Genomic DNA, 72,089 nt, shown 5'->3' with positions numbered 1-72,089 from the left:
TGTAAACATGGTGCCAACAGTGACATGAATTGAGTGAGGTAGGGTGTTAGTTTCTTGGATTATGCTGTAGCATATCAAACACAGTAATGAATGGAGCAAATCATAACTTTCTCTGCAGCCATCAGTTAATCAATTGGTGAAAGTTCTGCATGAATCCCTTTGTATTTTTTATGCTATGATATTGTTTAATGGTTATATTTCAAGATCTCTTTTGTGATTTGTAAGCAATTTCTCAGCTATGGCATATAAAATGTGCTTGATAATAACTCTTACTTTTACAGATTTTAACAGAAGATTTATGAGAAAGCTGAGTTCATATAACTCCTTGTTATGCCATGTAATTCTCACTATCTTAAAAAATATACAACCAATAATGCACAAAAAAATCAAATTTTAATTGTCAAAGCAATGAGTTTAATTGAAGCAGCACTACAATACTGTTGCAGACATAATATGAACAAGCAGATAATCTGAGTTGAGCAACTGATTACAAGGAAGTGACTTGGATTTGAAATACTGTTTAGTTGCAATTAGTCACTTGCTGGAGAGCAGGAAGTGTAATGTAAACAACTGCAGCTGGTCTTCTGTGTCAGGAACACCCAGCAAACTGCAGAGAGTAGATAATTTCTTTCCAACAAGCACCACCTCATATTACCAAAATGTCAGCTGTCCATTTCCCTTCACGGATGCTGGCCGACCTGCGGAGTTCCTCCAGTATCTTGTTTGTTGCTTCAGATTCCTGCATCTGTACTTTATATTCTGCCTTCTTAGTCTGCAACCTGACTGTATGAACAGTAAATTCTCCATTTTCTGGTACACGGCTAACCCTCTGTTCCTTACTCTCGCCTCAAGTACAAGGTTCCTCCTGCACACACCCAAACACCAACATTCCTGCAAATTATCTCCCATTTTGTCCCCTTCTCCATTATTCCATTTGCTCATTACCCAGACAGTCCTCCGAGTGAGACCCCCCCCCCCCCCGCACTGTTCCCATATGCTCTGCTTATCTCAGCCTTTGTTTCCACGTTCCACCTTCCTTCCTAGCCTGTTCTATTGTCTGCAGCTTTTGTTCCATTCCTCCGGAATGCCTGCTCCTTGTGCTTTTATATCTGCGGCTCCAGTCTCTGCACAGCTCGTGGTTGCAACATGGTCACAGCATGGTCAAACTTAAACAGACTCCCAAATGCACCCTGCCTTTTGTTTTACCGAACATTGTTCCACTTCTTCGTATTTACCCGCAATTCACTGTGAAAACAGCAGCAGATGTATTGAAGGAAAAGGGACCCATTCAGTGGCATTATTTTGTATTTAGAATATGCCACATCCCTCCCCCCCCCCGACATGATCAGACTCTCAAGCAGATCTCTTGAATGATGTATCTTGAACTCTTGATCTCCCAATCAACCTCACCATGACCTTACACTTGTCTGCCTTCATTACACTTACTCTCTACATGCACCATTATATTCTGAATTCTACTTTCCTTTCATTACCTTGATGTAATTATAAATGGCAAGATCTATCTGAGAGGCATGCAAAATGAAAGTCTTTCACAGCTTCCTGGTGCACGTGACTATAATAAACTAATCCAATACCCCTTGCATCCCACATTCTCCACTCTTCGTGGACCCTCTGAATGGAGGGGGTTAGCATTCAGTTCAATTCAATTCAAGTTTAATTGTTATTCGACCACACATGAATACAGCTAAACAAGACCAAGACAATGTGCAAAACACAGTACCAACCATCACGCACAGCTCAAAGCACACTCAGCACGTACAAGTTAATAAGACAATGAAAGAGTCCAAACTTATTCAACACCATAGAAATCTGCAGACAACCACAATAGAGCTTGCCTTCTGTACAGCGAATACTGGGTGCCAGCACCGATTCCAGCCTGGAAGCTGCACCATACCGTCCCCTCAGTGAAGTGCACCAGCTCCGATGCCTCTCTCCTGGGGGCTGTAAACAGGCAACACTGAGGCTTGAGGCCTATTTCTAGCAAATGCAAGATAGCAGGCACAGAAGAGCTATCAGTAAAATCAGTGCCTATAGAAAGTACTTACTCCCCTTGGAAGTATTCATCTTTTATTGTTTACAATATTGAATCACAGTGGATTTAATTTGGATTTTTTGACACTGTTCGACAGAAAAAGGCACTTCCGTGTCAAAGTAAAAACAGATCACAACAAAACAAACTAAATTAATGACAAATATAAAATACAAAATAATTGATTTTGTAAGTATTCACCCCCTTCAAGTCCTCTGCCCCCTTTAGTAGAGGCACCTTTGGTAGTAATTACAACCTTGAGTCTGTGTGGATAGGTCTGTATCAGCTTTGCACATCTAGACCCTACAATTTTTTCCCCATACTTCTTTACAAAACTGCTCAAGCTCTGTCAGATTGTATGAGGATCATGAGTGAACAGCCCTTTTTAAGATCAGCCAAAAGTTCTCAATTGGTTTGAGGTCTGGACTCTGACTTGGCGACTCCAAGACATTCATGTTCTTGTTTTAAGCCATTCCTATGCAGCTTTGGCTTTATGCTTGGGGTCATTGTCTTGTGAAAAAACAAATCTTCTTCCAAGTTGCAGTTCTCTCGCAGGCTGTATCGGGTTTTCCTGCAGGATTCCCCTGTATTTTGCTGCATTCATTTTACTCTCTACCCTCACAAGCCTTCTGGGCCTGCTGCAGTGAAGCATCCCCACAGCATGATGCAGCCACCACCATGATTCTCGGTAGGGATGGTGTGCTTTTGATGCTATTTGGCTTACGCCAAGCACAGCATTTAGTCAGACGGCCAAAAAGCTCAAATATGGTTTCATCAGACTATAGAACCTCCTTCCAGCTGACTTCAGAGTCTTCCACACCTCTTCTGGCAAACTCTAGCCAAGATTTCATGAGAGTTTTTTCTCTTTGCCACTCTTCCATAAATCTGCAACTGGTGAAGCACCCAGGCAACAGTTTTTGTATGCACAGTCTCTCCCATCTCAGCCGCTGAAGCTTGTATCTCCACCAGAGTTGTCATAGGTCTCTTGGTGGCCTCCCTCACTAGTCCTCTTCTTGCACAGTCACTCAGTTTTTGAGGACGGTCTGCTCTAGGCAGATTTACATCTGTGCCATTCTTTCCATTTCTTGATGATTGACAACTGTACTCCAAGGGATATTCAGTGACGCAGAAATGTTCTTGTATCCATCTCCTGACCTGCAATTTTCAATAACATTTTTGTGGAGTTGCTTGGAGTGTTCTTAGGACTTGATGTTGTAGTTTTTGCCAGGATACGGACTCCCCAGCAGTTGGATCTTCCAGATATAGGTGTATTTTCACTACAATCAATTGAAACATTTTGACTGCACACGGTGATCTCCATTTAACTAATTATGTGACTTCGAAAACCAATTGGCTGCACCAGTGATGATTTGGTGTGTCATATTAAAGGGGGTGAATACTTATGCACTCGATTATTTTGTGCTTTATATTTGTAATTAACATAGATCACTTTGTAGAGATCTGTTTTCACTTTGACAAAAAAGTCTTTTTCTGTTGATCAGTGTCTCTACTCAAGATTTGTCTCAATAATTTGAGTAAAAAGAGCAAAATATTAAAAGGAATTAAATGTCACAAAAGGCATTTGGACAGGTACATAGATAGGAAATGTTTATAGGAATATTATTAGATCTATTTAGATAGGGATCTTGTTCAGCATGGTTGGGCCTCAAGGCCTTTTCCCAAGCTGTATGGTTCTATCACTATAACTCATGCCAACCCGACAAAAATAATATATTAGAAATGTCTGAACAGGTGAGGAAAAGATCATGAAAGTGTGACATTTAAAAGCTCTGTAACCTTTAACTAGCCTTTTACAAGATGAAAACACATCCCGAAAAACAGACTTTTTGAGAATTGATTGCAGCCACTTTCTGTAGGTCTACAGCTCTAAGCAAACAGTGGTTTAAATGCAGTCATGCTCCCTCAAGGGGTCCAGGAAATGGAGATGCTGCGCTGGATTTTGTTTTGACATTTTGTATGACGTATTCCAAGCTGGAAGAAGTTGTATTTTGAGCAAGCATCCACATCTGTTTTCTCTGCAGTGAAATAATGCAGCCACCGTCATTCAGTGTGATTCAAACTCTACCCTTCCTTCACGGCAGGATGAGAATGAGTTATCCACATCAGGCGGTCCAACGCTTGTTCCCTGATGAGTGATGGGCTAACATCTTTCCAGCAGGGAGTGCAAAGGGGACAATTCCACTCCCTAAACCAGCACAGGGAGAGAAATGAACAGCAGGATTTCCAATCCTTCTTTGCTTCCTAGTGTCTTCATATTGTTGGGATGTTTGGGATGAATGAATATACGATAATCCACAGTTGAATAGTTTGTCAACAATATCTAGGTGCCTACCTGGGCAAAGATTAAGGAGTGTGGTGATGATCTTCAAAGGCTGATTCTATCACTCAGCTAACAAAAGCTTTCTATTGCCCTTTTGCTTCCTCTACTTCCAAGTGCACCATTTGAGTATCAGTCTTCCCACAGTACACTTCAAAAGCTTTCAATTAGCAATAAAATGTCCTGAGGTCATAACACGAGAAAAGGTCCATATCTGCTTGGCAGGTTTTAAAATTTGTTGGCAAACTTGGATACACATGGACAAGAATCTGCAGATGCTGGAATCTGAAGCAAAAATCTAATTACAAGAGGAACCCTATGGGTCAGGCAGCATCTGTGAAAATGAACGATTGATGTTTCGGGTCAAGACCTTTCATAAGGTCTAAGTGTTGAGTGCACTGTGAACAGAACAAAAAAATATGTTTACAAAGTTAATAACTCCTCACTGCGTGGCTTGGTAATCTGGGGAGACAAAGTGGACAAACCAGTTAGAGTGGAGCAGACAATAGTGGAGGATGCCACTGTTAAAGTTTAGCTCCATGTGGCAAAATGTTATTTTCCTCTCCTTGGAGTTCTGTCCTTTTATGATTGGAACTTGTGCCAGTTCCACATGTAATGTGCAGAGAATGGTGCCTATGTAACCCGTGACCCTAACTTTGTGCAGTCTTGAAGATTTTGCTTCCCAGTGATGCAGGGGATAGTGTTGCTGCCACACTTTCCAATAACCCAGGATCAATCATAATCTCTGTTCCTGTTTGTATGTGCAGTCCGCATATCTTGTCTGTGACCACGTGGATTTCTCCTTGGTGCCCCTTATTCCAAAGATCGAAATTGTTCCTGTGTAAGCGGGTGGTGGGAGAATAACATCTGTCAAGTATGTTGGAGAGAACAGTTAACAAAGAAATAAACAGGAAATGGGTTGATAGAATTGTTCTGAGAGTTGGCATATATTCAAGTCAAGTTTATTATCTTTTAACTGTATACCATCAAATAAGACAACATTTCTCCAGACGAGGGTGTAAAGCACAGTAGTGCACATAACACACATATTACACACAATAACTTAGGAAAGTAAGAATTAAATCTACAAGAGAATTATGCATAGATAAACAAGTAAAGCGCATAAATTAAATATTGTCGAGTACAGTACAAATGAACTGGTGATATTGTGAATGCAATGCAGGGAGTTCAGAAGCCTAATGGACTGAGGGAAGAAGCTGTTTCCCATCCTGACCGTTCTTGTCTTTATGCATTGGAGTCTCCTGCCTGCTGGTAGAATGTCAAAGAGGATGCTGGATGGATGGGTGGGATCCCTGGTAATACTAAGGGCCCCGCGTACGCAGTTCTCCTGATAAGTGTCCCCAGTGGATGGTAGGGAGACCTCTATGATCCACTTGGCCATTATCTCCGTTCTTTGCAGGGATTTACAGTTCGATGCTCTGCTGCTCCCATACCAGATGGAGATGCCACTGGTCAAGATGCTCTCACTGGTGCTCCTGTAAAATTTGGGGGGGGGGGTGTGGTGTGGGGGAGCCTCGCTTGCCTCAATCTCCTCAGGAGGTGGGGGAACTGCCATCTTATTCAGGCAGGTGATACTGAGGGATCAGGTAAGGTAGTCTGTGATGAAAACTCCCAGGAACTTGGTGCACCTAACTCTCTCCACGGAGGAGCCATGTCTGCGCAGAGGGGGTAGTTGATTTGCACCTTCCTAAAGTCCACAATCATTTCCTTGGTCTTGTCTACGTTCAAACTTAGGTTGTTGTTCTCACACCAGTCCACCGGACACTCCACCCTCTCCGTACTCCGATTCAGCATCACTGTTGATGAGGCCAACCACTGTCGTGTCATCCGCAAACTTGATGACACAGTTTGAGCTGAATCCTGTAACACAATCATTGTCAGCAGTGTGAACAGCAGAAAAATTGGCACAGAAGAAGGGAGGAAAAAACAACAAATCATGCAAACAATAGAAGCAAGCAACAACAACAGCATTCCAAAACTTAGATCCACATCCCCGGAGCAGCCCAGAGTAGGCCCAAAGCCTCAGTATTCATTTCATCATATTATTGGGCCAAATTGCCACAAAGTTCATGGACACAAAGCGCCCCAATTGGAGGTAGTCCCACAGCCTCAGCGTTGTGGAGAGAGGAGCCCCCAGTCTATATGGGCTGGAGTTTAAACAGTCCGAACAGTGGATCGTGCCTTGCATTAGGACCTGGGCCCTGCCATGGTGATCCGGTCCATGCCTAGGTTTTGCTGCTGAAGAAGCCATCCTCAACCCCTCCAAATCGGCTCATTGCTCAGAGCAATCCAAACTCACCTAACACTCGACACGCTGCCTTTCCTGTCTATCTGGGCTGACATTTAAATTGTCTAAACAGTGGATTGTACTTTGCAGTAGGACTCGGGCCTCATTCTAGGCCTAGAACACGTTGCCCAGCAATTCACTTCGGACCTAGATTTCGCTGCTGAAGAAGCCATCCCTGATCTCTCCAAATCGGCTCAGCACTTAGAACAATCCACCCTTGCACTCGGGCCAGCTGGACACACATTGGAACTCCTCTGCCCTGTCTTCTCCCCTCTGAATTACAGTACTCAGTCCAACCAGTGCAGTTCCAACTCCAAGTGCATCGATTTTGCAGCACACCAGCAGAGCACATCACACAAATTCACTTTTTTCCTTCGCCAGCCTCTCCATTGTTTGCAGAGAAAGTTTAATTGCAATTAAAAAGAAAGTACAGCAGTGTCTCTACTTCCTTTGGAGCTTGGCATTCAGCATGGCATCCAAAACTTTGACAAACTTCTATAGAAGTGTGGTGGAGAGTATATTGCCTGACTGCATCATAGCCTGAACAAACACCCTTGAATGGAAATTCCTTCAAAAAGTAATGGATACGGCCCAGTCCATCACGGGTAAAGCTTTCCCCAAAATTGAATACATCTACGCAGAGCGTTGTCGCAGGAAAGCAGCATCTATCATCAGAGATCCACACCAGCCGGGCCATGGTCTCTTTTCACGGCTACAATTGGAAGAGGTACAGGAGCCTCAGGACTCACACTATCAGTTTCGGGAACAGTTCTTACCCCTCAACCATCAGGCTCTTGAACCAGAGGGGATAACTTCACTTAACTTTATGTTCATGCACTTTGGTAGAAGAAATAAAAGGGCAGACTATTTTCTAAATGGAGAGAAAATTCAAAAATCTGAGGTGCCAGGGGTCTTGAGATTCCTTGTGCAGGATACCTAAAGGTTAATTTGCAGTTTAAGTCAGTGGTGAGGAAGGCAAATGTGATGTAGGCATTCTTTTCAAGAGGACTATAATGTAAAAGCAAGGATGTAATGTTGAGGCTTTATAAAGCACAGGTGAGGCTGCACTTGAAGTTTTTTGAGCAGTTTTGGGCCCCTTATCTAAGATGGGATGTGCTGACATTGGACAGGGTTCAAAGGAGGTTCACGAAAATGATTCCATGAGTGAAAGACTTGTCATATGGAGAGAATTTGATGGCTCTGGGCCTGTACTCACTGAAATTCAGAAGAATGAGGGATGACCTCATTGAAACCTATTAATTGTTGAAAGGCCCTGAAAGACTGGATGTGGAGAGGATGTTTCCTATGGTGGGGGAGTCTAAGACCAGAGGACACGGCCTCAGAATAGAGGGGTATCCTTTTAGAACAGAGATGAGGAGAAATCTCTTTGGCCAGAGAACGGTGATTCGTTTCCACAGTGGCTGGAGGCCAAATTGTTGGATATATTTAAAGCAGAGGCTGATAGATTTTGATCAGTCCAGGCATGAAGGGATGCAGGAGAAAAGAAGAAATTGGAGCTAAGAGGGAAAATGGATTAGCCATGATGAAATGGTCCAAAAGGTCTAATACTGCTCCTACATCTTATGGTCCAACTTCACTAGTCCCATCACTAAACTGCTCCCACAACCTATGAACTCACTTTCAAGGACTCTTGATCTCATGTTCTTGATATTTATTGCTTTTTAAATTATTATTATTATTATCATTATTATTATTATTATTTTCTTTTTGTACTTTACAGTTTGTTGTCTTTTGCACACTTTTTGAATGCCCAGCTTGGTATGGGTTTTCATGATTTCTATTATGGTTATTATTCTATTATGGACTGATTGATTATGTCTGCATGAAAATGAATCCCAGGGTTGTAAATGGAGATATTAATGTACTTCGGCAATAAATTTACTTTAATCTTTGAACAAAGAGAATCTAACATGAAAAGGACAGGCTCACAGGAACATCTCTGATGCTTCATCAGATTTAACTTTTAATTCACTCAGCGAGCGCCTGTAGAGACAGAAATCGAGTTAAGGTCTCAGGTCACTTTAGCACTTCTGTTTCTCTTTCGACCGGTACTGATGACCTGCTGATGCTTTCTAACACTATCTGTTTTACTTTTACTTTACTCCAATTTTCAAAGGCAAATAAAAAGTATTTTGACATTAAGTTCCCACTAAACCTCAGAAGAATTCATTAAAGAGGTTTCTAAGCTGATTCAGATTGGTATTTCCTTTGTTTCCACTGCTGAAGACTTTCCAGATTATCGTTATTCCTGTTGACAACATGGGCTGAGAGAAGGCTTATATTTAATTACAGTAAAGCTTTAATAGTCTAATATCAGATTGTTCGGAAATGCTAACAGTTTGGCATCAGACGCATTGGGTATTGATTCCTGTGGTCTTTTCAACACAGAGAGGCTCTGTCCCCGAATTCCCTTCTGGTTCAACAAGGCCTTGGTTCTCATGAACCATTGAAACTCTCCTGGTTCTCATGGTTCCGTTAAACTTACTAGATTCACTGGAAAAATTATTCCACTACTGTGTAATTTCTTGAAACAAAATTTTAAATGTACTGGACTATTCTGAGAATAACATACCAAAGTCTGGAAGATCTGCCAGTTGAGCATCACCAAAGTCCCAGGTATCATGCGTTAAATATACTCTACTGCCTCCATTGCCCTTGCCCTTCATGACTTTATAAAACAGTATCAGGTCACCCCTCTGCCTCCATTGTTCCAGGGAAAGCAGTCTCTTTATAATTCAAGCCGTCCACTCCTTGCAACACCCTTGTGAATCAATTCTGCATCCTCTCTAGCATAATCACACGCTTTCTATAGTATAGCAATGAGAACGGCACACAATATTCTGAGTATGGTTTTCCCATATGTTCTGCATTTGTGTCCCTCCACTCTGTGTCCCTTTACGCTGAGGACTGGCGCTCCCCAGAGCTGTAATTGGGTTCTAATTGGGTTCTTTCAGGTCCCTTGCTCTGTGACTGCCTATAAGCAAACAAATCTCAAGGTTGTATAATTTATACATTATTTGATAATAAATGTACTTTGAATGCTTACATTCTGGTGCAAGACAGGTCTTCTGAAAAGATAAGACTGAGGAATTTGAAGTCGCTGACCTTCTCCGCCTCTGATCCCCAATGAGGGTTGGTTCATAGACCTCTGGTTTCCTTCTCCTGAAGTCAATAACCAGCTCCTTTGGACTTTCTGACATTGAATAAGAGGTTCATGTTGTGGCACCATTTAGCCAGATTTGCTGATTTGTCACCATCTTTGATCCGGCCTGTGACAGAAGTGTCAGCAGCAAACTTCAATATAGCGTTGGACCTGTGCTTAGCCACACAAATACAAATACAAATACTTTATTGTCACCAAACAATTGATACTAGAGCGTCCAATCATCACAGTGATATTTATTTCTGCGCTTCACGCTCCCTGAAGTACAAATCGAAGTAAATATAATAAAAATTTAAATTATAAATCATAATTAGAAAATAGAAAAGGGAAAGTACAGTAGTGCAAGTCAGGTCCAGATATAAATACTGGTCCAGATACAGTGGTCAATATAAAATGCATTGACCACAGAGCCTTGTGGTGCACCTGTGCTGATGGAGATCATGGAGGAGAAGTTGTTGCCAATCCAAACTGACTGGGGTCTGCAAGTAAGGAAATCAAAGATCCAATTACATGGGGAGGTATTGAGGCCAATGTCTTGAAGCTTCTTGATTAGTTTTGAGGGGATGACGGTATTGAATGCCAAACTATAGTCGATAAAGAGCATTCTGATAGTTGCATTTTGAGTGAAGAGCCAATGAGATAGCAAATGCTGTGGCTCTGTCGTGCCGGTAGGCAAATTGGAGCAGATCCAAGTCACCTCTCAGGTAAGAGTTGATAGGTTTCCTCACCAGCCTCTCAACACATTGCATCACTGTGGATCTAAGTGCTACTGGACAACAGTCTTTGAGGCAGGCTACCACGTTCTTCTTAGGCACTGTTATAAGTGAAGCCGACTTGAAGCAGATGGGTACCTCAGACTGCTGAGGTGAGTGTTTAAAGATCTCAGTTAGCACTCCAGCCAGTCAATCACCGCAGTTTTTTTTTAGCACTTGTCCAGGTACTCCAACTGGGCTAGATATTTTTCGTGGGTTCAACCTATTGAAAGTTGCTCACACGTTGACCTTGGAGACTGAAATCACAGGATCACTGAGGTTGATGGAGTTCATTATGTTTCCTCCATGTTTTAACGGTCAAGTGAGCTAAGAGGGTATTGAACTCATTTGGAATCAAAATTCTATTGCCATCTATGTCACCTGATTTAACTAGTTGGGCCAAAGGGCCTGATTCTGAGTAGTATAACTAAATTACCCAATGTCGCTCTGGACTAAATCACACTGTCATTAACCTTTTATTTTTTGGCCAGAGGTAACATAAAAGTTAAACAGGCTGTTGTATCTACTGAGTTCAATCATTGTTTTTCTTTTTAAATGGTAGATCTCTCTCTTGAGCTCAGACAATTCAAGTCATACCCAAGGAACTGAATGCACAATACAGGCTCAACCACCAACACCCTCTTTTCTGGGAAAGGTATGGGTTGTCCTGAACTTGAGGTGGACCATTATCTTTGTGGGCAGGTTTGCTAGAGCTTGTGGGGTTGAGATCACTAGGAAAAAGGCTGTCCTGGATTGGGTATTGTGTACTGAACCAGATTTGATTTCAGAGCTTAAGGTAAAGGAGATGGTGATCGTATAATGATAAGATTCAGCTTACAGTTTGAGAAGCTAAAATCAGATGTGCCAGTATTACAGAGGAGCTGGCCAAAGTTGATTGGAAGGGGACACTAGCAGGGATGACTGCAGAACAGCAATGGCTGGAGTGTCTGGGAGTAATTGAAGGGCACAAGATAGATACATCTCAAACATGAAGATTTTGTTCCAATTCAAGTTTATTGTCACTCAACCATAAACATGTATACCACCAAACGAAACAAAGTTTCTCCAAACCAAGTTGCACAACAGAGTACATAAAACTCACACACAGCCCATATGCTAATATTACCATAATTAAATTAACAAATATTAAGGTATATTTATGACACAAGTCAAAAAGTAAACAGTATATGCTTTTGCATTTCATATTTGACGAGACCTGGGTGGTGAAAGAGATTTCAGTAGTCTCATGGCCTGGGAGAAGAATCTGCTTTCCATCCTAACAGTTCTTGTCCTAATGTGGATGGGACAATGCTAAGGGTTCCGTGTATGCCGCACTCCTAATAAGTATCTCGGATGTGTGGAAGAGAGACCCCGATAATCCACTCAGCAGTCTTGGTAATCTCACATAGGATCTTGTGGCCAGATGCCTTGCACTTCCCACACCAGACAGTGATGCAGCTGGTCAGGGCAGTTTAATGGTGCTCCTTTAAAAATTGGTTAGAATGGAGTGAGAAGAGATATCCTCACTCTCCTTAATTTCCTCATGAAGTGGAGACACTGCTATGCTTTCTTGGCTAAGGCGGTTGCCTTAAAGCAGGGGTGTCAAACTCATTTTAGGTCACGGGCCGGATTGAGCAAAATGCAGCTTCATGCGGGCCGGATCAGTCGGACGCGTGCGAACGCAGCTTTCGTTGCCTCCGTTTTTTCAGCCTGCTCTCATGTGTCTCAGTCTCTGCTATAACTACAAAGTGTTTCACTTTACAAATTCCGTTTCTTATGAAGAAGACTGCCGAGCAAGACTGCCGAATAAACACTAAAAACCCTGAAAACCTGGTACCTGAATAAACTCAGCATTAGCCATATCATACGCCATAGGTGCTTCGATTACTGGGGCCAGCTTTAATAGTAATTAGATATTATCTCGCGGGCCAAAGATAATTCCACCGCGGGCCGGATTTGGCCCGCGGGCCTTGAGTTTGGCATATATGCCTTAAAGGACCAGGTGAGAACATCCATTTTGTAAACTCCCAGAAGCTTGGTGTTCCTAGCACTATCCATGGAGGAACCATTTATGTGCAGTGAGGAGTGGTCAGCCTGCACCCTCCTAAAGTCTATAATCATCTCTTTCGTCTTGTCCACATTGAGACTCAAATTGTACTCGCATCATTGTACCAGTCATTCTACCTCCTCTCTGCATGCTATCTCATCATCATTGTTGATGAAGCCAAGCACCGTTGTGTCATCAGCAAACCTGGTGATTTGGTTTGAACTTGATCTAGCAGCACAGTCATGCGTCAGCAGTGTGAACAGCTGCAGGCTAAGTACGTAGCCCTTGGGGTGGTGATGTTCAGCATGATGGAGCTGGAGATGTTGCTGCCAACACAGGCTGACTGTGGTCTTTCTGTGAAGAAGTTCAAGATCCAGTCAGAGAGAGAGGTATTGACACACATGAGGCCAGTTTACCCGAGCTTCTGAAGGATGATTATATTAACTGCTGTGGTAAAGTTGATAAACAGCATCCTGTCATATGAAGCACCATTTTCCAGGTACCTCATACCTGGAAAGAAGATGAGGTAAAAGTGGTTGATAAGGGATGTCAAAGAGAGCATAAAAGAAAAAGAGAGGGCATATAACATAGACAAAAAAAACTAGTGGGAAGTCAGAGGATTGATAATATTAAAAAAACAGAATGTAATTAATAAAGCAATGAGGAGAGTAAAGATGAAATATGAAACCAGTAATATAAAAGAGGATACCAATTTTTTTTTCCAGATATATAAAGAGTATAAGAGAGGTGAGAGTAGATATTGGACCACTGGAAAATGATGCTGGAGAGGGAATAATGGGGGATAAAGGAATTGCAGAAGAGCTCAATTAGTATTTCGTGTCAGTCCTCAATGTGAAAGACACCAGCAATATGCTAGAAATTCAAAGGTGTCAGGCAACATAAGTGTAGATGCTATTATTAAGAAGGTCCTTGGGATGCTGAAAGGTCTGAAGGTAGATCAGTCACCTGGACAATGTGGACTATACCTCTTCCGAAAGAGGTAACTGAAGAGATTCTGGAGGCATTTTTCAAGATCTTTCAAGAATCACTAGATTCTGGAATACCGGTAGTTCTGGAGGAATGGAAGGTTGCAAAATGTCACTCTACCCTTTAAGAAGTGAGGGAGGCAAAAGACGATAAATTATGGGCCAGTTAGCCTGATTTCATCCTTGGGAAGATGTTGGAGTCCATTATTAAGCATGTGGTTTTGGTGTACTTGGAGGCACATGACAAACTAGACCAAAGTCGTCATGGTTTTCTTATGGGAAAATCTTGCCTGACAAATCTGTCGGAATTCTTTGATGAAGTAACAAGCAGGATAGGTAAATGAGAGTTAGTGGGTGTTGTTCACTTGGATTTTCAGAAGGTCTTTGACAAAGTGCAACACATAGGGCTGCTGAACAAGATAAGAGCCCATGGTATTACAGCAAATATACTAGCATAGATAGAAGATTTGGTGGCTGGCAGGAGACAAAGAGTGGGAAAAAAGGGGAATTTTTCTGGTTGGCCGCTGTTGACCAGTGGTGGTCCTCAGAGATCAGTGTTTGGATGGCTTCTTTTCATGTTATATGTCTGATGCACCATCAATATCTCACTCTGAGACGTAAAGGCGAGATATCGGCTTTTATTGACTGGAAGAAGGAACAAGCAGTGAGTGACCACTATGCTACATCCTGGAGACAGAGAGGCCGGGCTCAGACCTCCATCACCTTTATACAGGGGTCTGTGGGAGGAGCCACAGGAGCAGTCATCAGGGGGTGTGTCCAGACAGGTATATGTAGTTCACCACATTCACCCCCCCTTTGTTTTAAAAAGAGTCCCCATGTGGCGAAGTTTCTTACAGGTATATTTACAGGTTAAGTCTATCAGGTGGTCGAATCTGTCGCTGCAATCTATGTAGCACCGGCTGTGATTGCACAGGTGCCGGTGGTGGTGATTGCACAGGTGCCGGTGGTGATGATTACACAGGTGCCGGTGGTGATGATTGCACAGGTGCCAGTGGTGATGATTGCACAGGTGCCGGTGGTGGTGATTGCACAGATGCCGGTGGTGGTGATTGCACAGGTGCCGGTGGTGGTGATTGCACAGGTGCCGGTGGTGGTGATTGCACAGATGCTGGAGGTGGTGATTGCACAGATGCCGGTGGTGGTGATTGCACAGGTGCCGGAGGTTGTACTGGTTCCGGCCTAACTGGAGGTGTCAGCCCACTAGGCGTCAGTGATCCCTCACGCTTGTGCGAGGTGCCTGGAATATACACGTACGAGACTCCCGGTATATGAGTGTCGTGAGGGGTCAGTGTAGGGCTTGGTGTGCGCGGTGTCACCTCGGGTACAGGGTTCTTAGTTACCGTGGAGTGTTCGGGGTAGTGGTCTGCTGCTCCTGCGGGCGCCAGGTCGCGGACGGAGACCGTGTCCTCCCGCCCATCAGGTAAGACCACGTAGGCATACTGGGGGATCGCATGTAGAAGGTGAACCCTCTCGACCAGCGGGGAATATTTATTGCTCCTCCCATGTTTCTGGAGCAGCACTGGCCCTGGGGACGTCAGCCAAACTGGTAGGGTGGTCCCAGTGACAGACTTCCTGGGAAAAGAGAATAGGCGTTCGTGAGGGGTGGCATTGGTGGACGTACATAACAGGGAGCGGATAGAGTGGAGTGCCTCAGGGAGGACCTCCTGCCATCGAGAGACCGGCAACCCTTTTGACTTAAGGGCTAAAAGTGTGGCCTTCCACACTGTGGCAATGTCAATGATTTGGAATTGATGGCTTTGTAGCCAAGTTTGTGGGTGATACAAAGATAGTTGTAGGTTTAGATAGTGTTGAGGAAGCAAGGAATCTGGAGAAGGACTTAGATAGATTAGGAGAATGGGCAAAGAGGTTGCAGATGGAATATAGTGTAGGGAAAGTGCATGGTCATACACTTTGGTAGAACGAATAAAAGCGTAGATTTTTTTTAAATGGGGAGAAAATGCAGAAGTCAAAGGTGCAAAGGACCTAGTGCAGGATTTCCGAAAGTTTAACTTGCAGGTTGAGTCGGTCTAAGAAAGACAAATGCAATTTTGGCACTCATTTTGAGGGGCCTAGAATTAAAACCAAACATGTAATTCTGTATCTTTATAAGTCATTGGTCAGACTGCACTTGGAGTATTGTGAGCAGTTTTGGACCCCTTATCCAAGAAAGGATGTGTTGTCATTGAAAAGAGTCCAAAAGAGGTTCATGAGAATGATCCTGTGAATGAAATGGTTAATGTCTGAGGAGTGTTTGATGGCTCTTGTCCTGTATTCACTGGAATTTAGAAGAATGTAGGGGGACCTCATTGAAACCTATCTCATGTTGAAAGGCCGAAATAGAGTAGCTGTGGAGCAGATGTTTCCTATAGTGGGGCTGTCGAAGACCAGTGTGCACAGCCTCAGAATGGAAAGATGTCACTTTAGAACAGAGATGAGGAGGGATCTCTTTAACCAGAGGGTGGTGAATCTGTGGAATTCATTGCCACAGATGTCTGTGGAGGCCAAGTCATAGGGTATAGTTAAAATAGAGGTTGATGGGTTCTTAGTTAGGGTGTTAAAGCTTATGAGGAGAGGGCAAGAGAATGAGCTTGAAAGGGGTAATAAATCAGCCATGATAGACTGGCAAAAGACTCAATGGGCCAGATGGCCTAATTCTTCTTCTATGTTCTATGGTCTTATGGTCTGATGAGAGGTTAGATTTAGTTTCTGCTTGGAGTTTAGGTCCCTTTAAAGTTCTTCTGGCATTGTGTAGAAGAAACACAATTCCTATCGCTGCCATGGCAAATGTCCTCCTCAGTAGTGGTATATCACATGAGATGTGATAAGTTAATGGCCAACATCCTGAGTAATGAGTTCAAATCCCATATTATTAACTGGAGAACTTACACGTGGGTGAATAATTATATCAGGGATTCAACTAACTACTAGTTATTTAAGAAATTAAGCATGACAATGAAATTGTATAAGAAACTGTATGGTTCATTAATGTCCTTCAAGGAAGAAGATCCTCCATTCTTGAATCTCAACCCACTGATGTTTTTGACCTTGTTTTCTTCCTCGGTTTAAGGACACTCAAGTCATAAATGCTTGTGCCAGCAGTAATGCTTGCATCCTGTAAATGAATTGGTTTTTAAACTACTTATTTCTTTGAGGTTTTGGAAATGGCTCTACATGAGGGAACTGCAGCTCGCAATACCTCAGTGTTTCTTCCCAGTGCTCCAGTTTCCTTCCTCTTCCCAAAGACATGTGGGTTGCAGGCTAAATTGTCACTTGAGCTGTAAGCGAACCTTGGGCAGGTTGAAGCGAATGTGGGAAGGATAATAAACAGGATTATTGTAGGATTAGTGTAAATGGGTTGTTGATGGTTGGCATGGACTCAACGAGCTGAAGGGACCCCCTGCTGTGCCGAGTCTTTCTCTGTGTCCCTGACAACTTCTATGTGAAATGTTTATAAGAGATATGTTAATTAAAAATGCATTCCCTGAAAGAAATTTTCATACCTTCACATGCGTTTTCAGGTTGATGGTTTGATTTGTTCTTTGTGTCTACATATCACTCATCTGACTTGGACAATCCACGTCAGGGCTGCGTAAAATGAGCTACCTTTAATCAGGAGGGCAATCGATATCTTAAAGGCAAAGTTTCATGGCAGTTTAAGGAGCGACCAATCAGTAAGAGAGATTCATTAGAAAGGACCAATAGAAATAATTAAAGTGCAAGCAAAGTGGCCATTCTTGGAGAAGCCATACTTTTGAGTGTGGCAGACTTTATAGTGGCTTTGTTTTATCAGGCTTGGGTGAGGTAAACTGTCTTGTAAGTTGCTCTCTCTCTGTTCTTATTTGTTGATTCCTCATCTGTTGGGGCATAGTAGTTTAGTGCAAATTGCTCCGGGGCAGTGCTTTGTACTGAATGTGGGATGTGGGAAGTCTGGGAGACTCCCAGTCTCCCAGATAAACACATCTGCACCAGGTGCACCGAGATGCAGCTCGATGACCTTTGACATACAGGAGAATGAGGAGGTGATAGACAGGAGCTACAGGGAGGTAGTCACCCCTAGGTTGCAGAAGACAGGAAGCTGGTTGACTGTCAGGAGATGGAGGGGAAATGCACAGCCGATACAGAGTACACCTGTGGCTGTTCCCCTCAATAAGTATACAACTTCAGATACTATTGAGGAGGATGACCTACCGAAGGGGGTGGGGGAGCCACAGCGTCTGTGTTTCTGGCACTGACTCTGGTGCTGTGGCTCAGAAGAGCAGAGAGGTGTAGAGGACTGCAGTGTTGATAGGAGATTCTGTAGTCAGAGGAACAGAGACGAGGTTCTGTGGGTGCGATAGAGACTCCTGGATGGTATGTTGCCTCCCTGATGCCAGGATCAGGGATGTCCTGGATCGGATCCATGGCAATCTCAAGGGCAAGGGTGAGCAGCCAGAATTCTTGGTAAATATTGGCACCAATGACATAGGAGGTCCCAAAGAGGGAGCAAGGGAACTGAGAAACAGAACCTCCAGGGTAGTACTCTCTGGATTGCTGCCTGTGCTGTGTGCCAGTGAGGGTAAGAATAGGATGCTTTGGCAGGTCTGAGGACCTGGTGCAGGGTGCAGGAGTTCAGATTTATTGATCATTCATCATTGAGATCTCTTCTCAGGGTACAATATCCTTGTGGGCTGGTTGACTAGAGTTGTTTGGTTGTGTTTTAACTAATTTGGCAGGTGGATGGGAACCAGCGTGATAGTGCTGAAGATGAGGTAAATGGTTTACAAACAGAGGCAATGTGCAGTGAGACTCCTAACAAGGAGAGGCTGATGATAGGGTACAATTGCAGTCAACAAGATGGGTTGCAATGTAAAAGGTAGACTGAATCGAAAATGGTGAATGCAGGATTGAAGGTGTTATATTTGAATGCAGAATAAGGTTGACGAACTTGTAGTACAGTTACAGATTGGCAAGTATGATATTGTCGACCTCAATGAATCATGACTGAAAGAAGGTTGTAATTGGGAGCTTAATGTCCAAGGACACGCATTGTATTGAAAGGACAGGCAGGAATTCAGAGGGTGTGGTATTGCTCTGTAGGTAAAAATTGAAATCAGATCATTAGAAAGAGGTGACATAGGGTAGGAAGGTGTTGAATCATAAGAGCTAAGGAACTAAGCTAAGGAAGGGTAAAAAGACCGGGTGGAACTTAGAGCCCCAAACATTAGTAAGGATGTAGTCTATAAATTACATTGGGAGAGAAAATGTTTGCCGAAAGGGCAATGTTACAATAGTCATGGGGGATTTCAATGTGCAGGTAGATTGGGAAAATCAGGTTGATGCTGGAATCCAAGATAGGGAATTTCTAGAATGTCTTTGAGATGGCTTTTTAGAACAGCTCGTGGTTGAGCCAATGAGATCAGCTATTCTGGATTGAGCATTGTGCAATGAATTGGAATTGATTAAAGAGCTTAAGGTAAAATAACCTGAGGACAAGGGATCATAATATGATTGAATTCACCATAAAATCTGAGGAGGAAAAACTAAAACCAGATGTATCTGTATTACCGTGGAGTAAAGGGAATTACAGGGTCATGAGAGAGAGGCTGGCTAGAATTGATTGGAAAAGATCACTGGGCGTGAGATAGCAGAGTGGCAATAGCTGCAATTTCTGGAAGCTATTTGGAAGGCAGAGGATATATACATCCCAAAGAGAAAGAAGTATTCTAAAAGGAAGTTGACACAACTATGGCTGACAAAAACCATAGAACACTACAGCACAGTACAGCCCTTCAGCCCTCCATGTTGTGCCGACCCATATAATCCTTAAAAAAAATAAGTACTAAACCCACACTACCCCATAAACCCTCCATTTTTCTTTCATCCATGTGCCTGTCCACGAGTCTCTTAAATACCCCTAATGTTTTAGCCTCCACCAACATCCCTGGCAAGTCATTCCAGGCACTCACAATCCTCTGTGTAAAAAACTTACCCTTGATGTCCCCCCTAAACTTCCCTCCCTTAATGTTGTACATATGCCCTCTGGTGTTTGCAAGAGAAGTCAAAGCCAAAGAGAGGGTATATCATAGAGCAAAGATTAGTGGGAAGCTTTTAAAAAGCACCAGAAGGCAACTAAAAAAGTCATTAAGAAGGTAAAGATGGATTACGAAAGTAAGCCAGCCAATAATATCAAAAAGGACACCAAATGTTTCTTCAGATACAAAGTGTAAAAGAGAGGTGAGAATGGATAGCGGAGCACTGGAAAAAGATGCTGCCGAGGTAGTAATGGGGCAAAAGAAAAGGCAGTTGATCTGAATAAGTACTTTGTATCAGTCTTCACTATGCAAGACACTAGCAGTATGGTGGAAGTTCCAGGTGTCAGGGGTCATGAGTGTGGGAAGTTACCATTACTAGGCAGAAAGTTCTTGGGAAACTGAAAAGTCTGAAAGTAGTTAAGTAACATGGACCAGTTGGTGTACACGCAAGCTCCTGAAAGAGGTGGCTGAAGAGATTGTGAAGGCATTAGTAATGATCTTCCAAGAATCACTGGATCTGGAATGGTTCTGGAAGACTGGAAGATTGCAAATGTCATTTAATTCTTCAAGAAGGAAGAGAGGAGGAGAAAGGAAATTTTAGGCCAGATAGTTTCACCACAGTGGTTGGGAAGATAGTTAAGAATGTGGTTTTGTGGCACTTGGAGTCACACGATAAAATAGGCTGTAGTTAGCATAGTTTCTTCAAGGGAATATCTTGTCTGACAGATCTGTTGGAATTATTTGAAGAAATAACAAGCAGGATAGACAAAGGAGAATTGGTTGATGTTGTGTACTTGGATTTTCAGAAGGCCTTTGACAAGGTGCCACACATGAGGCTGCTTAACAAGCTATGAGCCCATGGTATTATAGGAAAGATTCTTGCATGGATGAGGCAGTGGCTGATTGGCAGGAGAGTGGAAATAAAGGGAACCTTTTCTGGTTGGCTGCTGGTGACGAGTGGTGTTGATTGGAATACTGCACAGACACAACGGAAGTGTTGCCGTGCAGGTCCAGCAAAGAACTTTAAAACCCAGTCTTTATAACATCGAGGTACTGCCTAGTGGGGCGGTCATCATGGGAGCAGTTGTCGTCGGAGTAGTTTGAGGCAAAGTAGGAAGGCTTTGGCTCAACAGGGCTTTGGTGAGAACAGGTGGAGGTAAGGTAAATAGGTAAGTTCATTCCTTATCTCTTATTTAAATCTTGAACGAATAGTGGGTGTGACTACCGAGCTAATATTCTGCTCTGGGTGTCAGATGTGGGATTTCTGGGAGACTTCCAGCCTCCCCGACGGCCACATCTGCACCAGGTGCATTGAGACACATTTCCTTAGAGACAATGTTAGGGAACTGGAGCTGCAGCTCGATGGCCTTCATCTTGTTAGGGAAAGTAAAACAGTGATAGACAACAGCTACAGGGAGGTAGTCACTCCAAGGCTACAGGAGACAGATAAACGTGTGACTGTCAGGAGAGAGAAGGGAGACTGGCAGATAGTGGACATCACCCCTGTGCCCATCCCCCTCAATGATAAGTACTACATTTTGAGTACTGTTGGTGGGTTGACCTACCTGGGGGAAGCAACAGCAGCTGAGCCTCTGGCATTGAATCTGGCCCTGTAGTTCAGATGGGTAGGGAACTGAAGAGGATGGCAGCAGTAATAGGGCACTCTATAGTCAGCAAACAGATAGGTGATTCTGTGGATGCGAAAAAGAAACATGTTGTTTGCCTCCCAGTTGCCAGAGTCCGTGATGTTTCTGAATGCATCCACAGTATCCTGAAAAGGGAAGGTGAGCAGTCAGAAGTTGTGCTACTATTGATACCAATGGCAAAGGTAGTAAAAGGGAGGAAGTCCTGTAAAAAGAATACAGGGAGTTAGGAAGGAAGCTGAGAGCAGGACCTCAGGGGTAATAATCCCAGGATTGCTGCCTGTGCTACGCGACAGTGAGGATAGGAGTAGAATGAGGTGGCAGATAAATGGATGGCTGAAGAATTGAAGCAAGAGGTAGAGATTCAGATTTCTGGATAATTGGGACCTCTTCTAGGACAGATGGTACCTATACAAAAGGGGTGGATTACACTTAAGTATGAGAGGGACCAATATTCTTGCAGGCAGGATTACTAGAACTGTTGGGAGTGGTTTAAACTATTATGACAGGGGATGGAACCAGTATGCTAGAGCTGAGGATAAGCCAGCAAGTTTACAAATAGATGATGGAGTGGAAGTGGCGAGGCTGTTTCCTTTTGTGGGAGAGTCTAAGACCAGAGGACACAGCCTCCGAATAGAGGGATGTCCTTTGAGGTAGAGATGAGGAGGAATTTCTTCAACCAGAGGGTGGTGAATCTATGGAATTCGTTGCCACAGAAGCTGTGGATGCCAAGTCTGTATGTATATTTAAGGCAGGGGTTGATAGACTTTTGATTGGTCAGGGCAGGAACGGATATGGGGGGGAAGGCAGGAGAGTGGGGCTGAGAGAAAAATGGTTCAGCAGAAATCGTGGAGCAGACTCGATGGGCCAAATGCCCTGATACTGCTCCTATATCTTACTGTCTTATGGTCTTACTACATTTCCACAATTCGGCCACTTCTGACCTTTAATTTCTAAGATTTACTTTTTATTGATTAAATAAAATCTCGCTGGGGACTTTAATTTCCACAGCATGAGTCAAGTAGCAAATAATGGAACGAACAACCTTTAAAATCAAAGTCTTCATTTCCCGGTTATATGTTAAAGCATTTTTGGGCACTTCCCTTAGTAGTCAGTCCACTAAGGTATCACCCAATCCCCATTTATCAAACTGCAGGCTAAGCAGCATCCGCAGAGGCAAAAAGAGCAAGTCAACACTCTGAGTCAAGATCTGACCTTGCTATGGTATGTTGACTTACACTTTTGTCTCCACAGATGCAGCTTAACCAACTAGGTTCTTCCAGCAGTTTCTTTTTTGTTCCAGATTCAAGCAGCAGCAGTCTCTTCTGTTCCTTTGGAACTGGGTAAGTATTGGTGTATTATTGTCATATGTACTGAGATACTGTATTAACCTTGTCTTGCATATTGTTCATACAGATCAAGTCATTACACAGTACATTGATGTAGAATGAAGTAAAACTATAACAATGTAGAATGATGTGTGAAAGTTACAGAGGAAATGTAGTGAAGGGAAACATCAAACAAAAACCCCAACAGGTAATATGATCTTTATAAACAAGGTCCAGATCTTTCAATGGCACTATATTAATTAAACTAAGTTTAAGAGAGCTAAAATTGCCTATTTAATTCAGTGAACATTGAGACTGTTTTTTGCAGTTTCCTCACATACTAACGAGCAAAGAGCTGGTTCCAGTTTAAGCAGCTCCCTCTGCTGACAAACCACACTGTCTACAGGAGCAGCCAAGTTTGTTGACTTTGGTTGCCAATAGTAACTAAGTTTTAAAGTATTTCCTCCAAGCATCACACGTTGCCCTGAATAGGCGTCTTATGATTTTATGTGGAACTGAGAAATGCCTTTAAAGAAAAGAAAGATTGTGAAGAAAAAGAAGAAATCAGTTACTAGAAAAGAGCCTCAAAATGCTTCAGGAAGTTACAAATGTCCTCTTGACTCCATTAACCCAGCTGATGTGCCTTGTCCTGTTCCCCTGGGGGAGAAGGTAAGGTTGTTCATGATCCTCATTGTGTTAGAGTCAGAGAGGAATACAATATAGAAACAAGTCCTTTGGCCCAACTTCTTCATGCTGACCAAGATACCCAGCTATGCTTCTCCCATTTGCTCCATTTTTGGCCCAAATCTCTCTGGCAATTATGCTTTAAATGTTGTTATCGTACTCCTCTCAACCACTTCTTCTGGCAGCTCATTTCATCTCTCACCACCTTTTGCATGAAGGTGATGCCCTTAAGGACTCATTTAAATTCTCCTCTCTTGTCTTAAACCTATCCCTGCACTTGAGGTTTTTTTTACTCCCTTTCCCTCATAAAAAGACTGTGCATTAACCCTATCTCTGCCCCTCTGGTTCACAGAGCTGACTTAATCTCTGTCATTTCCCTAACCAGTCTATTGCTGTCCTGAAGAAGGTCTCAGCCTGAAACATCAACTTTTTTTTCCCATTCCTGTGGATGCTGCCTCACCTGCTGAGCTCCTCCAGCATTTTGTGTGTGCTGCTTTGAATTTCCAGAATGTTGTGTGCTTTCTGTTGCTTTCCATCTCATTTGTTGAAAGTGTTGCACCAATACTGAAATGTAATTATTAAGCAAAGAGGAAGGTCTTTCTGTTGTCCACCTCTTTTGTTTCCTCAGTGACTTCTGCTAGTTTGTTGGCTTTCTAATTTTCTTCAATGATCTCAATGTGTCTTTGGCTTCTTGTACCAAACATTGGTTGAATTGCCGAGGCATGTTTATGGATTCTGCACCTAAAACAGGAAAACGAAAGGGGGTGAAATGTAGGGCCTCAAAAATAAAAACAGAAAATGCCGTAAACACTCAGTAGGTCAGGCTGTATCTGTGGAGTGAAATAAACAGTCCTCTCGAGCCTAGACTGCCTGACCTGCTGAGTTCCTCCAGCATGTTGTGGGTGTTGCAGGAAACAAAAGGAACTTGATGAGCTGCAGGTTTCTTAGCATCACCTTCTCAGCACTGGCAAAGGGCCTCTGATTGAAACATTATCTCTGCTTCACTTCCCACAGCAGCCGTCTAACCTGTTTAGTATTTCCAGCATTTTCTGCTTTTATTTTAGAAATGCAACTTCTACTGTTCTTTTTTTAAATTTTCACACTGGATAGGAGTTGGATGGGATAGTGTCCAGAAGATACTGTGTAGTCTTCCTTCCACATCCCAAAGGCATGTGAATTAGTAGACTAATTGGTCACTATAAATTGCCTGTGTTGTGTAGGTTGGGGGGAGTTGATAGGAGTGCGTGAAGAACATGTCATAGGGAAAGTAAAGGGGGATTATAAAAGGATATGAAAATCTCCCCTTAACTGGATTACTAAGTTTCCAAAACAGGTTACTTGAGTTCGTTGAAGTTCTCTCTGAGATTCATTTGGATATTGCCTTGCATGGAGCATTTCAATGAGGAGAAATTGGATAGGGCTGATCAAGAGAAAATCTGCAGATTCTGGAAGTCTGAGAAACACACACAAAATGCTGGAGGATCTCAGCCAGCCAGGCAGCATCTACGGAAAAAAATCGACATTTTGGGATGCGACCCTTCAGCAGGGCTGGAGAGAAAACGCTGAGGAGTAGATTTGAAAGGTGGGGGGAAGGGGAAAGAGAAACACAAGGTGATAGGTAAAACCAGGAGGGTGAGAGATGAAGTAAAGAGCTGGGAAGTAAATTGGTGAAAGAGATAGAAGGCCAGGAAAGACAGAAAAGGAGGCAGGAGCACCAGAGTCCTGCACTTCTCCTACACTGGTGACTATCCCACACTTTTCCTGTGCAACATCAACAACTGCAAAGGTGCTGGTTCCTGCACCGATGTTGAACTCGTCAACTTCATCCACTTTGCTTCCAACTTCCACCCTGCCTTCAAATTTACCTGGTCCATTTCCGACACCTTCCTTCCCTTTCTCGATCTCACTGTCTATCTCTGGAGATAGCTTATCCACTGATGTCTATTATAAACCCATGGGCTCTCACAGCTACCTGGACTATATCTCTTCCCACCTTGTTACTTGTAAAAACGCCATCCCCTTCTCTCAAATCCTCTATCTCCACCACATCTGCTCTTAGGATGAGCCTTTTCATTCTAGAAAGAAGGAGATGTTCTCCCTTTTCAAAGAAAAAGTCCTTCCCTTTCTCCAACTTCAATGCTGCCCTCAACTATATCTCTTTCTTTTCATGCACATCTGTTCTTACCCATCCTACCAAGGATAGAGTGAGTCTGTTTTTCTTGGAGTGGAGGAGGATGAGGAGTGATCTAACTGAGGTATCCAAAATCATGCGGCACATACTGTAGATGGTGTCAATGGTGATTCACTTGTCCCCATAACAGAGAACTCTGAAAGCAGAGAATGTAGATTTAGGCTAAGAGGTGTGAGGAGGAACTTATTCACCCAGACAGCAGTCGACATCTGGAACTAAAGGTGTGATGTTGGAGAGAGGTATTCTTATAAAATTGAGATGTGCACTTGAAACCCCAAGGCACAGAAAGCTATGGATGCAGTGCAGGTAAATGGGTACCTAGTGGATGAAAAGAGCCATGTTACATAACTCTGACTTCATGACCATCTGATGTTCCACCTCTGCTGGTTGCGAGAAGGAGCAGTCTGAAGCCAGGCCTTTGGACTGAGACAACCTAGTCATTGTCCACCAGCAGTCTCTCCTGCTGTAGATAACAATCCAACCCGGAAGCCACCTTAACTATTTGCTGCTTAATAGTTTCTTTCCTCATGTCCTACTTGGGTTCCCATGAGAACTAGGCCTATTATGTCAAACTCTTCAGACATCGGCTCTGGCCATGGTCTGAAAATACTTACTGGGGTCGATGCAGGGATGTTGTATCCCATGGTTGTGACATAACCCAGAACAAAAACAAGTAACTGGTTTGTTATTGTTGCACGTACCAATATACAGTGAAAAATATTTGTCTGCCATCTAGATAGATCATTCCGTGGAAGGACATTGATATAGGCAAAAGGAAATTAGTAACAGAGTGCAGAATATAGTAATATAGTTACAAAGAAAATGTAGTGCAGACAGACAAATAAAGTCCATGATGAGATTGGTTAAGATATCAAGAGTTCATCTTTATCAAATAAGGGTCAAGGGTCTTTTAACAGTGGGAGAGCTGCTGTCCCTGAACCTGGTGGTATGTACTTTTAGGCATTTGTAACTTCTCAATGGGAGGGGAATAAGAGAGGATGACTGAGAAGGGAGGGGTCCCTGATTATATTGGCTGCTTTCCTGAGCCAGCAGAGAATGCAGACAGAATCAGTGGGGGATGTGGGGAGGAGACTGGTTTGTGCGATGGACTAGGATGTGCCCACACCTCTCTGCAATGTTATTGCTCCAGGGGCTATAAGGAATTTTTGGATTTCTCTGCCCAAGAGGGCTGTGGAAGCTCAGTCACTCAGTATTTTCAGTCAATAGGTTTTTGGATATTAAGGGAAACAAGGGAAATGAGATTACTGCTAGAAAGTGGCTGTGAGGTAACAGATCAGTCAGATACTAAAGACAGATCAGGTACAAAGGGGCTGAATAGACTATTCTATTCATTCTAGCCCAATAAATAAGTTAAAATGAATAGTGTGTATCAAAAGCATTGTGTGTTTGATTAGCTAAGACTTCACTGACTAGCAAAGTCAAGCTGCAGTTTTTATTGAGGGTGGGGATTATTCTTCCTCCTCACCCCTCCATCTCCAGACTCTCAACCCCAAATGAAATCCTATTATGTCACAGACAGCTCACATGCTGAGGGTCTCATTGCAAAGCTGAAAATTCAAAGTAAGTTGATTATCAAAGTACATACATATCACCACGTACAACCCTGAGATTCATTTTCCTTTGGGTAATCACAGTAAGTAGAAAGAAACACAAGAGAATCAATGACGAACTGCAAGCACAAAGACTGACAAACAACCAATGTGCAAATGACACCAAATTGTGCAAAAAAGGGAAAGAAAGACCAGATAATATTATAAAAAATGCATAATAAATATTGAGAACCTAAGTTGCAGAGTCCTTGAAAGTGACTTCATGGGTTGTGGAATAATACACTCCGGTTCAAGAGCTTAATGGTTGAGAGGTAATAACTGTTCCTAAGCCTGGTAGTGTGGAACCTGATGCTCCTGTATCTCCTTCCTGATTGCAGCAATGAGAAAAGAGCATGGCCTAGATTGTGGAGGTCCTTGACAATGGATGCTGCTTTCCTGTGACAGCTTACTTTGTAGATGTGCTCAAGAGGGGAAGGATTTTACCTGTGATGGTTAAGTGATCAATGCAGCTTTTCTTTGCTAAGGGATCCACATCAGGTGTCTTACAACTTTCAGGCATCTTGGTATAGTCTGCTAGAGTAGAGACATTGTCTAAATAGTCAGAGGCTTTGTCCCAGGGCCGAAAAGGCTAGCACGAGTGGGCACAGTTTTAAGGTGCTTGGAAGTAGGTACAGAGGAGATGTCAGGGGTAAGTTTTTTTTAATGCAGAGAGTGGTGAGTGCGTGGAATGGGCTGCCGGCAACGGTGGTGGAGGCGGATACGATAGGGTCTTTTAAGAGACTCCTGGATAGATACGTGGAGCATAAAAAAAAAGAGGGCTATGGGTAACCTTAGCTAATTTATAAGGAAAGGTCATGTTTGGTGTAGCTATGGGTTTTCTATGCTTCTATGTTTCTAAATACAACTTTCTGAACAGGTAGGTTATATCATGAAGCCCAAGGTATTAGGGATTCCTAACCTCTGAAATTCCTTCTGCAGCTGCTGGCTTTTCTTCAAGAGTGGAAAGAAGAGAGTCAAGAAATAGTTTGTGGAAGGTTACCTAGCAGAATCCAGCAGGAGTTAACACCCCAGGACATCAGAGATCTCAGGATAGTGTTCAACAAGTCTGACACAAATAAAGTCGGGTGAGTATGGTAACAGACTTTTAATATAGGAACAGGCTCTATGACCCATGATTTCTGTCCCAACTTGATGCCAAATTAATTGCTATCTAAGTGCGTCTTAGCCATTGTTACCATATCTTTGTCCATTTTTGTAACATTTTCACATCTCCAGGCACCTAAGACTCTTTGTGTAAACAATTAGCTCAGTTCAATGGGTGCCACAGTGGCATAGCAGTTGGGGTGACACTATTTGCAGCTCGAGGTGTTCCGGAGTTCAGAGTTCAATTCCCTGGGATTTTTCTGCATGCTCTGGTTTCCTCCCTCAGTCCAAAGATGCACTGGTTAGAAACATAGAAAACCTACAACACAGTGCAGGCCCTTCGGCCCACAATGCTGTGCCAAACAGGTACTTAGTTTAGAAATTACCTAGGGTTACCCACAGCCCTCTATTTTTCTAAGCTTCCTGTACCTATCCAGGAGTCTCTTAAAATACCCTATCGTATCATTCTCCACCACCGTCACTGGCAGCCCATTCCATGCACTCACCACTCTCTGCATAAAAAACTTACCCCTGACTGTGCCCTCTTGTGCTAGCCATTTCAGCCCTGGGAAAAAGCCTCTGACTATCCACACGATCAATGCCTCTCATCATCTTATACACCTCTATCAGGTCACCTCTCATCCTCTGCCACTCCAAGGAGAAAAGGCTGAGTTCACTTAACCTATTCTCATCAGGCATGCTTTCCAATCCAGGCAACATCCTTGTAAATCTCCACTACACCCTTACTATGGTTTCCACATCCTTCCTATAGTGAGGTGACCAGAACTGAGCACAGTACTCCAAGTGGGGTCTGACCAGGGTCCTATATAGCTGCAACATTACCTCTCGGCTCCTAAGCTCAATCCCACAATTGATGAAGGCCAATGCACTGTATGCCCTCTTAACCACAGAGTCAACCTGCACAGCAGCTTTGAGTGTCCTATGGACTCGGACCCCAAGATCCCTCTGATCCTCCACACTACCAACAGAATACTATAATACTATATTCTGCCATCATATTTGACCTGCCAAACTGAACCACCTCACACTTATCTGGGTTGAACTCCATCTGCCACTCAGCAGCCCAGTTTTGTACCCTATCAATGTCCTGCTGTAACCTCTGACAGCCCTCCACACTATCCACAACACCCCTAACCTTTGTCATCAGCAAATTTACTAATCCATCCCTCCATCTCTTCATCCAGGTCATTTATAAAAATTACGAAGAGTAGGGGTTCCAGAACAGATCCCTGAGGCACACCACTGGTGACTGACCTCCATGCAGAATATGACCCGTCTACAACCACTCTTTGCCTTCGGTGGGCAAGCCAGTTCTGGATCCACAAAGCAAAGTCCCCTTGGATCCCATGCCTCTTTACCTTCTCAATAAGCCTTGCATGGGATACCTTATCAAATGCTTTACTGAAAGCCATATACACTACATCTACTGCTCTATCTTCATTGATGTTTTTAGTCACATCCTCAAAAAGTTCAATCAGGCTTGTAAGGCACGACCTGCCTTTGACAAAGCCTTGATGACTATTCCTAATCATATTATGCCTTTCCAAATGTTCATAAATCCTGCCTCTCAAGATCTTTTCTATCAACTTACCAGCCAAGTAAGGCTCACTGGTCTATAATTTCCTGGACTATCTCTAATCCCTTTCTTGAATAAAGGAACAACATCTACACCGCTCCAATCATCTGGAACCTCTCCTGTCCCCATTGATGATGCAAAGATCATTGCCAGAGTCTCAGCAATCTCCTCCCTTGCCTCCCATATCTTGCCTGGGGTACATCTCATCCAGTCCCGGAGACTTATCCAACTTGATACTTTCCAAAAGCTCCAGCACATCCTCTTTCTTAATATCTACATGCTCAAGCTTTTCAGTCTGCTGCAAGTCATCCCTACAATCGCCAAGATCCTTTCCATAGTGAATACTGAAGCAAAGTATTCATTAGGTACCTCTGCTATCTCCTCTGGTTCCATACACACTTTTCCACTGTCACACTTAATTGGTCTTCTCTCACATCTTATCAGTTAGTTGGTTAATTGGTCACTGTAAATTGTCCTGTGATTAGGCTGGTATTAAATAGGTGGTTTGCCGGGCGGTGATGTTCGTTGGGCTGGAAGGGCTGTTCCATGCCACATCTCTAAATAAGTAAAATAGATGTAGATAAAAGATAATTTTATTTTCATGTACACAGGTATGGTGAGGTAGAGATACAACGAAAAAAATCACAACAGCATCACAGGCATAGATAGCACACAGAATATAAATTATACGTAAATCACTATTTAATTTTCACTGTGTCGCATTAAATCTATTATCTGGGGAAAGTGACCAAAAGACCATAAGAATTAGACTATTCGGCCCAGTGAGACTGCTCTGATATCCCATCATGACTGATTTATTATCCTTCTCAACACCAGTCTCCTGCCTTTCCCTATAACCTTTAATGCCTTTACTATCAACCTCTGCTTTAAATATATCCGATGACTTGACCTCCACAGCCATCAGTGGCAGTGCATTCCACAGAGTCACCACCGCTAGCTAAATTATTTCCTCCTCATCTCTGTTCTAAAGGATGTCCTAACCTGTGTCCTCTGGTCTGAAACTCCTCGACTATAGGAAACATCCTTTCGACATTCACTCTACCTAGGCCTTTAAATATTTGACAGGTTTCAATGAGATCTTCCTCATCCTTCTAAACTCCAGTGAGTACAGGCTCAGGGCCATCAATTACTCCTCACATGTTAACCCTTTCATTTCTGGAATGATTCTCTTGAACCTCCTCTGAACCCTCTACAATGCCAACATGTCCTTCTTTAAATAAGGGACCCAAAACAGCTCACAATATTCCAAGTGTGTTCTGACCAATGCCTTATAAAGCCTCAGCATTACATTCTTGCTTTTATATTCTAGTCCTCTTGAAATTAATGCTAACATTGCATTTACCTTCCTTACCATTGACTCAACCTGCAAGTTAACCTTTATGTTTTTTATATATATATATGTACCCTATATATCTATGAAACACATGAACATGTTGTATAAAAAGAAAGGTGCTTTCTGGCCTTTTTAGCTGGCTGCTATCAAAATGAACTATTAGGCACTCAGCAGCGGCCAATAAAAAGGAGTAAGCAGAGCAGTTATTGTTTGAGTGGTCAGGCTTTGGCTCAATAGGCTTGGGCAAACTAATTAAGTTTCTAGTAAGTTTTTTTTCTGTTGGTACATAACTAGTGTGCTGAGAATGGCTCCAGAGTTAATGGTATGCTCCTTGTGTGAGATATGGGAACTTTGGGAGATATCCAGTCTCCCCGGTAGCTACGTATATCTGCACAAAGTGCACCAAACTGCAGCTCCCTAAGGACCATGCTCAGTAGCTGCACCTGCAGCTCAGTGACCTTCGGCTCATACGGGAGACTGAGGAAGTGATAGCTAGGAGCTACAGGGAGGTAGTCACCCCTAGGTTGACAGGAAGCAGGTACCTTAGTGACTGTTAGGAGAGGGAAAGGGAAAAGGCAGTGAGTGCAGAGTACCTCTGTGGCAGTTCCCCTCAATAATAAGTATACCAATATGGATACTTCTGGGGGGGAGGGCACCCACCAGAAGTAGCCACTGTAACCTGACCTCTGGCACAGAGTCTGTTGCTGTGGCTCAGATAGGAAGGGGGGGGGGCAGGAGAAGAGGAGTTTAGTAGTGATAGATAATTAGAGGAGCAGACAGCAGATTCTGAGGATATGAAAGAGACATCCAGATGGTATGTTGCCTTTCAGGTGCCAGGGTCAGGGATGTCTCTGATCAGGTCCATGTCATTTAAGTAGAGGGTAAACAGTGGAAAGTCATGGGTCATGTTGGTACTAAGTACATAGCTACAAAAAGGGATGAGGTCCTGATGAGAGAAAATAAAGAGTTGGGTAGAAAGCTGAAAAGCAGGACCTTGAGGGTAGTAACCTCTGGATTGCTGCCTGTGCCATGCGCCAGTGAGGGTAAAAATAGGATGATTTGGCAAATCAATGTGAGGCTGAAGAACTGGTGCAGGGGGCAGGATTTCAGATTCCTGAATCATTGGAATCTCTTCTGGGGGAGGTATGGCCCGTACAAAAAGGATGGGTTACTCCTGAGCACAAAGGGGACTAAAATCCTTGCAGGCAGGTTTGCTAGAGCTGTTAGTGAGGGCTTCATCTAATTTGGCAGGGGGGAAGGGAACCGGAGTGATAGGGCTGAAAATGGGGCAGTTGGTATACAACTGTGTGTAGTGAGACTGTGAGGAAGGACAGACAGATGACAGGGCAAAATTGTAGTCAGTAGGATGAGTTAAAAGGTAACAGGGGGCTAATATCAAAAAGGGCGATGAACACAGGACTGAAGGTGTTATATTTACATGTACACAGTATGCAGAAAAAGGTAGGTGATTTTTCAGCACAGTTAGAAATTGGCAGGTATGACGCCCTGGGCATTGCTGAGTTTTGACTGAAAGGACAGATGGGAGCTTAACATCCAAGGATACAAGTTGTATCCAAAGAATAGACAGGTAGACAGAGGGTGTGTTTGGCTCTGTTGGTAAAAATTGAAATCAAATCCTTAGAACGAGGTGATCTAGTATCAGAAGAATCCTTGTGGGCAGAGTTAAGAAGCTGGAAGTGTAAAAAGACCCTGATAGGAGAAATATACAAGCCTCTGCACAGTAGCCAGGATGTGAGCTACAAATTAAAGTGGGAAATAGAAAAGATATATGAAAAGGGAGATTTACGATAGTCATGGGGAATTTCAACACACAGGTAGATTGGAAAAATCAGGGTGGTGCTGGACCCCAACAGAGGAGACTTGTAGAATGGCTAGGAGATGGCTTTTTAGAACAGTTTGTGGTTAAGCTCACAAGGGAAATGGAAATTCTGGATTTAGTGTTATGTAATGACACAGATTTGGTTAGGGAGCTTAAGGTAAAGGAACCCATCGAAGACAGTGATCATATTATGATAGAATTCACCCTGCAGTTTGAGAAGGAGAAGTTAAAAATGATATATCAGTATTACAATGGAGTAAAGGAAACTACAGAAGCATGAGAGAGGAGCTGGCTAAAGTTGATGGGAAGGGGATGCTATCAGAACAGCAATGCTGGGTTTCTGGGAGAAAGTTGGAAGCTGCAGGAAAATTACATCCTAAAGATGAAAAATTATTTTAAAGGGAGGATTAGGCAACAGTAGCTGACAAGGGAAGTCAAAGACCGCATAAAAGCAAAAGAGAGGGCATATAATGTAACAAAAATTAATGGGTAGGTAAAGGATTAAGAAGCTTTTAAAAATCAATGGAAGGCAACTAAAGACATAAAGAGAGAAAAAAATGAAATATGAAGGTATACTAGACAAAATATTAAAAAGGATACGAGAAATTTTTCAGATATTTATGGAGTAAAAGAGAGACGAAAGTAGATATTGGGTCACTGTAAAATGAAACATGTAATGACATATGTACTAATGGGGTCAAAGAAATGGTGGAAGACCTGAATAAGTATTTTGTTTCAGTCTTCACTGTGGAAGGCACGAGCAGAATGTCAGAAAAGGAAGGTGTCGGGGCAAAAATGAGTACAATTGCAATTAGTAAGAAGCAGCTTCTTGGGAAGTTGAAAATTCTGAAGGTCGATAGATCACCTTGACCAGATGGACTACACCCCAGGGTTCTGAAAGAGATTGTAAAGGTATTAGTAATGATCTCTCAAGAATCACTAGGCTCTGGAATGGTTCTGGAGGTTTTGAAAATTGCAAATTCCACTCCATTTTTTAGGAAGGTAGGAACCAGAAGAAAGGAAATTACAGGCCAGTTAGCCTGACTTCAGTGGTTGGAAAGATCTTGGAGTCTTTTATTAAGATGAGATTTTGAAGTTCTTGGAGGAACATGACAAAATAGGCTAATGTCAAAATGATTTCCTTATGGGGAAATCCTGCCTGACCAATCTGTTGGAATTCATTGAGGAAGTAACAGGTAAGGTAGACAAAGGAGTCTCAGTGGTTGTTGTTCATTTAGATTTTCAGAAGACCTTTGACAAGGTGCCATACATGAAGCTGCCTATCATGATAAGACCCCAGAGTATTACCAGAAAGATACTTGCATGGATACAAGATTGGCTGACTGGCAGGAGGCAAAGAGTGGGAATAAAGTGGTCCTTTTCTGGTTGGTTGCTGGTGAGTAGTGGTGTTCTGCAGGGGTCAGTGTTGGGATTGCTTCCTTTCAAGTTATATGTCAATGATTTAGATGAAGGTATTAATGGCTTTGTGAATGATGTGGAAGATTAATAGAAGGTTGGGTAGTTGTGAGGAAGCAATGTGTCTGCAAAAGAATGACAGAATGGAAGAATGGGCAAAGAAGTGGCAGATGGAATATAGTGTAGGGAAGTGCCTGTCATGCACTTTGTTAGAAGGAATAAAGGCCTGGACTATTTTCTAAATGGTGAGAAAATTCAAAAATCTGAGGTGCAAAGAGACTTGGGAGTCCTTATGCGGGGTTCACTAAAGGTTAACTTACAGTTTGAGAGAGTGATAAGGAAGGCAAATGCAATGTTAGCACTTAGTTTGAGAGCACTAGAATACAAAAGCAAGGATGTAATGCTGAAGCTTTATAGGGCATTGGTCAGACTGCACTTAGAGTATTGTGAGAAGTTTTGGGCCTGTTATCTAAAAGATATGCTGGCATTGGACCAGGTCCAGAGGATGTTAACAAGAATGATCCCAGGAATGAAAATGTTAACATATGAGGAGTGTGGGCCTGTATTTACTGGAATTTAGAAGGATGAATGGGGATCTCATTGAAAACTAGCGATATTGAAAGGCCTATATAGAGTGGATGTGGAGAATATGTTTCCTATACTGGAGGATTCTAGGACCAGATGGTACAGCCTCAAAATAGAGGAACATCTTTGATGAGATGGATCATAGATGAAGAAACATTTCTTTAGCCTGTGGGTGGTGAATCTGTGGAATTCATTGCCACAGATAGCTGTGTAGCTCTGTAGGGCAAGTCATTGGGAATACTTAGGGTGGAGGTTGATGGGTTCTTGATTAATCAGGGTGTCAAAGGTTACGAGAAGAAGGTAGGAGAACGGAGTTAAGAGGGATAACAAGTCAGCCGTGATGGAATGGCAGAGTAGTCTTGATGAGCTGAATGGCCTAATTCTACTCCTATGTCTTGTATCACAGGCCCTTTTTGCTGGAATTCACAGGATGTCTGGTGAAATCAAGAATGAATATACACATTAGAATAAATGATGACACTGCATTGTCTTATCAGTATGGCAGAATAGAGGGACCTATAAGTTTGGGTATATGGTTCCCTGAAAGTGTGGTGACAGGCAAACATGATGGTGAAGACATCTTTTGGCACACTAGCCTTCGTCAGTTAGGGCATTGATTATGAAAGCTGGCAGGTCATGTATAGGTTGTACAAGACACCGGCAAGGCTCCACTTGGAGTATCGTGCTCAGTTTTGGTCACTCTAGTATACAGTAGGAAAGAGTGCAGAACAAAAGTTACAAGGATGTTGATTTGACTTGAGGAGATGAGTTATAAGATGAGGTTGGACAGGATAGACGCTTTTGCTTGGGGCATAGCAGACTGAGTGGTGAAGAAGAAGAAAGCCCCTAACACCGAGTGGAGTCATCGGGATGCTGTCATGACATATTTTAGCAGGCTTTCTTATTTTTACGAGGCCAAATTGCTAGTTCGATGCTCAACCCAGCACGGATGGAAAGTGTGCAAGGGAGATGGCTGGATTCGAACCTGGGAGACTTCGCTCGGAAGTCCGGCGCTGATGCCACTACGCCACCAGTCAGACTTACAGAAGTGTATATAATAATCATGAGTGGCATAAATTGGATAGATGCACTCAGTTTCTCCCCATGGCTGGAGAGTCAAGCACCAGAAGGCATAGGTTTAAGACGAGAGGGGAGAGTTTCAAGAAGGACTTGAAGGACACCTTTTTCTGCAAATAGTGGTACGTACTGTAAATGGAGTAAGCTGCCATAGGAATTGGTTAAGGCAGGTACAGTGACAAATTTTAAAGGGCGTTTGGACAGGCACATGGACTGAAAAGGCTTAGAACACAGTGGCAGGTGGAATGAACTTGGAGAGGATTTCTGGTTGGTATGAATGGCCTATTTCTGTGCTGTGTAACTTTGTGCTTGTATGACCAGATGCAAACAATTAGTATACTGGATCAAGGTCATTTCAGTGGTTGGTTGCAGCTGAATTGATCATGGGAGTGCTGTCATGAAGCTTGGCAACCAGATGAATGTGATGGAGAGATAATAAGCTGCATGAACATGCAGGGCCAAGGGGAATTTCTTTCTGTGCTACATGACTTTATAAAAATAAAACCAGAAAGGATTGTCACAAAGTTGAACGACATCTTAGTCGAGCTAAGAATAAGAATCAATGATGAACAATCCCAGATCTGAAACACTGACTATTTCACTTTCTGTGGATGCTGAGTGTTCCCAGCATTCTCTGTTTTAATTTCTAATACTACGATGTCCATGTTACAGCCAGTGTTGGGTAGCCAGGCTGTGTACTAACATGGATAAACAGAGAGGTAACATTTGAGGAATAGCAGGTGAAGGAAAATGCACCAATCAGAAACATCAACAGCATCAGTCTGAAATGTTTTCCCTTGGTTATCATCCTCCTGGGTGCACAAAAGATGGCAGATGCCGGAATCAGACAGCAGGACACCTCTTCTTAACTTCCACTGGACCAAGTCTCTGTGACAATCATCAGGCCACTGTCTCCTATATCATGAATTCAGATGGCTCTCAAACTGAAACATTGACTGTCCATTTCTCTCCACATATGCTGCCTGACCTGTTGTGTTCTTCCAGCTCCATTGTGGGATACTCCTAGATCCCAGTTAATGAATTGGGTCAGTCAGCATGTGGTTAAAGCATTTAAGTGGATCAAAGAAACTTGGGTTTGAGTTTGGTCCAGCAACAATCAGTTATTTATTGTAATAGTAAAATTCCGACAATCTGGCATTCTCAGGAGTTTTGAGGTGTAAAATCGCAAATTTACGAACTATTGGATGTTATTCAAGATTAATGTACCAACAAATTTCAATTCCCTTTATGGAAAAATGTTACCAGCAAAGCATGTTTAAAGAAAAATTGGAAGCAGGGCCCCAGAGAATTGGAAAGGAGCTTGGCGAAGATTACCTAGTTAGCTGCTACCGAAGTCCTGAGGAAGAATATCAGAGTGCACTACACCTGGATAACTAGTTGGGGTTCCATTCCAATGTGAGATAAGCTATATCCCAAGCCCCAGAGAGCCCTTACTCATATAAACGATGTCTCTTGTAATTTAATGGATGCTTCACATTTGTTTCCAATGCACCGGAAAATACTTACTTTTCAGTTAAATTCTAAACAAGCAAAACATTGTTGGAAACTTATAGAAAAAGTAAACGATTGCAAATGCCGGAAATTGGCAATAAAAGCAGAAATCCTAGGAAATATTCAATGGTCAGTCAGCATCTACAAAAAAGAGAAGAATATAATTGATGACATTTAATCAGAATTACATATTTCCAACAATTTTGTTTTCAGATCAACGGCTATACATGAACTTGTGGGTGTTAATTTATTTAACAATAAAAAATTTATTTTAATCTGTCATTTTAACTTAGGTATCTTAATTCAGCTGAGGTTCATGCAGCTCTACAGATCCTTGGTTTTGTTGTCAACCAGGAGGAATTGAGGAAAATGATGAGCAATTTGGGGCATTTAAAAGAAAAGTAAGTGTAGCAATTATTGGCTATTTTTCCTGCAATCGTTAAGCATGTTTGCCTGCACTTTTTATTTTGTTGAATGCCTATACTGTATGTTATTTGATATATAATCCATCCATCAGATGGTATAGCTGGTAGAGCAGATATCTCACAGCTCCAGAAACCCTGCTGTAATATTGACCTTAAGTGAGGGAAGTGGGGAGGGTAGATCGAAATAGGGTAGTCACATGGAGAACAGGGAGTTTTCACGTTCTCCCTGTGACCTTACCAATCAGACCTAGCACCTCCCAGCCTCTGTTACTATTTCCACACTCTCTTCCTCATTATCTCTGCCAGTGCTGCTCAGCTGCATCCATATATCGTCAGCCAGCACTTACTTCACCACTTCCTTTCACCTTTTCATATTAGCTCTCCCTTTTATTTTTAGTTCAGATAAAGTGCCTTAACCTGAAACATCAGCGTCAATTGTCCATTACCCCGGTGATGCAGTCTAATTCCCAGAATTCCTCAGCTTCTCTTGTGTTGCCCCTGTAACCATGTGGGTTTCCTCCGGGCGTTCTGATTTCCTCCCACATCCAAAGGCACGTGGATTGGTAGGTTAACCGGCCACTATAAATTGCCCCTCATGTGTGGATGAGTGGTAAAATCTGAGGAGAGTTGATGCAAATGGTGGAGAACATAAAAAAATGAGAATAATGTAGATTTACAGTAAACAGATGGTTGGTGGTTGGTGTTTTTCATTGGTCTGAAGAGCCTGACTCTGTGCTATATCTCAGTGACTCCATACTTTTTCTGAATATGCTGATGTCTGCTGGAGGTGGAATCAGTGCACAGGTGACCTCACTGTGACATTATCATGGGAGGTTCCAGAAACTGATGTTAGTCAGGGACTTGTGTAAAGGATTTGATTGGGTCCTTAAAAGGGCTGACGTAAAAACCAGGAAGCCTAACAACAAGGAAGAACCCGTTACTACCACCTGTCTTCTTTATATCTCCACGGTTTCTGGAAGGAACGCCAGGATCCTGAAGAAATATTGTATCCACAAACACAAACACAAAATCACAAATCACAGCTTATGTGCTTCAAAGATGACCCGGGACTCAGGTCAGCTGGTGTGAACAGGATTCCCTGTGAATGCTGTGTAGCGTATATTGGCCAGAAGGGACACACAGTGGTAACCAGAATTAAGGAGAATAGGAGGTGTATCAGCTTGTGTTACCCAGAGAAATTGGTGGCAGCAGAACATTGCATTTACAGTGGCCGTAGGATTGACTTAGATGGCACAAAACTACTGTGCCACACCAATGGCTTTTGGGACTGCCTGCTAAAGGAAGCCATTGAAATAAAACTAGAGGAAAAGAATTTTAACAAAGGCAAAAGTCTCGCTCTACGTAAGAACTGGAATTCGATTATAAACAAGGTGGGAGAGCAGAAACCTGATTGGATGAGGACCAAACCAATCAGAAGAGACAGACTATGGGGTTATAAATACCAGTGGACCGGACTACGGGTTTATGAATACCCGGATGAAGATGGCAGTGTTGATCATCGAAACGTTGGTTATAACGGATACCTGTACCCCACTGGAAGCCTGAGAAGAGTTTATGGGATCTTCCTGTTTCACTGCTCTATCACCTGGTGGCTTGCTCTTACACATTTCAATTTGCTGTCTTTCTGTTTTCCCACAGCAATGTGAGTTTCCATGATTTCCTTCAGATTGTGATAGAATATCAGGGAAATGCCAGAGACGTCTTTGAGGAAATTAAACAGGGATTTGATCTCTTTGATTGTGGTGAGTCATCAAGACAGATTTTATCACTAGATAATTGAATCATGTGTGCACAAAAATGATGAGAGGTAGAACTGCAGCAATGAAAATATTGCATAGGTTTTGACAAATATAATGACATCTTTTGCTCAGATGCATTATTTGTAGTCAAGAGGATGTACCCAGAGTCATAGATCTCAGACTGAAAGAGTCCTTTCACATACTCTCTGCGTCAGTTCTCTGAAAGAACTGTACATTTTCCATGATCATTTTTATTCTTCCAAATACCTAGTCCTCTTTCATTGCAAATCTTCTGACAGTTTCTGTTTTTAAAAAAAAGTCAAACATCCTTTTGTTCTTTAAGTGACCTTAACAATATCTCAAGGTAAAGAGTAAGAGCCAGCAGGATTCGTGCATAACTGAATTGATTATTCAACCTTCAAAGATCCATGTTTTTGTACTCAGGCACTGGAGATTTGCTTCCCTTCTTGTCTTCCCAAGCCTTTCATGAGCCTGCTTCTACTCTAATTTATTTTCATTATTGAACACCACACAATTAAAATGTTCATGAAAAAAGTGCATGAAATTTCTGATTTTTCACATTACACATGCTCTATGTTAGACTCATTTTCTAAGGACATCACAGTTGTCACAATCATTTTCAACCTTTCCCTTTATCCTCAATGAATGATCTTGGCTTAAAATGTTAACTGTTTATTCCCTATCCATAGATGCTGTCTGAACTGCTAAGTTCCTTTTGGATTTTGTATGTAACTTGCTTGTTAACACATGAATATATTATGAAAAGAACAGCTAGTTGTTAATACATTTATTATCTGTTGTAAAATAGGATAATTTGATAGTTAATAAGAGTTAAAAATTCACATGCCATCATTTTAGAGTTTTCTCAATTTTAAAGCTGTAAGCTTGCATAGATGTTGCTGTGGAGCATCTTTCTGCAGTGGTTCACCCTTGGTGCTATGCTCAGTGTGTGTCCTGGAGAATAAGGTCACAGCTGGCGCCAGTTCTGCCCAGTGCACTTTACCTGATAGTCAGCATGGACTCAATGGGCTGAATGGCATATGTCCTCGCTGTATCGCTCTATGGCTGTGACATAGCATGCTCCCCGTTAACTCTGGGGAAATACCAATAAGTTGGTGAACTAATTTGGCGACATTGTTTGAACCTCCACACCAGATTTTGTGGTACAATTACCATTTTGTTGCTTCAAGCTTCTAGCAGTTAAACAGTTTTAAGAGTAACAAATGTTCTGACCAGTCAAATCTTTGTCCCGCATTGTTTTTCATGCTTAGTTTTGTTCCAGTGAGAAAAATGTTAAAAAAAAAACAAAAACAAAAAGTATAACAAGAAACCTGCTGGAGGAACTCTGTGGGCCAAGCCACAAAGGAATTTCTGATGGCTCAGGCTGAAGCCCTGCATCAGGAATCTCCCCATGGATGCTGCTCAACCCACTGAGATCTTCCAGCAATTTTCTTTTTGCTCCAGATTTGAGCATAAGCAGTCTGTGGAAAATTAAGTGGCTCTTTAATAAGTGCTTAAATATGATTACTTGCAGACAGTGATGGGAAGATCACTTTTGACAATCTCAAAGATGCCTGCAAGTCTGCGGGTGTTTACTTCTCAAATGAAGATTTACAGGAGATGATCAAAGGAGTGGACACTAAAGGTGATGGTACAGTGAACATGGAAGAGTTTACTGAACTCATGCTGAAAACAAACTTGTTCTGATTGATCAGTTTCCCTGGGACATTTACAATATGTAACCCTCTTCATTCTAATACAAAGTTAACCAATATCTCAGCTGTTGGTACCACAGCCATCAGTAAGAGTATATTTCAATATAAAACACCATGACAGGCCTCACTCCTTTAGATGCCGTTTTAAAACATAATTTGTAATTCCTTTTTTGTGTGTCTTTTTATGGAGGAAAAACCTATAGCCTTCATCAGCATTATGGATTCAAATTCCAAGATCATTTGCCAAGTAAGCTCTCAGAAATCTGTTTACTGGCAGCTGTTCTTGAAACCTCCCATAAAAGAAATGATGGGGATAAACTTTCCTTCAGCTCCACTGAAGTAACTCCATCAGTTACTGTTGACACCTCAAGTCAATTCCTGTACACCTCAGTTATATTGGTCTTCAATGGTTCATCTACAAATCAATGCTTTGTCTGTTGTGTGGTAACTTTTTAACATTAATGATTTATGTGAAGGCTCTGTCTGAGGGGAAAAAGGTTTTATTAACCAGAATCTATGTTGAATTTTGTGCAGTTTCTGTCTGCAGCTCTGGGTTAACAATATTTCAAACTTCTGTTCCCTTTTAAAGTATTTTCTTGCATGAAATTATCCTTTGTTTTGGATCATGGTGCAATATCAGCTGTCCTCTCCTTGCTGTGATCAAAGCTAACTTACCTATTTTTAAGACTATAAGACCATAAGGCATAGGAGCAGAATTAGGCCATTCGGTGCATCGAGTCTGCTCAGCCATTCCATCATGGCTGATGTATCTCGCAATCCCATTCTCTTGCTTTCTCCTGTAACCTTTAAACACCCTGACTAATCAAGAACCTACCAACCTACATTTTAAAAAATACTCCATGATTTTGCATTTGCCTTCCTTACCACTGACTCAACCTGCTAGTTAAGCTTTAGGGAATCCTGCTCAAGGACTCCCAAGTCCCTTTGCACTGATGATTTTTGAATTTTCTTCCTACTTAGAAAATAGTCTCTGCCTTTATTCCTTCTTCCAAAGTACATGACAATACATTTCCCTACACTATTTCTTTGCCTATTCACCTGAATTGTCTTAATCTTACTGCAAACTTCCTGCTTCCTCAACACCATTTGTCCCTCCATCTATCTCTGTATCATCTGCAAAGTCGGCCACAAAGCCATCAATTCCATCATTCAAATCATTGACATATAGTGTGAAAAGAAGAGGTCCCAGTACCGACAACTTGCTGAACTCCATTAGTCACTGGCAACCAATCAGAATAGTCCCCTTTATTTTTACTCTTTGCCTCCTGCCAGTCAATCACTCTTCTATCTATGCTAGTATCTTTCCTGTAATTCCATGGGTTTTTATCTCGTTCAGTTGCTTCATGTATGGCACCTTGTCCAAGGCTCTCTGTAAATCCAAGTAAATGACACCCAGTGACTATTTATCTATCTTGCTTGTTATTTCCTCAACGAGTTTCCAACAAGTCTGTCAGGCAATATTTCCCCTTAAGAAAATGATGCTGAATTTAGTTTACCTTATCATATGCCTCCAAATACCGTGAAAACCTCATCCTTAATAATACATCTTTCTAATCATTGAAGTGTGACTAACTGGGGGTAGGATTCTGGTGTTTTAATCCAAGGTTCCTTAAGAAGTCAGGAAAGAAGCACAATTGATCTGTGGAGAGCTGATGGAAAAATCTATAGATAAGTATCAACCAATTAGAAATCACTTATTCCATACTGCAATACCAAATTAACCAATGAGAATGCATTTATTCACTTAATGCAGAACAAAGTTGCTTCCAGAACTTTCCAGAATTATAATTTGTATCTTTACTAGAGCAGGGTCCCAACCTTTTTTTATGCCATGGATGAATACAATTAATTAACGGATCCCGGGTTGGGAACTCATGCACTAAAGGCATATTAAACTGTTTAAGAGCTACTTAAATGCAAGCAGATAATTAATTGTTAAACTGCAAATAAAATAACAATTAAACAGCCTAATCTAAGAATTAATGAGTTGTATCCAACATGGCCAATAATTTCCTTTGTTCTGCTTCCCTTCCTTCTTAAAGAGTGGAGTGATATTTGCAATTTTGCATTCCACTGAAACTGTTCCAGAATCTAGTGATTCTTGAAAGATCATTTCTAATGCCTCTACAATCTCTTCAGCTGTCTCTTTCAGAACCCTGGGGCATAGTCCATCTGGTCTAGGTGACTTATTTACCATTACAGCTTTCAGCTTCCCAAGCACCTTCTTAGTAATAGCAATTACACTCACTTCTGTCCCCTGACACTCTCAAATTTCTGGCATACTGCTAGTGTTTTCCACAGTGAAGACTGACAAAAAAACTTATTAAATCTGTCCACCATTTCTGTTTTCCCATTACTACCTCTCCAGGGTAATTTTCCAATGGTCCAAAATACACTCTCATCTCTCTTTTACACTTTATATATCTGTAAAAACCTTTGGGATCTTTTTTATGATATTGGTTACTTTCATATTTCATCTATGTTCTCCATATGTATTTTTCAGTTGAATTCTGTTGGCAATAATTGCTTTATCCTCCCTTTAGAATGCTTCTTCATTTAGGGGATGCATTTATCCTGCACTTCTAAACTGCTCCCAGAAACTCCAGCCACTGCTGTTCTGCTATCACTGATAGTGTCTTCTTGCAATCAATTATGGCCAGCTCCTGTCTCATGCTTCTGTAATTCATTTTACTCCACAGTAATACTGATACATCTGACCTTATCTTCTCCCTCTCAAACTGCAGAGTGAATTCTATCACATTATGATCACTGTCTCCTGAAGGTTTCTTTACCTTAAACTCTGTAATCAAATCTGGTTCATTACACAACACCCAATCGAGATTTGCCTTTCCCCTAGTGGACTCAAGTTTCTCTAAAAGCCAATGGGATTCTATGAATTCCTTTCCTTGGGATCCAGCACACCTAATTTTCCCAATCTATCAGCATTTTGAAATTCCCCATGACTCTGTCGCATCTCTCATATTACAGGCCTTTCTATCTCTTGTAATTTATATCCCACACCTTGGCTACTGTAACTCCCGACAGGGTCTCTGACTGTGCTACTCTTATCTAACTTATTCTGCACACTACGTGCTTTCAAATATAACACCCTCAGTCCTGTATTCATCACCCTTTTCAATTTTGCCCCATGTTACAATTCAAAATCTCCAACTGACTGAAATTTTGCCCGATCCTTCCTCAAAAACTCACTACACCATGTATCCATTTGTGTACCAATTGTCCCATCCTCAGCCCTATCACTTTGGTTCCCCCCCCACCAAATTAGTTTAAAAGCCTCCACAACTGCACTATCAGACCTGCCCACAAGGGTATTGGTCACCCTCAGATTTAGGGGTTACCCATCCTTTTTTGTACAGGTAGGTCATACCTTCCCCAGAAGAGATTGTAATGATCCAGAAATCTGAAACCTACCCCCTGCATCACTCGCTTTGGCACTCATTCATCTGTACTGTCATCTTATTCCTGCCCTGACTAGCATGTGGTAGGGGAATAAACCAGAGATGACCTGCTCTTCAACCTCTTCCAACTCTCTGTACTTACTGCGCAGGTCCACTCCCCCCTTTCTGTCTATATCATTGGTGTCAATGTACACTACGCCCGTATGCTGCTCATCCTTCCTCTTGTGTATATTCTGCAGTCACTCCGAGAGAACTTGGACCTTAGCAGCTGGGCGGTAACACAACACCCTGGCTTATCTTTTGAGGCCACGGAATCTCCTGTTCTTAGCTACTGAGTTTCCTATCACTATTACACTACCAGACTTTACTCTTCCCTGCTGAGCCACAGTGCCTGTGGCCTGATGGCTGCTGCTCTGCCCTAATAGGTCACCCCTCCAGTGGTATTCAAATGGATTTACCTGTTGCTGAGGAGAATGCCCAGAGGGAAACCCTGTACTGACTGTTTACTCTCTTTTCTTCTCCTGATGTTCACTCACCTACTAACTGAAGCCTGCTCTCTGGGTGTGATCACCTCAGTAGAAGTTAAAATCTGAGGTTTTTAGCCTCACGAGTAGTCCTGAGTCCAGCCAGCTCCAGTTCCTTGACCTTGTCAGTCAGGAGCTGAAGTTGGGTGCACTTCCTGCAGAGTAATAGTGGCCAAAGGAACTAGGGTAATGGATGAACTGAAGGAAATTTATATCAGGCAAGAAATGGTGTTGAATAGACTGTTGGGACTGAAGGCTGATAAGTCCCCACGACCTGATGGTCTGCATCCCAGGGTACTTAAAGAGGTGGCTCTAGCAATCATGGACGCATTGGTAATCATTTTCCAATGTTCTATAGATTCAGGATCAGTTCCTGCTGATTGGAGGGTGGCTAATGTTGTCCCACTTTTCAAGAAAGGAGGGAGAGAAAACAGGGAATTATAGACTGGTTAGCCTGACGTCAGTGGTGGGAAAAATGCTGGAGTCAATTATAAAAGAGGAAATTATGACACATTTGGATAGCAGTAGAAGGATCAGTCCGAGTCAGCATGGATTTATGAAGGAAAATCATGCTTGACTAATCTTCTGGAATTTTTTTTGAGGATGTAACTATGAAAATGGACAAGGGAGAGCCAGTGGTTGTAGTGTACCTGGACTTTCAGAAAGCCTTTGATAAGGTCCCACATAGGAGATTAGTGGACAAAATTAGGGCACATGGTATTGGGGGCAGAGTATTTACATGGATTGAAAATTGGCTGGCTGACAGGAAATAAAGAGTAGCGATTAACAGGTCCCTTTCGGAATGGCAGGCTGTGACCAGTGGGGTACCGCAAGGTTCGGTGCTGGGACCGCAGCTGTTTACAATATACATTAATGATTTAGATGAAGGGATTAAAAGTAACATTAGCAAATTTGCTGATGACACAAAGCTGGGTGGCAGTGTGAAATGTCAGGAGGATGTTATGAGAATGCAGGGTGACTTGGACAGGTTGGGTGAGTGGGCAAATGTATGGCAGATGCAGTTTAATGTGGATAAATGTGAGGTTATCCAGTTCGGTGGCAGGAACAGGAAGGCAGATTACTATCTAAATAGAGTCAAGTTAGGAAAAGGGTAAGTACAACGAGATCTAGGTGTTCTTGTACACCAGTCAATGAAAGCAAGCATGTAGGTACAGCAGGCAGTGAAGAAAGCCAATGGCATGCTGGCCTTTATAACAAGAGGAATTGAGTATAGGAGTAAAGAGGTCCTTTTGCAGCTGTATAGGGCTCTGGTGAGACCCCACCTGGAGTATTGTGTGCAGTTTTGGTCTCCAAATTTGAGGAAGGACATTCTTGCTATTGAGGGAGTGCAGCGTAGGTTCACAAGGTTAATTCCCAGAATGGCGGGACTGTCATATGTTGAAAGATTGGAGCGACTGGGCTTGTATACACTGGAATTTAGAAGAATGAGGGGATCTGATTGAAACATACAAGATTATTAAGGGATTGGGCTTGCTGGAGGCAGGAAGCATGTTCCCACTGATGGGTGAGTCCAGAACTAGAGGCCATGGTTTAAGAATAAGGGGTAGGCCATTTAGAACAGAGATGCGGAAAAACTTTTTCACCCAGAGAGTGGTGGATATGTGGAATGCTCTGCCCCAGAAGGCAGTGGAGGCCAAGTCTCTGGATGCTTTCAAGAGAGAGTTAGATAGAGCTCTTATAGATAGCGGGGTCAAGGGATATGGGGAGAGGGTAGGAACGGGGTACTGATTGTGTATAATCAGCCATGATCACAGTGAATGGCGGTGCTGACTAGAAGGGCCAAATGGCCTACTCCTGCACCTACTGTCTATTGTCTATTGTAGAGGTAGTTATCAGGGAGAGTGTTAGGTACTCTGAAATCTCACAGGAGGAGCATTGCACTGTCTGAATAACCATCCTGCCAACACAGTTCTAGCCTGTGCCTGTTCTTGTCAAAGCCTGACTACTCTAACACTGGCCCACTCACGTAATAGTCACTTTTACAATGGCCGCTCCACTTACTCCTGCCTCGCTTCTTGTTATGGCCCCTGCTGAAAGCTTAAATGGAGATGATTGCAACCCACCAAAACATTTTGAAAGTCCCTGAACTCTTTAAGGCTCAGAGCTTCATCAACAAGACAACCTCTTATGATGATTGCAGCCAGCCGAAATGTTCCCCCTCTCCATGGATGATCTAGGTGTGTAAGAAACTTCACAGGTGGACTTTGTTCCAAGAGGAACTAAAAGACTCCACATGAGCATTCCAAATCTGAGCATTACATTACTCTGAAAGTGGCCCTCAAGCACATCTATGGCATCATAAGAGTTTAGTTATCAGTCTGACAGATTAACGCAGAGCTCTCAGTGAAAGGTCATCTTTTTTCTCAACCTCCTACCTTCGTATATATTCCAGCTGATAAGTGTCCTCTCTCATAGTTTGTCATTGACCATTATAGTTGGAAAGTCCTTAACTCAAGATTGCACTCCATCTTTACCACCACAGGTATTGCTCGGCCTGCTGAGTTCATCCAGCAGATTGCTTGTTGCCTCAGCTGACTCTTCATCAGCTCATGGTTGGCAAATGGATCCCGAGCACACGCTGTCGTTGCAGGCTTCTCTAAAAACTGCAGCCACACCCTGACCATGTGACCACTAACACCCCACCTCACAAATACAAGTGGAACCCCACTCACTCACCGTCAGAGGGCACCTCATTGTCAGTTCCATCTATACTTTCAGCTTCCATGACACATCCATTCTTAATCTATCATAGCTTCATAGGGGCCACACTGTCTTAAAGCTTGGGATAAGAACTATCCCAGTCCCAAACGGTTACTTACTCAATAGCTCCCAATACCACAGACAAAAGCAATCATAACCATGCCATTACTGTGAGCTCAGAGGCAACAAAACAGGACTGATTGAGATTCCTTTGTCAGCACCCCACATTTGGCAGCCAGCCTGCTCTCTAGCTGATACTATATCCTATCCTGCTGCCCAACCAGAATGGCCCCACTCCTTCTTGCCGACATTAAACAAGTGGAGAAACAACCGAGTGAGGACAAAAGCCATGAAAATCTCATTAGGGGGGCAAGTAGACTATGGAACAAACTGCCAGAGAAAGCTGTTGAGGCAGATACAGTACCAACGCTCAAGCGGAATTTGGATTAGTACATGGATGGGGAGGTTTTAAAGTAGTGGTCGCCAACCCATCGAACGTGATCGACTGGTCGATCTTTGAGACTTTCCCAGTAGATCCTGAAAAAAAATGAAAAATAAATACACAAATACTGTTGAGAGATTGTTTCCGGGTTGCGGGGTTTTAGTTCCATTCTTTCTGCCCAGTGTGCATGCGCGTAGCTCCCCCGCACTACATAATGTAATTCAGTGGTCCCCAACCACTGGGCCGCAAGGAAATGATACGAGTCAGCTGCACCTTTCCTCATTCCCTGTCACACTCACTCTTGAACTTGAACCCACGCGAAGTCATCAGTCACCTAAACACAGTGATACCCTCGCGCCAGGGATCACTGGTTGGCCTCGGGTAACCGGCGGGAAGTGCCGTCGCTACTGGCCTGGAGCACTGCCTCTGAACCGGTTTACCACACCGAATGTTCGTGGGGAACCCAGTGCTAAAATATTCACAGACGACCTAATTCGGGCCCAGCGTTTCGTAAGTATCAGAGCAGCTACCTCACTGCGATCTACTGAAACAAAATTTGTCAGCCGATAGATCCTATGGGGGGTGGGTGGGGCACCCTGTCACACTCCTCGCTTGGTCACTCGCTCTCTCCGGACTGCGATTGCCACGGCCCCGACATGGGGTCCTCCAGCCCTGACCTTGTCCTCTCACCCCACCCACGACCAGCCGCACCTGGCCAAGGCATCTGGCGGCGGACAGGCAGGAGGCTGTAGTTCAGGCCTGGAGGCTGTCTAATGAGGCAATGAAGCACTCAAAACTGCTTCAGTACCTTGAGTCCAAGCACCCTGCACTTAAAGACAAACACATTGAAATTTTTCAGTGGAAAAAACATGAGTAGCGCAGGACAGAAGCTAGACAGAGGCAGAGCAGGATCCCAGAGTTTGTGGCAGACAGGAGAGTCTTCAGGGCAGGCCACATGTATTCCAGGCAGGGCCACCTCCCAGATGGAAACACAGAGGCCTGGGCAAGGCGCGGACACCTGGGCAGTTGCAGGGCACAACCCATCAGAGGTGAGGGGTAGGAAGGGACAGAACCACCTGTAGGGTAACAACAATGGCCTGGCTGACCCCCCAGGAGCAAGGGACAGGAAGAGACAGAACCACCCAAGGGATAACAGCAGCAGCCTGGCTTACCCAACAGAGGCAAGGGAACAGAATGGAGCTGGGTCCAGGGTGAGCAGCAGGACTACCATGATACACCAGTAAATTGGGAAAGGCAACCAACAGCATGACAGTACAGGCAAGGCAAATAAGGTGGAACAGCAGGACAAGCACACACAAGAGAAGCAGGGGAACAAGACCAACCAGACAGAACAGGTACAGAGCTGGTTAAACCAGCTTCAGAGCAGGACAACACCCCCCAACTAGGCTCAATCCCCGAGCTCCTTATAAACACCTGCCCCCTAATAGGCGACAGGTGTACCTCCTTAAGCCAAGATGATCCAATGGCTCTGGGTGACAGGAGGGCTGGCTGCAAGGCCCGGAATCCAGAGTCCGCAGACCGGAGCAAGACCCGGAAGGCGGGCTCCGGACTGGATCCTAACACCTACAGCATTTGCAGCATAGATGAGCTGGGGTGAAGGACCTGTTCAAATGCTGTTTTAATCTGCAATTATAAGAGGGCAAGGAGCCATTCAGTCCACTCCATCAACACTTTCCCTTCGTACAGTATCTGACCCTGGAACTAGCCCTATGCTTACCAATTGCTGGGTCGGTTTCACTACCTTGCATGCCAGTAATGATTTCTAGATACCCACTTCCCTGAGACAGAGTGTAGACTTTGTCTTCCATAAACAGTAGGTAGTAACTGCATTTCCTACATTCAGCAAGGCAATGCAACAAAAATATGCTCAAAATTTAAAAAAAAATCACTTTGAATAAATTGAGCTGTCGTTACCTCAATGCTTTAGATAGAAATGTTATTCCTTCACTTTTAAAGTTTCACACTGTCTTACCTTAAAGTAACCTCACGGGCTGAAATTTCTTCATTTTTACAAGCTCCTCTCATGAACAAATCTTAAAGATCTTCAAATGCTCACTTAAGGGTGCAGGTATCGAGTATTCTGGTATGTATTTAGGATCAAAACAATATGAAGAACAATATGAAGAACCGGGGCTACCCAATGAGGTCGGAAGTGCGTTTCATTTCATGCGGATTGAATGGGATACTTGAGTATCAGTTGTGAATGGTCATTGCTTCACTTGGTTAAGGTACATTCAGCCTCATGGTCTCATTTGAAACTGCAGCCAGGCCTCGCTGGAATATTAGTTTCTGCAATTACAGATCTGATGTTCTGTGTTTTCCACATCAAACTGGAAATTGGAGTACTCAGCACTCCTACTGTGCCACAAAGCTGATACAAATGATTTCCATCAACTCCCCTCCACTGACCTGTGCCCAGGAGAAATATGCAGCAGCCATTTAACCAATCAGCTTTTAGGATGTAGTTAGGAAAGTGGGGCACTCAGAGGGAGCCCATATAGTCTCAGGGAGAACAGGCAAACTCTGCACTGACAGCAGCCAAAGTCAGGATCAAACTGGAACTCTATCAGGTGCACCAGTTCGCTGCCCCATCATCGAAAATTCAAACATGTCCTTTAGACAATACCAAATCCACTAATCAACAGAATCATGTTAGAGATTGAACTAAATTGCCGAGGTCTGTTCAGCTAGAACTTTGTTTGAGTTGTAGATGTAACAGATCTCTATTCAACACAAGCAGATACACAAGGAGAAACCTAGTGATGGAACCTGTTAGAGGGATAGAAATGATCTAACAGACTGATTAGTCACTGCACACTGCGAGAATGAGCTTTGGCAATGGTGGCTTTGTCACTTTTGGAACAGACCAAACAAGATAGAAAGCTTCCTACTGAACTCTCAGTGAAACCAACGGAATCACAAAATACGTATCAACACAGTGACATAAACAATGGAGTATTGCTCTTGAAGAAAATTTTGCTAGAAGCCTCCTAATAAAACTCCATGGACATTCTTCAGACATTTGAGATTCCTCTAGATTCCATCAGATAAGCTGGAACACTTAATCCTAGACCTGCAATCAGGAAGCTTAGACAGTTTTCACTAAGGAACACAGAAAATTCTGGGGAAACTCAGCAAGTCAGACAGGAACTATGGAGGGAAGAGAAAAGCTGATATTTTGGAACAAATGGGTCCTGATGAAGGTTCTTGGCCTGAAACATTGACTGTCTACTCCTCTCCATAATGCTGTCCAACTTTCTGTGTTCCTTCAGCATTTTCTGCATGATGCTCAAAATTTCCAGCATCTGCTGAATCTCTTGCGTTTCTAATTTTCTTTCAATGAGTGCTCTATCCAATATAGCATTACTACTTAAATTGAAGTAGATTAGAATACTTCTTATAACAAACTGCTTCACTTGTGCAAACTATATTATACGTTGGCAATGAGTTATTTATGAAGCCAACAAACAAGTCCTTTAGACCACACCAAATATAATGAAGTGGTTCAGACAATAATTACAATGAACTTAAAAGAGCCACTTCTCACGTTCTCTGAACATTGGCATTTACCAGAGAGGAAACAGATGAAACAGTGCTGTATAACAATTTGATTCACTTGATGAAAATTGCTTTTTACATTGAGAGTGAGTATTGCAGATCATTATTATAGTTTCCTTTGGACCCCATCAAATTAAATGGGCTACTTCATACTATGGTTTCAATCCATATCTCGCATCAAATGATGTTCTAAACAATCAAGTTTTGCCTTATACTGAAAGCAATGTAGATGCAAATCAAATTCACATTCAAATTGAAAGTGAAAGTCAAATTCAAAGAGCTAGGCAAAGGTATAAGAGAGGTATGAAGAAAAACTTTTAGCATAGAGTGATTATAATCTACACAACCAGTACAAGTGGTGGAGATGGAATCAATCAGGGCCTTCAAAAGTATACCCTATTGCGATAAGGGTAATGGTCAGGGAATGGATGGGAGGAAATGCTGTTTGAGGAGCCAACATGAACATTATACTGTATGCCAGGATGTTTCTGATTGTATCTGTCCCACAGACAAATTATATACCTTGAGGATCCTTGCCACGGATCTACCAGAGTACCTCAGATGGATTCTCAGAATACAAGGATGATGATGGTACACTTGTCTTGAAAGGTCCGTGAAAATGCAATTTATTTTTCTGTACAATTGAATCCTAACTTTATCCCTTTGCTATTTTACACACACACACACACACACACCCTCCCCCCCAACCCCAGGAGCAGCTTGCTCAAGAGCACTGCCTAGTCTCCAAACTTCCAGGACACTATATTTTCCAAACCTCACATCTCTTCACCACTGAAAAACATTTCCTGCAAATTTGCCCAGTCACTTAATCTACCTCAGTCCAGCCGAAATGTAACACACCTTTTCTCCAGATATCATTTTGATATGAAGACACTCAGCCCATTAAGTCTTGCTTGACACTCAGAGTAACCCTATTACCTATAAATTTGTGTCAAACCTATTACTCTCATATCCACATCGACACTCTGGAGAGTTCATTTGGGGTGTGGGAGGAAACTGAAATACTGGAGAGGAATTCATTGTGGTCAAAGGGAGAACGTACATACTCCACAGACACAGACACTGGAAATCATGATTGAACCAAGGTGATTGGTGCTGTGAAGCAGCAGCTCTCCTAGTTGTACCAGTGTTCTTCCACATTGGACCCCCACCGATCTATGCACCATTGTATGTATTTTCTTTTAGCCTGATACCACCCTCCACCTCCACAGTTAGCTGCAAAGCTACAAACTTCACATCACCTAAGTCAGTAATAATATACTTGATAATGATTTACTTTGTCATAGAGTCTGTTAGTCTTAGTAAAATATATTTATTGAGAATTATGAAATCACTTAAATTCCTGCTGCTGTTTATCTTATATCTTATATTTTGAGCCCTTTTCCCACATCCAGTTTAGCCAATACTGACTTCATTTCTTTATTACCTTCATTTAGTCATACCACAATACTTTTTTTTACCAAAGTTTGTCACTCAGAGTGAATATGGAATTCTGTCATGTTGTGATCACTCTTCCCCCAACTGTTGCTTTGAGACCATTCATTTATTTTGTCTCATTATACTTGGTCAAATCTAAAATATCTAATTCTATGGATTTTCCATAGTTCCAGGAAACTAACCCAAAATACACTGCAAACTTAGCCCTAAATATATATTTGAACTCAAGAACATAAGAAAATAGGAGTGGAGGGATCCACTAGGCCCCTCAAGCCTTATCCCTCCATTCAATATGATTATCACCAATCTATCTGGCCTCAACTCCTCTCTCTCAATCATTGAGGAGCCATCAGTGTATGGAATCAAATCTTTGGCAGAGTACTAACCAACAGGATGCTGTCAGTCTACATGTTCTTGAATTAAGACTGTTGTCATGTGCTTCTCGTTGACATACAGGGTGAATTGTCCAGCTATAGCAGGGATTTTTAATACAGGTGCAGTACACAATCTCACCTTTAAAGTTTAAAACATTTTGAGTTGTTCTTCATTATAAGTTACAGGGTTGCCTGAGCACTTCTTGTCCTTTAGCAGATTGTTGAACAATAGACAATTAATCTGCCACAAGCTTGTCAATACATTAATTAGCAATTGTTTCATATAACAGAAATTTCAATCTTTTTGTTACATCACTGTCATTCTCACATGGGCCACTAGGGGGCAAGGTAGAGTCCAAATCATGTCCAGCCTGTAGTTCCTCGGAGTTCAGTTGGTGTCGCTGTTCACGGAGTCCTGTAATTCTGCTGAGTTCGGATGGTGGCGCTGTATAAAGAAGCTGTTCATGGGTAGAGATTCAGAACTAGGTGTTTCCCAGTGCGGAGGACCAGTAGCGGTGTCGCTAGCAGCATCACTCAGTGTCAATAGCAGGACTGCCCACTTGAACTCATGGCTGTGCTTTAATATTTTCTTTTAGTTCACTTTGAAACTTCATACAATGCAGATCGATTCAACTACTGTGTTATTTCGCTCATTATGTTAAAACAAAGATTTACTCTTTAGACTTGTCACTGTCTCTACCATGCTGTTTTTGTAGTTTATCACAAGCTTGGCGTTTCTTTCGATTAGTAAAAGACTTTACTCACTTCATTAACTTTCAATCGCCCACATGTTTTACTAAGCTTTTTTTTAATCATTCCATTCATCCTTTCTGCTAAGCCTGCCGACTGAGGATGGTAGCTAGAATGGAAATGTTGGTCAATCTGTGTGGCCTTACATTCTTTTTTTATTACTTTCCCAGTAAATGGGTGTCATGGTTGTCAGACAGTTTCCAAGGGATCCTGATCCTCAGGATGATTTCCTTCAATAAACAATTCACTACTGCAGCTGCATCATTCTTTCTACAAGGAAAAGCTTCAATTCACTGTGAAAAAAACATCAATAATGAGCAATACATATTCATATCCTTCACACGGCGGTAATTCTATAAAACCTAACAGTAAACGCACGAAGGTTCTATCAGAAGGTAGTGTATGAAGTCCTTCCACCTTCACTAGTTTGCCTCGATCTTGTAAAATACATATCATACGCTGTTCACAAACTTGATTTATAGACAAACTAGGGGCTTATATGATCTATCAATCCTCCCTTCAGCCTCCAGGGAAAGAGGGGCAGTGGAGTATCAGGTTTGGTGCTCACTTTATGTGGCTCAGCTGTGGGTATCTTACCCATTTCAGTTGGCTGGAAGGCACAAAAATACACGCTGCCTTTCCTAAAAAGGCTAATTGGTTTAAAATTATGGAGAAAATGGAACCATATTCAGGACTGCTGAAGGAGAAGACTATGGGGCTTACAATTAGTATTTTTGCAAATAGCCTTCAGCCTGAATTGCATTCAGTCCTTCCCAAGCACTAATGGCCCAAAATCAGACCCGGTGGAGGTCAGTATAGGGGACCAGGATTTATATCAGACCTTTCTATTTTCCCTGGATGTGCCTGGAAGAGATTTATTATGAAAAATGTGAGCTACAATTGCCTGTACTTCTGTTGTTGTTCAGTGCTGCTGTAAAAACCTTACTCTCCAAGAACCCACCCCTCCAGACAAATAAAAAAGGTAAATGCATGAGACATATTTTCAGAAAAATCTGCAATTGCGGCAGATCCTGGCCTGGAATTGTTATAATGTTCCTGAAAGCACTAAAATTTTACATCACAAAATTCAAATTTGGGGCTAACCATCCCCTCATTAATGTTTCCAAATCCATCATACCAGGTTTCTGACGTAAACCAATAGCTTTATGTTTCTGAATAGCTTTTAGAAACATAGGAAACCTACAGCACAATACAGGCCCTTCAGTCCATGATGTTGTGCCGAACACATACTTACTTTAGAGATTACCTAGGATTACCCATAGCCCTCTATTTTTTTCAAATCTATCTCCGGGTTGGGCAGTTCTTCTACCATGGCCCATAATTCTCCTGCCATCCAAGGTCGATATGCACCCTTTGGTTCTCCATTTGTAATTCTTTCACTGATCCCTTCCCATAAATTATATATTCTATGATATATTAAACATTTACCATTCTGGTGTCTCCTTATTTGGGACTGTGTTCAAGGTCATGGTGCATTCTATTCACCTGCTTCATCAGTATACTCACCATTCCTCCAGTAATGCATCTGCTTGTCTTTCTGCAGTTTGTCATATACTCAACGTCCATCGGCATGATGTTACATGAACAGTAGCAGCAAAGCACTCTGGTACAATACAAGCTCCATTTTGTTAAAGACAAAAATGCCATTTTTGTTACTACACATAATGTACATTTCCACAGGATCGAAGGTGGAGAGGTTCAGCAACATTAAATTTCTAAGTATTCTCATTATAGAGGTTCTGTCCTGGGCCTAGTATGTAAAAGCAATTACGAAGAAAGCACTACAGAAAGTACTCAACAGTAACTTGGATTGCCAGTCCTGATGAAGGGTCTTGGCCTGAAATGTTGACCGTTTACTCGTTTCCATAGATGATGCCTGGCCTGCTGAGATCCTCCAGTATTTTGTGTGTGTTGCTTTGAATTCCAGTATCATTGGATTGCCAATGACCTCAAACAGAGGATAATATTTTTCTAGCTACTGAAGTTAGAACCAGGGACACAGCGAAAGGACAAAGGCTTGTTCATTTGGGATTGAGTTAAGAAGAAATTTCATTCCAGAGAATTTTTGGGAATTTGCTCCTTCAGAAGATTTCATTCCGTAAGACCTTAAGACAAAGGAGCAGAAGTCGGCCATTCGGCCCATCGAGTCTGCTCCGCCATTTCATCATGAGCTGATCCAATCTCCCCTTTAGACCCATTCCCCTGCTTTCTCCCCATAACCTTTGATGCCCTGACAACTCAGATACCTATCAATCTCTTCCTTAAATACACCCAATGAAAAATTCCAGAGAATTTTTGGGAATTTACTCCTTCAGAAGATTGTTTATTCAGTTATTCTGTATGGTATAGATCTATAGTTGGGGGATAGAACAGGTTAATTTTGGATAATGTTTCAAAAAGACATCAATCATACCAGAGCCCAAGTAGAGCAGGGTGACTGTCACCCAGTAACACTCACAAAGTTCAAAGCAGCTTTATTGTCTAAGTGCATATACATCACCATATACAACCCTGAGATTTGTTTTCTTGTGGGCATACTCAATAACTCCAAGAACCACAAGAGAATCCATGAAAGAGGGTGGGCAAACAACCAATGTGCAAAAGGCAATGAAATGTGCAAATACAAAATGAGGAAATAAACAAACAATAAATATTGAGAACATGAGATGAAGAGTCCTTGAAAATGGGTCCACAGATCGTGGGAACATTTCTGTGATGGGACCAGTGAAATTGAGGGACGTAATCCCCACTGGTTCAAGAGCCTGATGATTGAGGGATAGTAACTGTTCCTGAACCTGATGGTGTAGATCCTGAGGCTCTGGTGGTAGTGGATACTGCTTTCCTGTGACAGTGCTCCATGTAGATTCAGTTTATTGTCATTTAGAAACCACAAATGCAATGCAGTTAAAAAATGAGACAACGTTCCCCCAGAATGATATCACAAAAGCACATGACAAAACAGACTACACCAGAAAATCCACGTAACGTTTGGCAATCCCCAATCCAGAGTCCGGAGAGGCTGCTGCATATTAATATTGCGCTACTGTCTAGCGCATTCCCCAGAAAGGAGCTCCAAATCCACCAGACAAAAACAAGACCAAAAACTAAAGCTACAAGACCTGCACAAAACCGCATAGTTACAACATATAGTTACAACAGTGCAAACAATAGCATAATTGATAAAAAAAAACAGACCATGGGCACAGTAAAAATAGTCCAAGATGTTAAAGGACTGTGAGTTCAAAAGAAATCACCACAGTTTCCACAAGTCCCCAGGGTCTCGACAGACTCGCCATCCCACGTGGGCGGCAGAAGGGAGTACCCTCGCTATGGACTTCCACGGCGCCGCCCGACTCAGCCTCGCAGATGCAGTACACACCGAAAGCTACCTGAGTCCATCGAAAGGACTCCGAGTCCGTTGAACCTCCGAGCTGACGCCCATCCCTCTGGCACAGCTTCTCCGAGCACCATCCTCTGCCGAGCGTATTAAAACGGCCCCACCAACGGCCATCGGTAACGCAACCCCGAGGACTGGGGGCTTGTTCTTCCCAGCAGAGACCCGGACCTCACAGCATCAGCAGCAACGAAGAAGGTCCTCCTGGAATTTCCCATTGTTTCTCCGTGCTTCCACGTCCGTTTTCAATTGATTATGATTGCGCACGGCACCCACTTCACAAATAACAATCAGTTCCGGAGTGGCCGCTGCAAGCTGTGTCACACCGCCATCTTGGATCTTAGATGTGCTGAATGGTGGGGAATGATTTATCCATGATGGACTGGTCCATACCCACCACATTTTGTAGGATTCTCTGTTCAAGAGCATTGGTGCTTCCACACCAGGCTGTGATGCAACCAGTTAACAAACTCTTCACCACACATCTGTAGAAGTTTGTCAAAGTATTCGATGTCATGCCGAACCTTTGCAAACTTGCGGCAAATAAAGGTGCTTCCAGTAATGCCAGTGGCATTATCCCTGTGCTCCAAACTGCTCTCAGCACATCTAACCTGACTCATCAGCACCCCCCACAACCCGAACTTCCCCTGAATTATAACTCGCACACAACTCCAATTCCTCTGATCTATGACACCCACTCAACCCCAGCACTCCTCAACCACAGCTGGACAAACTCCTAGCCTCCTGCACGTGAAGCTCACCATCATCACTACTTGCTCTCCTTAAACAAAAACATCATGGACTTTGGACTAAAGCTCAGAGTGATACCTGGACAGGATGAGGACAAGGGCCAGGGTGGTGGAAAAGTGCAAGCCAAACAAGACAGTTCACAGCAAAATATTGAACCCAAGCATGTGGAATTTGATGTGAAGAGGAGCGGTTGTTCCTGTGCCTGAACATCAGAATCCTAAACCCAATGCCAAGGTCTAAACCCATGCACGTCACCATAACATTAGAGGTAACGCTTCTCAATGTCTGACGCAGAAACCTACTGAACTAACCAAACCAAGATAGGGTCCCATTCCAAACTTTTTCCCTCTGAGGGTCATGAGAGTGTGGAACGAGCTGCCAGTACAAGTGGTGCATGCAAGCTTGATTTCAACTTTTAAGAGAAATACATGGATGGTAGGGGTATGGAGGGCTATGGTCCTGCTGCGGGTTGATGGGAGTAGGCAGTTTCAATGGCTTAGCATGAACTGGATGGGCTGAATGGCCTGTTCCTGTGCAGTACTTTTCTATGACTCTATAATAGTGGTGGAAAGGCAAAAGATAACCAGCAGTCAAGTAAAGTGCAGACAGTCACCAGGTTACAGCAAACAGATCATAAACCAAATTCTTCATAAGTTGGAAGTGTGTGGGTGAAGATTATAGAAAGAGCAGGCGCGGAAAGAGTGGCCACAAACTGGCCTCACTGAGTGGGTGAATTCTGGCTGTGCTCGGTTTCACCCAGCCCCCGACTGTTACGGTTCAGGCTGAGAGAGTGGGCGGGGAGAGGAGGAATGAAGGAATGGTCTGTACCAGCTGGTAGAATTTGCCTGCAGCCCTGCAGCAGCCAACTAATTCATCCCATACATCCTGCTACTCTCCCAAATGCTTAGCAGATTAAGGAGCTTCATTGTGTTTCTGAAAACCAACAAAACATCCTGATTGGTTGCATCATGGTCTGCTTCAGTTGGGCGCAGAAACACAAGAAGCTGCAGGGAACTGAACTCAGCACAGTACATCATGGGCATATCCCTCCCCAACATTGCCAGCATATAACGAGGTTCTGCTTCAAGAAGAGAACATCCATCATCAAAGATCCCCACATCTGGGCCATCCATCTCCTCGGAGCTACCCTCAGGCTGGGGTACAGAAGCCTGGCATCACACAACCAGGTTCAAGAACAGCCAGTTCCTTTCTACCATCTGGACGTTCAACAAACTGACAAAACTATTTAGCAACTATGAACACTTTCCACAAAACTGGCCTTATTGTTCTAATTGTAAAATCTGTATTTCATTTATACTTAATTATGTTTTCCTGGTGAATACTGTTCATGTGATGCTATGCCTCTGTGATGCTGCTGTAAGTAAGTTTTCATTTTACCTGTTCATGCAAGTATTTGTGCATAAAACAAAAAAATTCAACTTTGATTCAAGTAAGTTGGGTGTTTGAAAAATCACATGGACTTGACTACCACCTGCATTTTCGAAAATAAGTGTTGGGTCTTGGGGCTATAACATGACCTTATGCACAAGTAACCACACTTTCTCACAAATAAGGACCTCAGCCCTGCAGGTGAGGGACCATAGGGGTGTAGAGAGTAACAGTAAAGAGGGGATTTGAGACGAATGTGGATGATGAGGTGAGTTAACAGGAAAGGGCCACTAGAGAGCGCTGCCACACCAGAAATGGGCAGACAGAATGACACAGGCACCGGAGATGAGGTTCACGGTGGGAAAGAGGGCAGTAGGAGAGGGAAAGCACTTCAAAACTATTTTCAGGCGGACCCCCTCCCCCCCCCCCCCCCCCCCCCGGATGATTCAAACTGAGGTGGAAATGAGGGAAATCACACCTCGATGTTTGCAGAGAAACGATCTCGTGGTCTTCCTGCTGAAGCGAGAGTAACAGAGAAATGAATCCTGGGAGACTGGGCTCAGACGCACTTGCCACACTCAAGGACAGAAATCCGATCACACAAAGATAAAACTCTAACTCCTTAATGCCAATATCACACTCAATGCCTCAAGCAACTATCCTGAAGCCCTCACTCCTTCAAAATAACAACGTCCACTCTTAAATCCTGAACACTTCCCAAATCCCCAGTACCAACACACCACTCCCCTCTCCCCCTCCACCCTGTAACCCAGTCAGCACCAATAGGCTCCTCAACTGCACCATAACCAAAGCCCCCAGACAAAGCACCCCATTACCACCAGCCACAACCCCCTCGCCGATCTAAAACCTTCTTAAACACTTCTTTCATACCAGTTTCCACTAGCACGCTGGCAGAACTTTTCAGGCACCCATCATTCACTGAGTATAAAATTTACCTTGCATACCTCTTTAAACCTGTCCCGGTGTCCAAATGTTTTGATTCTGACTCCGATTTCCATTCCCACATGTCGACCCACGGCTTCCTCTTGTGCCAATACGAAGCCACCCTCAAGAAGCCTGGGTACCCTTCAACCTGATGGCCTGAATATCAATTTCTCCTTCTGGTAAAGAACCCCCCCCCCACACACACACACCTTCCGACCCTTCCTTTTTTCCCCACTCTGTCATTTTACTTCTTCTCACCTCCCTATTACTTCCCCCTGGGATCCTCCTGCATTCCTTTGTCCTATGGTCCACCCTCCTCTCCTATCAGATTCTTTCCTTTCCCACCCACCTGGATTCACCTATCACCGTACAACTAGCCTCCTTCCCTTCCCCCAGTGTTTTTATTCTGGCATCTTCCCACTTCCTTCTCGGTCCTGATGAAGGGTCTCGGCCCAAAACATGGATTACTTATTTTTTTCCTTAGCGACTGCCTGACCTGCTCAGTTCCTCCAGCATTCTGTGTTGTGCGTGTTGATTTGGATTTCCAGCATCTGCGGACTTTCTCTTGTTTATTTATCTCAGACTCTTCAGTTTTGGTTTGCAAAGGCTGAGTGAGGTAGAACTGGGGACAATGAAAAATGCAAGTAAATTGAAAAATTGGTTTATTATTGTCACATGTACTGAGCTACAGGGAAAATCTGTTTTTTTTTTGCATGCCATCCATACAAATAATTTCATTACAACTGTGCATTGAGGTGGTACAAGAGAAAACAATAGCAGAATGCAGAATCAGATGTTACTGTTACAGAGAAAGTGCAGTGCATCCTGGGGTTCAAGAACCCTAGGCCACCAAATAAGAGAATGCTTAAGCCTGTCCTATAAAAACACAGAGATTGAAACAGAAGCTTGTTTCTGAAGTGTTTGACTCTTTTGCTCCATGAGTGGCACATGAATTAGATCACTTAATAGTAATTTTAGAACTAATCTTGTTCACAGTATCTTTTATCATCAAGAGAAAACAGGGGACAGAATCTTATCATGAAGACACCCTTAGCAGAGAAGTCTGTTCGCTAAAGGCTAACCATGTGAATCTCTTCACTTCAATGGGTAGTGCTACATTTTGAAAGTCCAAAAACTAACTGAAAGGAAAACACAGGAGCCGGGAAAACGTGTCTACTTGGTTTTTCTTCAGGGAGTTGCACACATATAACTTAGTGACGTAAGAACATATGCCATTCACGTACTTCTTACATATAACCCATAATGAATTATCCAAACAAACAATATTTAATCAAATAATAGATTTACAATATTGCTCAAATATTACAGAAATATTGAATATGCCATGGATCAGAGGAATGATGTGAGGGAGCAGGGTAAGTATTTTTTTTAAATAATACTTAAATAAGTTTTTAACTCCTAAATTTATTTCTAAATGTTATTATTTTAGTTTTCAATGATAACTTCTGCTTTCTACTGTTTAATTGATCATTTATAGCTTTGTGTATTTTAAAATGTTCCCAAATGTGAGAGAAATTGAGAAATGCTAACAGTTGTTGATGGGGCCGGATGGCAGAACCACAGGAGGTAAATTTATTATTTAGCAGATCAGGTGAACGCACATGCCACAATTTTTGGCCTAGCCTAGAAACCCAGTTGCGTACTTTCCAATGGTGGGACTGATCATATTCCATCAGTCATCATAGGACCATAAGACAGTACGACATAGGGGTAGGATAAGGCCATTTGGCCCATTGTGTGTACTCTGATATTCCATCATGGATGATTTACTATCTCTCTCAAACTCATTCTCCTGTCTTTTTCTTATAACCTCCGAGTCTCTGAGATTAAGGGAGGGAGAGGCAGTGTGAGTGAACCTCATGACAAGAAGTCTGCAGGATGGCACGCGAGCCAATGTTGCTAATTAAAACTTCCATTGCTCGCTGATTAAAGCAATGGGGGCAACTGAAACATCAAGGTGAGTGCAGAAGTTTGGAGATCATTTGGGTTTCCCAGCACTCTACAGTCTCCGAGAGGATTCCAAGAGGCAGAGATAGCATACCTCATAGCGGGCAAGATGCAGAATGGACCGCAAGCTGATGTTTGGCTCCATTTCGCCAATTAATTGTTTGCCGACTAAAGTGACGAGGATAGCTGATGCGTCAAAGCGAGTGCAGAGGGAGCACCGGCTGCCTGATTTTGATTGTTCTGTACTGGAGAGGAAAAGGTCTGTTGCTGGCATCGGAGAGTGTCCCAGGTTTTTCTGTGCTTTGAATGTGGACTTGGACTATAAAATCTTTTTTTCCAGTCTTATATTTTTTAAATTCTGTGTTTTCTCACCCGATCGTCTCAGGAATTTTTTGTGTGGGAAGTGGGACTGGGCATCGATGTGCCTGATCCATTTTGTTCCTTTTTGTGCAGGAGGAGGGAATTGGGGCCTGATGTGCCTGATCCATTTTGGGTTTTTTTATGTGGGAGGAGGGTTTTGGGGTCAATGTGCCTGATCAGTCTTGCTCTTTTTTTTGAGTGGGAGGAGGGATTTTGGAAGACAATGTGTCTGATGCATTTTGTTTGATTTTTGTGCCGGAGGAAGGATTTGGGGGTTGAGGTTCCTGTTCTATTTCTGTTTGTTTTTTATGGGGAGGTGGGACTTTGGGGTTGATGATCATACTGCCTTTCTTTTCTTTCTTGGTCTCATGGCTGCCCGGAGAACTGGAGAACTTCAAAATTGTGTGCTTTGATAATAAATGAACCTTTGAACCTTTGAGAATCACTTGATTGTGGAACAGTTGCTGATGACTGGAAATTGAAAATGTTACTCTATTCTTTATGAAAGGAGGGAGGCAGAAGAAAGGAAATTTTAGGCTGGTTAGTCTGACTTCAGTGGTTGGAAAGATATAAGAGTCAATGATCAAGTTTGAGGTTTTAGAGTACCCAGAGGTACATGAGGAGTTAACTGGCAGGATAGACAAAGGAGGATCAGTGAATGTTGTTTATCTGGATTTTCAGAAGGCCTTTGACAAGGTGTTTCATGATAAAAGCCCATGGTATGCTGGGAAAGGTACTAGCGTGGGTAGAAGATTGTCTGGCTGGCAGGAGGCAAAGAGTGGGAGTAAAGAGGGCCTTTTCTTGTTCACTGCTGGTGACTAGCGGTGTGCCACAGTGGTAGGTGTTGGCACCACTTCTTTTCCCGTCATATATCAAGGGTCTGGATGAAGGAATTGATGGCTTTGTGGCCAAGTTAGCAGCTGGTACAAAGACAGGCGGAGAGGCAGGTAGCGTTGAAGAATCAGAGAGTCTGAAGGACTTAGACCAATTGTGGGAATGGGCAAAGAAGTGGCAGACGGAGTATGGTGTAGGGAAGTGTACGTTTTTACATTTTGACAGAAGGAATAAAGCCATTAACTATTTTCTAAATGGGAAGAAAATTCAAAAATCAGTGGTGTAAAGGGACTTGGGAGTCCACTTGCCAGATTCCCTAAAGGTTAATAAGCATGTTGAGTCAGTGGTAAGGAAGGCAAATGCAATGTTAGCCTTAATTTTGGGAGGACTAGAATACAAAAACAAGGATGTAATCCTCAGGCTTTATAAGGCATTGGTCAGACTGCACTTGGAGTATTCTGTGCAGTTCTGGGCCCCTTATGGAAGAAAAGATGTGGTGGCATTGGAAAAGATCCAGATGAGGTTCAGGAGAATGTTTCCAGGAATGAAAGGGTTAATTTTGAGGAGCTTTAGATGGCTCTGGCCCAGTACTCACTGGAGTTTCGAAGAATACGGGATGGGGGGAGGTGGGGGTCTCACTGGAACCTATCTAATATTGAGAGGCCTAAATAAACTGGATATGGAGAGTGTTTCCTATAGCGAGGGAGTCTAGAACGAGGGGGCACAGCCTCAGAATTGAAGGATGTCCATTTAGAACAGAGATGAGGAAAAATTTCTTTAAGTGGTGTATCTGTGGAATTCATTGCCACAGATGGCTGTGCAGGCCAAATCACTGGGCATATTTAAGGCGGAGGTTAATAGGTTCTTGATTAATTGGGCATTTAAGGTTACAGGAAGAAAGCAGGGAAATAAGGTTAAGAGTGATAATAAATCAGTCATGATGGAATAGTGGAGCAAACTCATTTGGCTGAATGGCCTAATTTGCTCCTATGTCTTATGGTCTTAAGGCCTAAGAACCTCCATTGTAAATATAACCAATGACTTGGCCTCCACTGCCATCTGTGACAATGAAATCCACAGATTTACCACCCTCTGGCTAAAGAAATTCCTCCTCATCTCTGTTCTAAAGGGATGTGCTTGTTCTCTGAGGCTGTGCCCTCTGGTCCTAGACTCGCCAACTATAGAAAATATCTTCTCCACATCCAAGGATCAGAAGGGAAAGGCAGTTGCCAAACCATTTAACAATCAATGAAAACTAATGACGAAGACTCACCTGTGCCCTGAGATGAACAATCAGATACCAGTGGTTCAGAATGGAATGTGTGCTGGCATACCAGAAGGACCCATGTACTTACCTTCTGGTTTTGTTACCACATAACTTATATCCACCCGATTCACTGGAAAAAGGTCTCCATATCTTGTCTGAATAACAGTGCTTCCACAGGAGTGTCACCCTGGGCATTGTGTGCTCTTCTGGATGACGAGAATGTTTGTGAGCAATTGAAACAAATTGGCTTCAATGGTGTGTAGTTCCTCAAGGGAAAGAAATTCATGAAACAGAGTATGGAATGATATGATGTCTCGTACTTTGCTTTTTCTGGAAATGTACAGGTTGAATTTTAGGTCAAAGAATTACAGGATAGATTTCCCCAGATCAATAAGCAGTTGCTCTGGGTTACAGCAAGCACCTGTAAAGTATATACTTTTGGATCATTTCTGAGCTCAGATATCAACTCAACAATATAAACCTATGCATTTATGGACACTTGAAGATGCAATGCATGTGGGATTTTGGACAGCATAAACAGCAATGAACGGAGAAGTTCTGCTGAACCTTGATTAGTTTCTGGTTCTGCAACAGCCATTACACTTCAGAAAGGATGCGAGGTTTCTCAAGGGAGAGGAATTTTACCAGAAGGCATCCAGGGATGACAGATCTCAACTCAGGAGTTAGGTTGGAAACGCTAAAGATGTTCTTCTTTGGAGCAGCCTGTGTTGAGGGGAGATTTAACGAAGATGAATAATATTTTGACAAATTTTGATGAAGTTGAAATACAGTTTAGATTAAGCTGTTTGTTTTAGATGCTTTTTGAGATTTTGCGCAGGAGATATTGAATGGTTCTATGTCAATTTTGTTAAGCAGTCTTGATTCTGTTGCTGTGTAAATATGCTTTCTTATACTCTGTATGAACAACATCCACTGCATTTCATTCACTAACCTCTTCAGTTACTTCATTAAAAGAGTCAGATTAACCAAATGCAAGAGAGAGGGAAGGAGAGGGGGAGAGAGAAGTGGAGAGAGGCAGGCAGACAGACAGAGAGGAAAGGGGAGAGGGGTGAGGAGGAAGGAGAAGAGAGAGGGAGGGAGGTGGAGAGAGAGAGAGATGCGTGAAGAAACTAGAGCACTCACAGGAAATATGCATGGTCACAAGAAAAGCACACTCATTCCACATAAACAGTACCAGAGGTTAGTATGAACTTAAATCACTGGAACTGTTGGACAGTGGTCTGTTGCTTTGTGCCACTGTGACTGTAGGGGTCCCTTAGAGAGTTAACTAAAAGCTTACATGTAAAATATCTATGAGACATATTACCCAGCTAACTGAAGATCATGCAGTAAAAAAACTCTATTCCAGCAAGCCTGGTTACCTGGTCCATTTTGTATTTAGTTGCTTCATAAGAGATTAACATTAACAGCATCACGAGGCGGCAGACTGGTCTTTTACCTCAAAAATAAGTGTTCAATTCCTGTCACATTAATGAATGAAATTTCTTTCTAATTACTGGCTGTTGCCTTCCCTTATGAAGTGGACCTAATTGATATGGGACACCAAATTTCTCTCTGACACAGAAATCTATTTTGATGGCTAATGCTAAAAAATGTACAATGTGATTCGAAATTTTAAAGGATCAAAATTGTAATGAAAGGCATATGATGAGACATTCGTCTGCTTTTGAACAGCTTCAGTGAGCTTGGAGCGGTTGTGCGATGTTGGGTCCTGCTGGGATTGTCACTGAGCATTCTCTCTTGTGTATTTAAATGCGCCTCCTGTCACTTCAAAAGGGTTTTATATGAAATGTCTTACTCTAAACAAAAAGTCTCCTAGCGGCAAGTCATGTCTTGGCAGCAGAGGCTCAGCATTCTTCCCTATTCAGATGCCTGGCTAAGTCTGTGCATTTAAATATCAAGGTCTGTAGTGAAACGCGTGTGAAGAATGGAATGATTTGCAGGGACACCATGGGGAGAGGCATTCTCCACGTCCTTTCTGATAAAATGAAAGGTTCTTAATTATTCAAATCATTCTTCTTTTAAATAATTCCCCTCTGGTAAAACCTTTTTTTTACCTTGAATACGCTGCTGAAATAACAACTGGGTTAATCACTTTCATTATTATTACCATGCAAATACTTGAGGAACTTTGAGTGCAGGATGAGTAAACTTTGCTTAGAGCAGGAGTTCCAACCTTTTCTATGCCATGGACCCCTACCATTAACCGAAGGGTCTGTGGACCCCAGGTGCAAACCCTTCGTTTTGAGAATTGATCTGCCTTCTTGACAGTTTGTACTTTGGCTCATCTCGGATACCTGCTCCACTTCATCCTCATTTTAACTTACGCAATGCTGCACTATCTCGATAGTTTTCTGTTAAGCCCAGTGTATTCACAAATAGTCAAGGCTTAATACAAAACACAATATTGCAGAAACTTGCAATCCAAGACAAAATCAGTGCTTGAAATACTCAGCAGAGCAGACAGCTGTGGGAAGAGTTAAAGTCAATGATCCTTCCTTTCAAATGGTCATCTTTATGTTACATCAAACCAAGTCATTGAGGCTCAGGAGCGGAACAACAGGCTCCATGGCATCTCCTTTGGAACACAGTATGCTGAGCGTGTAGATTGTATCACTGTTTTTCACAGCTTTTTTATTCAATCCAGCCTTTCTTTTTCTGCCATTGCTTTGGAAATAACTCATTCTTTCTCATCTCTCACACCTTAAATCCTCAGATTTCCCTCTGTCCAGTTGTGGCTCATGTACTTAAAGGGAAGAACAGTTCTGAGCTAAAAGGTAAGGTGAGAAGTTGACTTAACGGCTTGTTTCAGGAGATTGTTCCCTCCACCACATTCTAAGCCATTGGCTTGCACGCTGATCTTTCTCCTTTACTAAGTCCACTCCATTTTGTTTCTCTCCTTTTCTCCGATGATTGGCTGGAGCTTTGATGGGGCTGGTGAGATGGGGTGTGAATGACAGTAGTACCCGTGTAACCAATAAAACCTCTGGGTTTATGGTGTGAGGGGTCAGGAACATGTCTGATTTCACCCATCATCAGCCTAGCCGACTGAAGCCGGCCCTGGTTCCAGTCATACTCACCTAATCAACTGGAGGTTACATTAATCAGCATGGAACAATTTGTTTCATCCCTTGGTTCAGCTGGCAGTACGCCCAGTAATGATTCTAGTTCTCTGTTGAAGTCCCACTTCAAAAGTATGAACATAAACCCTGGCTCTTTGACACAGTATTGAGGGAGTGCTGCACTGCCACAGGTACTGTCTTTAAAGTGTAACATTAAACTCTCCTTCTCTCCTCTCTCAGTAGGATGTAGGAGATCTGAGGACAATATTCTGAAAAGGAATTATTCAGTTATTTACCTTTCACTTGGCATAATTGAAAAAGATCATCTGCTTGATATTGATTTTTTTGCATTTCTTATTTGGGATGTTGTCATCACTAGGGAAAGTAGTCAATGTAGAGTACCCCTGTGGTCATCCCTCTCAACAACAAGAATACTACTTTGGATACTGTTGGGGGCTTGACCTCGCAGAAGAAAACCACAGTGGTCAGGTCTCTGGCACTCAGTCCGGCTCTGTGACTCTGAAGGGAAAGTGGAGGGGGAGGTGGTGAAAAGTCGAGCTCCAGTGAGAGGGGGTTCATTTGTTAGAGGAACTGAAAGGAGGTTCTGTGGATGAGAGCGAGATTCCCAGATGGTATGTTGCCTCCCAGGTGCCGGGATCCGGGACATCTCGGATCGAGTCCTCAGTGAGCAGCCAGAGGTCGTGATCCAGGTTGGTCCCAATGACACAGGAAGGAAAATTGACACATTCCGCGACGTGAATTCAGGATGTTAGGTGCTAAGTGCCTCCAGAGTTGTGATATCGGGATTGCTACCCATGCTACCCACTGAGACCTGGTTGCAGGAGGGACAGGACTTGCAGCTCAATATTCTGAAATTCCACTGTCTTAGATGCAGCAGCAGGAGGCATTAAAGGGAGAGGGTGGTGACACTGGTCAGAGAAAATGTTACAGCGGTGCTCAGTCAGGACAGACTGGAGAACTCATCTAATGAGGCTTTATGGATGGAGCTGAGAAATATAAAATGTATGACCATGTTAATGGGGTTACATTACAGACCATCCAACAGTCCTCAGGATTTAGAGGAACAAATTTGTAGAGAGATTGCAGACTTGAGGTTTTTATAGTACAGTAGGTGATTTTAGCGTTCCACATATTGACTGGGACTCCCAAACTGCAAAAAGGTTAGATGGGATAGATTTTGTCAGCTGTGTCCAGGGAGATTTTCTTAATCAGTTCATAAGTGTCCCGAGAGAGAGTGCGCAATACTTGATCTGCTGTTTGGGAATGAGACAGGGGAGGTGAACGAAGTTTGTGTAGGGAAACACGTTACAGCCTGTGATTAAAGTGCCATTAATTTCAAAGTAAATATGGAACAAGTTATGTCTGGTCTGCAGGTTGAGATTCGCATTTAGAGAAAGGCCAGTTCTGATGGTATTGTACGTGGCCTATCAACGACGTTAACGGAGCTTTACAAAGAGGGATCTCTCCGCAGGTCAGCGGCACTTAATTAAAAAGGGAGCTTCGAGAGCGTTTGTTCATTGTACATGGCCTATCAGCAGCATCAACAGAGCTCTACTGACTAAACAGAAGTACGGAAGGGATAAGCAGAGTGGCCATTGTACAGGAGTAGGCTAGTGGCAGGTGTAGAAGCAACAGGCTTCGGCTCGGAAGAGACGTCGGCTCTGTGTAAAGCCTCTGTTAAGGTTTTCTTTTTGGTTTTTGTTCCTTTTCCTCTATTACTGTACTATTTAAATGGCTGTGCTGCGCTCTTTGTGCTGGATGTTGGAGAAGTGGGAGACCCAGAGTCTCCCGGGGAACTACATCAGCATGAAATGTATGTGGCTGCAGCTCCTTGAAGACCGTGTAGGGATCTGGAGCAGCAACTGGAACACCTTCGGCTTGTGTGGGAGAGCGAGGATATAACTGATCTAAGTTACAGGGAGGTAGTCACCCCGAAATCGCAGGAGGCGAGTAGCTGGGTGACCGTCAGGAGAAATGGACATAGGCAGTTAGAACAGAGGACCCCTGTGGCCATTCCTCTCAAAAACAAGTATATCGCTTTGGATACTTTTGTGGGGGATGACCTCCTGGGAGAACGCCATGGAGACCGGATTACAGGCACTGACCATGGGGCCATGGTGCAGAAGGGAAAGAGAGAGAAGAAGGGAGCGGTAGTGATAGGGGACTCGATAATGAGGGGAACAGACAGGAGATTCTGTGGATGTGAACAGGACACCCAGATGGTGTGTTGCCTCCCAGGGTCAGGGACGTCTCAGATTGTGTTCACAACATTTTGGAGACAGAGGGGGAGCAGCCAGATGTCTTGGTACATATTGGTACCAATGACAGAGGAAGGAAATACAATGAGGTCCTGAAAAGAGAATTTAGAGACCTAGGTAGAAAGCTGAGAAGTAGGACCTTCCAGGTGATAATTTCTGGATTGCTGTCTGTGTCACGTGCCAGTGAGGGTAGAAACAGGATGATTTGGCAGATAAATTCATGGCTGAGAAGTTGGTGCGGGGGCAGGGCTTCAGGTTCTTGGAAAATTGGGATCTCTTCTGGGGGAGGTATGACCTGTTCAAAAGTGACGGTTTGCACCTGAACCTGAGGGGGACCAATATTCTCACGGGCAGTTTTGTTAGAGCTATTGGGGAGAGTTTAAACTAACTAGGCAAGGTGGGGTGACCGGAGTGAAGGGACCCAGGGTAGGACGGATGGTAAAAAAGTAAAGATAGCATGCAGTCAGACTGTCAGGAAGGGCAGGCAGGTGATGGGACTTAGTTGCAGCCTAAAGGCTGAGCATCAAATCATTAGGGATACTGGATCAGAAAGGATAGCAAGTACATACTCAAGGTGTTGTATCTAAATATACATAGTATAAGAAATAAGGTGGATGGTCTTGCTGTAATATTACAGATTGCCAGGTATGATATTGTGGCCATCACTGAATCGTGGCTGAAGGATGGTTGTAGTTGGGAGCTGAATGTCCAAGGTTACACGTTATATTAGAGGGATAGGAAGGTAGACAGAGGGGGTGGTGTGGCCCTACTGGTAAAGAATGGCAGCAAATCAGTAGAGTGATGTGAGATAGGAACAGAAGCTGTTGAATCTTTCTGAGCTGAGTTAAGAAACTGCAATGGTAAAAGGACGTTGATGGCAGTTATATACAGGCCTCTCGACAGTGGCTGGGAGGTGGACCAGAGGTTACAACAAGAAATAGAAAAGGCGAGT

The 72,089-nt window shown here is 42.9% G+C and overlaps 1 protein-coding gene across 1 annotated transcript; it reads left to right on the top strand.

Annotated features, from left to right (window-relative positions):
- Positions 1 to 23,137: 23,137 nt before the first annotated feature.
- LOC140718218 (uncharacterized) lies at positions 23,138 to 52,420 on the top strand. The gene is made up of 5 exons (XM_073031676.1): positions 23,138 to 23,337; positions 28,093 to 28,238; positions 37,932 to 38,039; positions 39,723 to 39,826; positions 41,379 to 52,420. The coding sequence occupies exons 1-5, from the start codon at positions 23,191 to 23,193 to the stop codon at positions 41,549 to 41,551; spliced, it is 678 nt and encodes a 225-aa protein (XP_072887777.1). The 5' UTR covers positions 23,138 to 23,190; the 3' UTR covers positions 41,552 to 52,420.
- The last annotated feature ends 19,669 nt before the right edge of the window (positions 52,421 to 72,089 follow it).

This window comes from Hemitrygon akajei, chromosome 29 (genome assembly GCF_048418815.1).
Source record: "Hemitrygon akajei chromosome 29, sHemAka1.3, whole genome shotgun sequence".
NCBI classification, from domain to species: Eukaryota; Metazoa; Chordata; class Chondrichthyes; order Myliobatiformes; family Dasyatidae; genus Hemitrygon; species Hemitrygon akajei.
Note: the sequence above shows the minus strand (reverse complement) of the source record. Positions and strands in the feature narration are given on the sequence as shown.

Bases quoted from the DNA above. Each gene is read 5' to 3' on its own strand.
- LOC140718218 (XM_073031676.1), top strand. From the start codon at position 23,191: ATGCCTTTAAAGAAAAGAAAGATTGTGAAGAAAAAGAAGAAATCAGTT. The intron at 38,040-39,722 runs GTAAGTGTAGCA...GTTTTCCCACAG, and splicing joins TTGGGGCATTTAAAAGAAAA to CAATGTGAGTTTCCATGATT. The intron at 39,827-41,378 runs GTGAGTCATCAA...GATTACTTGCAG, and splicing joins ATTTGATCTCTTTGATTGTG to ACAGTGATGGGAAGATCACT.